Source organism: Schistocerca cancellata, chromosome 1 (assembly GCF_023864275.1).
Source record: "Schistocerca cancellata isolate TAMUIC-IGC-003103 chromosome 1, iqSchCanc2.1, whole genome shotgun sequence".
In the NCBI taxonomy this organism is placed as follows: Eukaryota; Metazoa; Arthropoda; class Insecta; order Orthoptera; family Acrididae; genus Schistocerca; species Schistocerca cancellata.
Genome location: NC_064626.1, coordinates 107,691,155 through 107,763,243, shown reverse-complemented (window position 1 = coordinate 107,763,243; position 72,089 = coordinate 107,691,155). Strand labels below are relative to the sequence as shown.

Here is a 72,089-nt window from a genome sequence, read left to right as displayed (position 1 = left end):
GTGTAGACGAGGTGGACACATAGACCAGTGGTCATGGAACTACAGATATGGCGACTGCACGCAGCTATAGCTTTCTGACGAATGTTGGCTAGAAATTGTACAGAGGCAGTTGTAGATTTTTATCTGTTTTGGGCTGACGTACAGCATTTCCGGTTATGCCGGACTACGATAACTGCTATCCTTAATGACACTAATTCAAAACAGTTAAATAAGCGATGTTATGAAACGAAGTGCCTGTATTTTTCTTCTAAGAATATCAGATTTTATTTGTTCTTAGCAATTCATCGTTTTCTTTTAGATCTTAAGATGGTATGTGCGACTTCGTGCAGTGTGCAGTGTGCTGTGCGCAGTTTTATTAGTAACTACTGTGCGCAATTTCCGTTCTTCTTTTTCTGCCTATTCATTAATGGATGTCGTTGACCACAGGTTGCATCTATATTGTATGAACTGCAGTATGTAGCAGTTCATGTACACTTGGTTATCTTGTCCTGTAACATATCATTTGATAAAGCCATAAGGGTAAACTCTTGTACCTGACTGAATTGTCCTGTAGGGAGATGTAAATATAACGTTAGTGATATTCCTTCTTTATGGACTGCCACATAACTATTCTTAATATTGTTTCTATTGTGTTGGCAGAAGAGCCAACACCGTGTTGCTAGAGGAGGCCGAAATGCACGCCTTTAAGGTCACGCAGGCTGGCGTGAGGTCTGGAAAATGACAATGTAATTAATATAGCCAATAAGGTACGTTGCTGCTGGAATACTTAATCCATAATTGGAGAACATCGCTCTTGTTGATACGTTATATAATCTCAATATTAACTGGTAATGGCACCTTGCTAGGTCGTAGCAAATGACGTAGCTGAAGGCTATGCTAACTATCGTCTCGGCAAATGAGAGCGTAATTTGTCAGTGAACCATCGCTAGCAAAGTCGGCTGTACAACTGGGCCGAGTGCTAGGAAGTCTCACTAGACCTGCCGTGTGGCGGCGCTCGGTCTGCAATCACTGACAGTGGCGACACGCGGGTCCGACGTATACTAGCGGACCGCGGCCGATTTAAAGGCTACCACCTAGCAAGTGTGGTGTCTGGCGGTGACACCACAGTTTCAGTTAAAATGTCTATGAGTATGCGCCAATTACATTTAATGAACTGTGAAGTACTACTTCTTGTAGTTGTACTTACGATAAAGCAAAGTCCTGGAAAATTTATGTCTGTAATTCATGATGTTAGACCAGTCTTTGTTCTCCGATAATTGCCACTGTTTTATCTGAGTAAATTGCGACACTAGGTTGTCTTCTTCTGCTTCTTCTTCTGACATGTCCATAATATGCATGTAAGTGAACTCGATACATCTTTTTGCCAATAATTTTTGGACCATTATATTGTAAAGTTGTTTTCGTTTTTTAAAACAATAAACTTCTCAGTTCTCCTACTTTAATAAAAATATGCAATTAATTTCTGGCCATTTAATTTAAGTTGGAAGCGACTTGTCTCGTGACACAGTGACCGAGAGCCTTAACTGCTCTATCGTTCGTTATTTTATTATTCTTAAAAATTCGAACCTGCATCTTAATTCGAGGGCTGATAAACTTTTTATGAAACAATTTCCTTTCGATTAACATTAAGTACATACACGGTCATTCATCTCCAAACGTTTCATTAACCGTCAACGACTTTTTGGCCTGACTCTCATTTATATTCATTCTATTAAACTCAATGTGTATAAATCATTTAAAGTAAAATAATCAGCATTTACAACAGTTACAGTTACAAATGGAATAGTTGCACTTCCCCTTTTTTTGTCGCCTTTGGAGTGGATCTGTTTGTTTGAGACTTTATGGTACTTACTATCTGGAAAATTAATTAGCTTATACGAAAGGAACCACTACAAATGGCGATACTTCATCAGGACATAAACGTAATTTTGTTAATTTTTCCTGTATGTACAAATTTTATCATCACATAACTACAAACTGTATTTTCATTTTTCAGGTTCACATGTGTGCTCAATGAGCAACATGGGGTGGAGGAATGAAGTAAGTAAGCAACAAATACAAAGAAAGGGCAGTTTTAAAAAATTCAGAAAAGTACCGTACCCAAATAAAATTTTGAAATACGGATATTTTTACTGATGATCCAAAATACGCCTACTGCACGCAAGATAAGGCTATCATTGTTTATTCCTCTGCCTATACATGTTATAATACTCTGCCGATCAGGGAGATAGTGCACGGCCCATAATTATCTCAAATATAGCGTTCAAATTTGCCAATTTATTACGTTATTCATGAAATTATTGTCAATATGATTGCTGACTTTGTTCACAGTGTGGTCAATATGGAATAGCGCTACCATGTTGTTTCATAAGATCGATAATTTCTTGGTGAAAATTCATGTTTTGAGTCAGGATTACTTTTATACTGCTGTTTAAAATGGTTATATGAAATTTATTAAAACGATTTAGTCGTATGCGGCATTATAAACCTAAGTAAAACTATGAATATGGGATCTAAAGAAAATAGTGTTCATGGACCACATGATGATGGCCGAGAAATTTTCTGAACAGGTAACTGATAACGAAGAGCCTTCCGTTTTGCAAGATCGAATCGCAGACTGAGGGTGAAGAGTTTATTCCACAAGCTAGTCACACTGTAGACCCGTTTGTGCAGCTGTACTAAAGAATGGACGCAAGGATGAGTACAAATGTCAGTGGCTCATTATTAAAACAGGATGCCTCTAAGTCTACTCAGGACTCCTTTATTTCCAAACTAAAGGCAATTTATTCGAAACAGGACGCTTTTCGTGGTTACAGGATGTACTAACATACGGAATTTTGGAATTCAAGGTTTCTTACCGGGCCATTCCCGATGCTATAAAAAATTATCAGATGAAGTGGTTTCGATGCAATCGGAACATTATAACCTAAGAACTGTTCAGCAGCTAATTGAGAGATTAAAGGAGGAGGAGGAGGAGGAGGAGGAGGAGGAGGAGGATATTAGTGTTTAACGTCCCGTCGACAACGAGGTCATTAGAGACGGAGCGCAAGCTCGGGTGAGGGAAGGATGGGGAAGGAAATCGGCCGTGCCCTTTCAAAGGAACCATCCCGGCATTTGCCTGAAGCGATTTAGGGAAATCACAGAAAACCTAAATCAGGATGGCCGGAGACGGGATTGAACCGTCGTGCTCCCGAATGCGAGTCCAGTGTGCTAACCACTGCGCCACCTCGCTCGGTGAGAGATTAAAGAACTTAGTTGCTGAACAGGAGGTAAAATTAGAAGAAAAATTAGGTGTGCAGAGCCGGAACTTTTCTGATGAATTTACGAAATCGACATTTAAGAAAGGTGCACAGATTAATGAAAAGCTGGATTCTGAGTTAAAAACTGCTATAGAACAGTCTAGTAGGGGTGCATAATAAGAACGAGATGCTTCAGGGAACTAATTCAATCTAGATTTTGTGAAATTAGAACTACACTAATTAAGTACCTCCTTGCGTTGGGTAACAACGTTGTTGCAAAAATTAATGATGTAAGTAGGGAGTTGCCCACAGTTAAAGGAATTGTTTATGATGCGCCGCAAGTTGGCACTAGCGCATTCAAAGTCAGTTTGATGAGATACATAGGAGCTGTGACGTACCTGTGCATCGCAGGGGATGGGGACAGCTCCTACATATTCATCTGTTCTTTAGAGGAAAGTCTGCTGAAGCATAGGGAGTTCCAAGTCCCTTCACCTGATAAAAAGAGCTCACGCCCAATCCTTTTCATAAAATCATTTAAAGGAGTTTTACCTAAAATATGGTCTCATTTAGAAAAAAAAGTTTACTACAGGATTTATAAAGGGCGAAGCAGCGGTATGGCTGGCAGAAACTGCTTAGTGATGTCACTCATACGAACACTTTGAATAAACTTTGTTATCCGAATACTGGTCTACCTGGGAACAGGAAAGGCCCGTGAAGTACGTTTTTAATCCTTAGCCCTTCCTTAGCCAACAAGGTAATTCACGTAACTAATTCCAGAAATATCTGAACAAAACATAATACTGGGTTAAACTGATGTCACACTGCGATGTGTTGTGGGTTCTTGTAGGACGTCTGATGAATAACCGTACACAAAGGAAACAGTGCCAGATGAACCTAAATGAAAGGAGAAGGCTATGATGGTAGATACAATACCAAATCTTTCTTAAAGGCGGAAATCTGTGGCATAATAATTATAGCAATCGGTAGAATCCTAAATTAAAAAATCGTAGTCAGTCATATGTAAATAATACTCACTAGGGCAATAATCAAGTGCAAAACTGCAAGTCTGATATGAAATGGCACAGTCAGAATCTAACAGCTAGTGTGGTTGGGACTGCAGAAGATGGTGCCCCTTTATATCTAACTCAGCGAACTAAAGCGATTTCATTATGTCCTCAAATGTCGGTCGTTGGATAGGGTGAGGGCAAAGATGCCAGTTCTGTTGTCCTGTTGCGTTACATTAGAGACAAGTTTTGTACTGCCATCGACTTTGGTAATGAGTGACAGGAAAATCTAGATCAGGCAGCTGTTAACTCTTGTAAAGAGAAACTTACCGATTATAATAGTGCTAATACTGGAGTACTGCCAATGTGATGTACAGAAATTTATTCATTAGACTTAATGAAATTACCTTGTCAGTTCAGAACTTAAAATTATCGGTGCAGTGGTCCGCAGTGTTGAGCAGTAAACACAGCTGTCTGTAATCCTAGGGAATGGAGCCGTTACACGCATCTTCCTAACTTTATAAAGTATAATTCCGAATTGCATCTTTGGTACTTAATTTTTACGAGAGAGTTACCGAGACGCCCTTCTAAACCCGCAGGACAGGACAGGTAGTGTAAGTTTTGGAAAGGGGACAAAATAACTGCCTGTCTAATACACTCCAACATACAACCTTTCATTTGATCAAACATTACAAGAGCCAAGAAATTAAAAAAAAAATACACTGCTTTAGTTTTGGAACTTAATTAGCAGCTGAATGCGCCTTACAATCTCATGCCTTAAGGGAAAGTCCACTTTAATTTAAAAACGGCTGAAAGCCAATAACTTAAAGCTCAACCAAAATCAGAAATTTAAAAGGCAAAGCATTATCTTAAAACAGATCCTTAATTAGGCTGAAGGCCCAAAGCATCTGCCACTTTAAGAGAAAACGAAATCGGCTCAAGGCCCAACACTTAAGACGCAATAACATTAATTTTAAAAATGCCAAAGGCTTCACGTAAAGCAGTTCTTAAATTAGGCTGAAGACCCAAACCATCTAACACCTTAATAGCAGAACAACTTTAATTCAAAATTGGCGTAAGGCCTCAAGAATCTGTCACTTTAAGAGCAAAATAACTTAAATTCAAAATCGGCTGAAGGCCCATCACTTAAGACTCAATAACATTAATTTTAAAGATGCTAAAGGCTTTACGTAAAACATTTCTTAAACTAGGCTGAAGGCCCAAACCATCTAACGCCTTAAGGGCAAAACAACCTTAATCTAAAGCTCCTTACAAGCCATACAAGTACAAACAACAACAACAAACAAGAAAGGACAATACAGCCAAGGGCGCTCAGAAGTCCCGATGGTCGGCCTGGAATTCAAACACTAACTCTCTCTTAGGTGAGACAGGCAGTCGGCCCAACCACTGTCGATCCGACGTCAACCCAACCGACAGACAGTCAACGTACCGACCAGCACACCACACGGAGTTCAATGGAACAACGTAGAGGGTATTGGCGACCACAACCAATTATACATTGAACTGTCAAACTACACACCGTGCTGGGCAGCGACAACACGATGAGGAACATACACTGTCCGAACTTACGTCAATTGCCAGGGCAGGTTACCGGAAGTTAACGGCCACAAGGCAGAAGATTCCGCTGGTGCACTTCAATTCAAAATAACCAAGTACAGTTAAACTCCATCAGAGGGTGGCTAAAACTTGCCGACTTGAAAACACACGTTGTTGCTCGCGGGAATGTCCCAACAGCCAACAACGAACTCCAAAAGGTGAAAGGACCAAATATACGTTGGCCGATGAGAGGACCAACCGAACGACGAACCAACGGTCGTCCCGCTCCAATCTCCCTCCGTCGGACAGTTCATGTGTGTCGCCAGCGGTCGGCGAGCACTGGCTGTCGGCACCTCACCGGCGCTCCGTCCCCGACTTCACTACTGCTGCGTCGCGACTGCACTGCTGATCCGTCTCCAACTGGCTAGTCAGACATATGACGACCCGGAAACACTACCGGACGCTCCAGAGATCGTACGACAGTGCGCTTGTCGATATGCGCTGCTGATACCGCTCATGGGCAAGTAAGGCAGGAAGTTAGTGACGCCAGTAAATGGAATAAGAAAACGAGGCGGCAGTAGAGTAATAGAAGATGCACTGCTCAGTTACATCAAATTATACCTCACTAATGGTAAATGCTACATATACATTGATAGAAGAGAATCTGAGTATGTTGTTGTTGTGGTCTTCAGTCCTGTGGCTGGTTTGATGCAGCTCTCCATGCTACTCTATCCTTTCCAAGCTTCTTCATCTTCCAGTACCTATTGCAGCCTACATCCTTCTGAATCTGCTTAGTGTATTCATTTCTTGGTCTCCCTCTACGATTTTTACCCTCCACGCTGCCCTCCAATACTAAATTTGTGATCTCTCGATGTCTCAGAACATGTCCTACCAACCGATCCCTTCTCCTAGTCAAGTTGTGCCACAAGCGCCTCTTCTCCCCAATTCTATTCAGTACCTCCTCATTAGTTATGTGATCTACCCATCTAATCTTCAGCATTATTCTGTAGCACCACATTTCAAAAGCTTCTATTCCCTTCTTGTCTAAACTATTTATCGTCCACGTTTCACTTCCATACATGGCTACACTCCATACAAATATTTTCAGAAACGACCTCCTGACATTAAGATCTATACTCGGTGTTAACAAATTTTTCTTCTTCAGAAACGCTTTCCTTGCCATTGCCAGTCTACATTTTATATTCTCTCTGCTTCGACCATTGTCAGTTATTTTGCTCCCCAAATAGCAAAACTCCTTTACTACTTTAAGTGTCTCATTTCCTAATCTAATTCCCTCAGCATCACCCGACTTAATTCGACTACATTCCATTATCCTCGTTTTGCTTTTGTTGATGTTCATCATATATCCTCCTTTCAAGACCTCCAAGTCCTTTGCTGTCTCTGACAGAATTACAATGTCATCGGCGAACCTCAAAGTTTTTATTTCTTCTCCATGGATTTTAATACCTACTCCGAATTTTTCTTTTGTCTCCTTTACTGCTTGCTCAATATACAGATTGAATAACATTGGGAGGGAACTACAACCCTGTCTCACTCCCTTCCCAACCACTGCTTCCCTTTCATGCCCCTCGACTCTTATAACTGCCATCTGCTTTCTGTACAAATTGTAAATAGCCTTTCGCTCCCTGTATTTTACCCCTGCCACCTTCAGAATTTGAAAGAGAGTATTCCAATCAACACTGTCAAAAGCTTTCTCTAAGTCTACAAATGCTAGAAACGTAGGTTTGCCTTTCCTTAATCTTTAATAATAGTATGGGTTTATTAAAAATTAAAGCCAAACATGGTAAGTATTGTCAAGATGTAAAGGTCAAATTTATTAAAGCAATCCCGCACCATGGAAATAAATTCTAATGATGATCATACACTCTAAGACGAAAAGACGACGCAGCACGGAAGAATAACCTGAGTGGAATGGGAATCAGTGCGTGCGATTTACATGTCCAGAGAGAAAAATGATTAAAATTTCAGAAATATCTGATGACTTATTTAAGAGTCGAGCTTCATAGATATAGCAAGCAAATAAGGCATTGGCCCACCTCTGGCGGTTATGCAAGATGTTACTCGGCTTAGCATTGATTGACTTGTTGGATGTCGTCTTGAGGTACATCGTGCCAGGTTGTGTCCAATTGGCGTGCAGCCGATAATGCTCCAAACATTCTCAACTGGGGAGAGATCTGGCGGCCCTGCTGGCCAAGCTAGGGTTTGGCAAGCACGAAGACAGGCAGTGGAAAATCTGGATGTATGAGAGCGGACATTATCCTGCTGAAAAAAGAGCGCCGCGAATGACAACCAAAACGAAGCTGTTGTTGTTGTCGTCTTCAGTCCAGAGACTGGTTTGATGCAGCTCTCCATGCTACTGTATCCTGTGCAAGCCACATCCTTCTGAATCTGTTTAGTGTATTCATCTCCTGGTCTCCCTCTACGATTTTTACCCTCCACGCTGCCCTCTAATACTAAATTGGCGATCCCTTGATGCCACAGAATATGCCCTACCAACCGATCTCTTCTTATAGTCTCGTTGTGCCACAAATTTCTCTTCTCTCCAATTCTATTCAGTATCTCCTCATTAGTTATGTGACCTACCAATCTAATCTTCAGCCTGCTATAAAAGGGAATTACACACAAGACCATCACTCCTGGTTATATGCCCGTATGGCGGGCGTCGGTCCGGTTGGTATCTCACTGCTGTCTGGAGCATCTCCAAACAAGCATTCGCCGTTCATCGGGGCTCAGTTTGAAGCAAAATTCATCACCGAAGACAATTCAACTCCAAACAGTGAGATTCCAGGCCGAAGACGTGTCTGGCGACGCCCCAGACGGAGGTGGGATGCCAGTCTGACTGTACCCCCGCAAGAGCCCCTATAGCCAGGAATGATGGTCGGGGGAGCCATTACATTTCATAGCTGGATCCCTTTCGTTGGCATCTGCGGCATTCTTACAGTACAGCGGTACGTCAGCGATATTCTGAGCCTCCTTTTGTTGTCCTTCATGGAAAGGCATTCTGGGCTCACTTTTCACTAAGATAATGCCCGACAGCCCACAGTGAGAGTTTGTACTACTTATCTTCGTGCTTGCGAAATCGTACCTTGGCCAGCAAAGACGCCATATCTCTCCCCAATTGAGAATTTTGGGAGCATTATGGGTAGGGCCCTCCAACCAGTTCGGGATTTTGAGGACTTAACGCGTCAGTTGGACAGAATTTGCCACTCTGTACCTCGGGAGGACGTCCAACAGCTCTACCAATCAATTCTAAGCCGAATAACTGCTTGCATAAGGAACAGAAGTGGACCAATGCGTTATTGACTTGTTCAATTTGTGAAGCGCTTTCTCTAGAATAAATCATCCAACTTCTCTGACATCGTACGCATTTGTTTGTCCGTACATACATATCACATCTATTGATTTCCGTCCTGTTCGGATAATTCCATCGTGGTGCATCGCTTTTTTCCATCTTGGAGTGTACATTCAACGAACAGTAAAAAAACTATTTCTTTTGGTTATACTTATTAAAAAGCAAAGTCTTTAAAAAGCAAAATCTGTAACCCACTGATATTATACCTATCTTTGTTCTCCGATGGTCGCAGTTGTTGTGTCTGAGAAAAATGTGAGACTTAACTGTCTTCTTTTTCTTCTTCTGGCATCTCCATGAGAGTACTTGATGTATCTTTTTCCCAAGAATAATTGGGCCACTGCATTTCAAAGTTTTTTTCATTTTGTAAAACGATAAACCTCTCAGTTCGCCTGTTTTAATTGAAATGTGCAATTAATTTCTGGTCGTTTGAATTAGGTTGGAAGCGACTTGTTTGTTTACGCAATGATCGAGCGCCTTAAGAACTCTATCATTCCTTATTTTATTATTCTTAAAAAATCGAGTCTGCATCTTAAATCGAGCCCCGATCAACATGTTACAAAATAATTTCTTTTCTACGAACGTTAAATAAGTACACAATTATTCGTTACCAAGCGTTCCGTTGAGTAACAACGACATTCTGGCCTGAAACTCGTTTTTATTCGTTCTATTTAAGTCAGTGAATATAATTTCATTTAAAGTAAAAGTAATCAGTGTTCACAACAGTTTCGATTGCAAATGAAAATAGTTTGCACTTCCTTGTTGTTTGAGACTGTATAGTACTTAATCCGGAAAATTAATCAATTTATACGAAAGGAACCACTTCAGACCACTGCTTTACGTTATATAGACAAGATGTTCTTCTTCATCCTTTTCTTCTTCTAACTTCAATATTGTTTTTATTATCAACTGTATGAGAATGTCCTATGTATGCAGTTTTTCTTCTTTTTAGACGTTCGTAACATTTCTCGCTGTTTGTGCATTCTTTGCAATACTTTGGTGTTAGTTACTCTTGCTGTCGACTGCATTATAAGCATTCTGCAGTGAATCCATCTTTAAAAGGCCTCGATCTTCCTCGCTGTTGTGATATTAGTGTCCGTCCTCCAGAACTAAATAGAAATACAGACCTGATATGGCATAATCCAAATAGAACTCTAAGATTTAGGCCTACGTCTGTACTTGATTTTATGAAAACGTTGCGGATGTTATCTATGCGACATTTTATGTCCATGGCTGATCTCCGATCTACACAGAGCCATGGTATTTAAACCTGTCAACTCTTTGTATTAAGGAATCACTGAATTGTAGATTTACATTTGTAAAGGAGTCGGACTGTCGACAATCATTAAATGCGTCTGTTTGGTGTTAATATTCATACCTAAACCTAATACTATGCTGACGAGTTGTCGAAGATCATCCAAGTTGTTAACAAACAATACTATATCATGAGCATCTTTCTTTCTTTCACTGGTGCCACGTCCCGCGCTGACGCAGGTTCGGCATTGTTCGGAACGGATGTGGCAAGGTTAGTGGAAGGGGGTGGCTGGAAGCCCTTCCTGCTGCCACCCCGTACCCCCCGGGACGGAATTAGTGCACCCCAGCTGTCTGCGTCGAGTGCAAATAATGGAATAGTGCGAGCGTGTTCAGATGTCTGCGAGTAGTGTAACTGAGGCGGAACGTGCGGGCAGGCCAGTATTCACCTAGCAGGATGTGGAAAACCGCCTAAAAACCACATCAAGGCTGGCCGCCACACCGACCGACGACGGTAATCCACCGGGCGGATTCGATCCGGGGCCGGTGCGCCTACCCGAGTCTAGGAAGCAGGGCATTAACTCTCTCGGCTAACCTAGCGGGTACTGTATCATCAGCATAGCGATTGTTATGTATGCCATTTTCTATATCACCAACTACCAACAATACTCTCTGAGTACAAATGGAAAAAAACGCATCCTTATCGAACTCCTCTACATATATTAACCAAATCGATGACATCATCAAACTTAACCTGTGCTTTCTAATTACGATATGAATTATTCACGCAGTGGATGTCTTTATGGTCAATATCCATTTTTTTGAGAATTTCCACACATTATGAATTTTTTTTCCTGATCACAGTGGTTGTTTACTAGAATTTCTTCTGTAGGTATTGCTTCTCTTTTATCTAAAACTGCGCTGACCCCAAACTGTATGTCACCAACGAGTATCTCTCAATTTTCGTATAACCTTTGATGGATGACTTTCAAAAACTGATCAAGGGGTGGCTCATAAGACCAGTGAGTCCATGATCTTTACATTTCCAAGCACTCTTCTTATTTGGTAAAGTGAAGAACGTCAGTACTATTTGGGTTTATTTATGCCCGGAGGCATGGAACTTCACATATTCAGATGCATGTTCTAAGGCCTCATTTATTAGGTTTCTGCTGGTGATTTAATAATTAATTTTAGCCCTCTAATCACGGCGGCTCAAGCGAGTCGGACTATAAAAACAAAAATTTTATCTCAAGTCATAAACTTAATTCAGACTTACTACACTATAACAACTTAATGGGCTTGTGCGGTTGTCAAATGGTAGCTGTGGTGCCTTCGCACTTCAAATAATTTTAGCTGTAGATTTTAACATTAGGGTTTTACTTCTGTTTTGTTTCCGTACCAAAATAACTAGAAAGGATGTTTCGAGCTATGTATTTTGTCGCACGACGTAACTCATTAGCATTCAGTCATCCCGGCTGATTTTTTGCTACCGGAGAAGATGAAGACGATCCTCAATGCGGAACGCAGTTGATATTTTCTGACATTATCTGCGCTTAAGGAGATTGCCATCACGCCGGCTAACATGCCTCTGTATTTTGTCTGCTGGTTGTGCATTAGTTACTCGTCTGTTGGGAGCTGCTAGTGGATAATTACAGATAATTAAGCTCGGAAATGAGACTGTAAACCAGCCCGCAGGATTCTTATGCTAAATTGCCTATCTCGTCAAGAGTGCCGTAAACAGCGCCACCTAAGCGCAGTGACGTAAATTAAGCGCGCCACGGCCGAGGCGCCGCATTCCTGTTCGGAATTTGCTGGTACGGAGCGGGGCACCGCCACACATTCCGTTGCAGTGGGTCCGGTAGAGCGGCAGAGTTCGTAGAAGTTGCGCCACTGATCAAAGCTGCGTAATCGATAGTGCCACGTAGCTTATTTCCGTAGGATGTCGGTACCACGTATATTATAGGGTAACTGTACGCTCTGTGCAGTCTACACGTACGTGTAGAGGGAAAAAAAGAACAGCGTACATATCGCGGAACGCTAAGAAGAATAGAAAGTCTTGAGTTACATGGTGACCGATCCTTCAAAAAATGGTTCAAATGGCTCTGAGCACTATGAGACTTAATTCAAAAATGGTTCAAATGGTTCTGAGCACTATGCGACTTAACTTCTGAGGTCATCAGTCGCCTAGAACTTAGAACTAATTAAACCTAACTAACCTAAGGACATCACACACATCCATGCCCGAGGCAGGATTCGAACCTGCGACCGTAGCAGTCCCGCGGTTCCGGACTGCGCGCCTAGAACCACTAGACCACCGCGGCCGGCGGGACTTAATTTCTGAAGTCATTAGTCCCCTAGAACTTAGAACTACTTAAACCTAACTAACCTAAGGGCATCACACATCCATGCCCGAGGCAGGATTCGAACCTGCGACCGTAGCGGTCGCGTGGTTCCAGACTGTAGCGCCTAGAACCGCTCGGCCATCCCGGCCGGCAACAAGGGTCAATCCTTCACCAAGCAGGTTGTCGACATGTAATTGGATACAACACACAACACATTAAATGACGAAGCGAAGTATCAGATATCGTTCTCCGTTAACTCTGTGATTTTGGCGAATGGGCATAACAATGGTTCACTCTAAAATATAATTAATGAAACAATTCTAATTTTGAAAATGTATGATTCAAAAGCTGAAAATTAAATTGAAAACATAAGAAAATTCAGCTGAAATCTAGCAACGTACAGACACACACACAAAAAAACCGAAATGATAAAAGTAAGAATTTCTGCAAAATATAATTTCTTATTTCATATCTCAACGTAAGAACTTCTTCACGTCCCCATACAGTAATATAAAATATCCGTAGGGCTTGCGTCACGCTAAAGCTACAAATATTCCGTACTGAATAATCAGATGCTCACATTTGGTGTCTGTTGGTACCGAATAAACAACTACGAGATTCTCTTTGCAGCATGGATAGTACAGCTTGCCAACATTCACTTTCGTAAGGTATAGTGTAACAGGCTATAAAAGGAATTCGCAAATGCAAATAAAATTTGTTGTATCCGTGCCGGCCAACGGTGAGGAGATACGCGAAGTGGAGGGCACCACCGTCAAATTTACCATGCGTATTGGCCTTGCTTGATGGACCTTGTTTTTTCTCTCAGTTTGCCAAGCAAACCGGTCGTTGTGATTCTCTGATGTTTGAGCTTTGGCTACAGACACTGACTCTGCTATGGTTTTGCGCACGTATTCGCTCCCCAGGAACTTCACTCTGTTCACCGTGCCACGCGTTGCGGTGATCGCGGTGTGGTTTACCATGGTCGCCAATTCAAACCCGACTGCCTGCAATTATCTGTTATTTAGTATTTATCATTTCTGGAAGGTTCTTCTGTGTGTGATGTTTTTACATTATGGGGTATTTGATGTTTCTGTAAATAGCAGCATTCTGGAATTATCAATGTTTGAATAAAAAACAGGAGTCTCCTTCCGGGAAAGCAATGGCAAACCACCTCCGCTAGGACCTTGCCTAGTCGGCGGTGCGGGTCTCTCGCATCGTTCCCTACGCTCCTTGCATTATGGGACCTCATCATCATCATCATCATCATCATCATCCTTCCAGGAGATCAGTGCGTTCTGACTGTGCGTTGATGTTATTAACAAAAGTGCTTTCAGTGCATTCAGCACTCCGCTGATGACCGTGCCTTCGATGTGGACTTGATTATGGTTTCGACGTGATGTTGTTGGTGGAGATGCAGGGTGCTTCATTACATGTATATCGCAGAGGCTCCAGCTAGACAGCGTAAAAACCGTCGCCTAAAAAGATTTGCATCACCTCGGTTCCGACAGTTCCGGAACCTGCACAGAAAACTGGAATAGAGATCAACATAAACATAACTCCCGCCCTTTTTATTGCTCATGAAAACCGCACATTGCATGTTGTACTACTATACAGCGAGACCTAAAGATGTGGTAATCCAGATTGCTGTATACACCGATACCTGTAATACCCAGCAGCACGTTCTCTTGCACTGACGCATGTCTTTATACGCCGTGGCATACAGTTCACAGGTTCATCAAGGCACTGTTGGTTCAGATTGTCCCACACCTCAACGGCGATTCGCCGTAGATCCCTGAGAGTGGTTTTCAATCTATTCCAGGCATGTTAGGTAGGGTTCATGTCTGGAGAACATGCTGGCCACTCTGGTCGAGCGATGTCGTTATCCTGAAGAAAGTCAATCACAAGACGTGCACGATTGTGGCGCGAATTGTCGTCCATGAAGACGAATGCCTCGCCAATATGCCGCAGATATGGTTGCACTATTGGTCAGAGGATGGCACTAACGTATCGTACAGCCGTTACGGCGCCTTTCATGACCACCAGCGGCGTACGTCGGCCGCATATAATGCCACCCCAAAACAGCAGGGAACCTCCAGCTTGCTGCACTCGCTGAATAGTGTGTCTAAGGCGTTCATCCTGATCGGGTTGCCTCCAAACACGTCTCCGACGATTGTCTGGTTGAAGACATATGGAAACTCATCGGTGAACATGAATCCGATCCTGAGCGGTCCATTCGGCATGTTGTTGGGCCCATCTGTACGGCGCTGCGTGGTGACGTGGTTGCAAAGATGGACCTCGCTATCGTCGTCAGGAGTGAAGTTGTGCAACATGCAGCCTATTGCGCACAGTTTGAGTCATAACACGACGTACCGTGGCTGTACAAAAAGCGTTATTCAACATGGTGGCGTTGCTGTCAGGGTTCCTCCGACCCATAATCCGTAGGTAGTGGTCATCTACTGAAGTAGTAGCCCTTGGTCAGTCTGAGCGAGGCATCTCATCGACAGTTCCTATCTCTCTGTATCTTCTACATGTCCGAACAATATCGTTTTTATTCGAGACGTTTGGACACTTCCCTTGTTGAGAGGCCTTCCTGGCACAAATTAACAATGTTGATACGGTCGAACCGCGATATTGACCGTCTAGGCATGGTTGAACTACAGACAACACGAGCCGCGTACCTCCTTCCTGGTAAAATGACTGATCGGCTGCCGTCCAATAGCCGCTACTCATGCATCGTTTACGTCTTTGGGCGGGTTAGGTACTGTGTCTGTGATACAATATCCGCAGTCAACGTCTCTCCTAAAGATCTATTCAAAAATGTATCGAAGTGTTCCATTCACTGAAACACAACTTTATTAATTACATAACACATCATTGACGTTGACGTTGACACTCCCAGCGCTTAGTGCAGGTACTCGGGGTAATGGAACACATCCACGTGCTGACGCTGAGAGAGAAGAAATGTAAACATAAGTAAAATACACACCTGTCCTTCCGTCAACCATCGTCAGTAAAAAACAAAGCTACAACGAAGGCAATCATACTGATTGATGTCCCCTGACGGCTAAAGGTCATTTGCTTGAAACATTTTGTAGTTTGCACCTGGACAAGCAGTTATTTAGGGTGGTCAAGATAAATATAAGGTGGGAAGGTATGATCTATTGGGAAAATATGCGCTTTTATTACTTGTACGGCACAGCCAAGTAGGTGTTAGATGGACCAAATTCCAGGCTGAACTGAAGCAAACGTTTGGCGATTGTCAAAAGTGAGACTACTTAGAGGAATAACAATTGAAGAACAGGGCCCAACGTCTTGGGGAAACAACAGTCGCACATAATGTTTTGGCCCAATGCCACGTCGTGAAACGAATATGACAGAAGCAGAAGAAAATATCGCACTTGATTAAAGGAGTGGCAGAAGACTTTTACCAAGGACGGATGTCAGAAAAAGAGAGGAATTCTTCAACTGGTGACAATGAATCGAGGAAATTGTGGAAGAACACCATCAGCTCGCCTCTCTCACACGCCATGTACTAAGAGAAGAGATACACCAGTGTGTGGGAGCCAGAAATGTCGAACCAAGCACACAAGAGATAGCATTCTTTGCTGTCGATCCCATGCATCAGGAGGTAACAGAGAATGTCGAAGAAGTGTATCGATCTTTGACATCAATCCTCCACCAAGTTCACACCCATCAGATAAACGGGCGTTTTGAGGAAGGGGAACAACGCCACGGGCTGTTTGCTTGACGACTTAATCCGCCGCAAGACGTCAACCACCACAACAGTCGTATTCACGCCAGTCAATTGTGTACTACCTTAGTCGACCTGTGGGACGAAGCCCATAGCGCATACCCTGAACGAGCTCGCTCCCCAACATGCTGTTGACGTTCCCTGTCGCCGCAGATGGGATACCAACCAGTCGTCTAGCCACCGAATTCGGAGAAACTAAGCGGGGCGAACATCTGTGGAGGTGAGACCGTCACAGATAGAAATCCTCCGTAGACGACAGTCACCAAGAGTTCAGGAAATCTGACTTCATCGTCGACGGTCAATCTGTTCGGGAGCTAGTCGACCCAGAGTCTTCATTTATTGTCTTGTAAATTTAAGGGCGAGGAAGGAGAAAGGCAGGAATGTATGCGGAATCGGCGGCGACAAGTGAAAATGCGTGCCGGAACGGGATTAGAATTCAGAATCTCCTGCATGCTAGGCAGCTGCGTTAACCACTGCACCACCCGGACACAGTGTTTAATGCAGCAGCGCGGACTACCTCGACACACCTCCCCGCCGATCCACATACCCACGTAGCACCACCTATTCAGTGTCCCACTGCATGTACTCCACGTCTGCTACCTTGAAGAGTCCAGCAGGAAGCCGAGCGTAACTGTCCGTCTGCACTGAAGGTGATCGACTCATTTCCCTTCGAGGTAAATAAATTACATGAATATGTAGTGTCTGTTCTTTCGGATATGTCACCTGCATATAGACATTAAAGAATACTATATTCCATGACACGAAACCGGTTGTGCTGGAAGTTCCAAACGGAAAACACGTGCAGTCGACAGGAACAATAACAATGAATGACAGAGCACTTCCTTTAAGAATTATTATTTAATAGAATGTAATCATAGTTTATTATTGTGGTCTCTTCTGAAAAATGAGCAATGTGGCTCGTCGTGGTGTTCAGTGTGTGGCGTAATTGTTGCCACTGCTGACTGGCGCGCTGTGAGCTGTTATTTCAAGCCCGACCACCAGCAGTTATTCGTTATTTACTAAGTTTCGTTTCTGGAATGTTATAGAAATATTTTCTATTGATAATGTTTTTGTATTCTGGAATATTCGATGTTTGTGTAAATATCAACATTCTGTAATGTTCGATACTTGTATAAAGAACAGCATTCTCTGTCCAGGAATTTACTTCTCTTCTGCTTGTGAGTGAATGAGTCCTTTTTGTCCTAAAACTATAAAGTTTTATAAAATGTCATACATATTTTAGTAAGAACGAATACTGCAATGAAACAAGACGAAAAAGATATTAGAATGTCTAGCTCAAAAATTGGACTCACTTCTGGTGCTTTTAACTGCCACAAACCAGTAAAAATGTCGGTTTTATGGAACTCACAACGCCCTTAAATGCCACACGTGCAAACTGCAGTGAAGAGCCAAAGAAAGTTGTACACCTGCCTAATATCGTGTAGATCCTTCGCGAGCACGCAGAAGTGCAGCAGCACGACATGGCATGGACTCTACTAATGTCTGAAGCAGTGCTGGACCGAAACTGACGCCATGAATCCAGCAGGGCTGTCCATAAATCCGTAGGAGTACGAGGGAGTGGGGATCTCTTCTGAACAGCATGTTGCAAGAAATCCCAGATATACTCAATAATTTTCGTGTCTGGGGAATTCGGTGGTCAGCGGAAGTTTTTAAACTCAGAAGAGTGTTCCGGGAGCTACTCTGTAGCATTTCTGAACGTGTGGGGTGTCGCATTGTCCTGCTGGAATTCCCCAAGTCCGTCGGAATGCACAAAGGACATGAATGGATGCAGGTGATCAGACAGGATGCTTACATATGTCTAGTTGTATGAGGGGCCCCAATCACTCCAATTGCTCACGCCCCACGCTATTACAGAGCCTCCATCAACCCGAACAATTCCCTGCTGACATACAGGGTCCACGAATTCTAGAGGTTGTCTACATACCCGTACACGTCCATCCGATCGATACAGTATGACTCGTCCGACCAGGTAACGTGCTTCCAGTCATCAACAGTCCAATGTCGGTGTTGACGGGCCCGGACGAGGCTTAAATTTTTGTGTCCTGCAGTCATCAAGGATACACGAATGGGCCTTCGGCTCTGAAAGCCCATATCGATGAATGATGCGCACGCTGACACTTGTTGATGGCCCAGCATTGAAATGGGCAGCAATTTGCGGAAGTGCTGCACTTCTGTCACATTGCACGATTGTCTTCAGTCGTCGTTGGTCCCATTCTTGCAGGACCTTTTTCCTGCCGCAGCGATGTCGGAGATTTGATGTTTTACCGGATTCCTGATATTAGCGGTACACTCGTGGAATGGTCGTATGGGAAAATCCCCACTTCATCGCTACCTCGGAGCTACTGTGTTCCATCGCTCGTGTGCTAACTACAACACGACCTCCAGACTGACTGTCACTGTAGTAGCAGTAACCGACCTAACTGCCCTAGACACTTGTTGTCTTATATAGGCGTTTCCGAGCGCAGTGCCGTAGTCTGGCTCTTTGCGTATCTCTGAATTTGAATACGCATATCTGTAGTAGTTTATTTGGCGCTTCAGTGTATTAGTCCCACAGAAAAAAATGAATAGGTTCTTTTTGCAGGAAGTTTATAGTAGTTAAATTTTGCACTGGGATTCGCTTGAGGCCATAGTAACTCTATCATTCAAGAAGAAAATTCAACGTATCCAGGTACAGAATTTAATCACTCCGTCTTCAGGCCAGAAGTGGCCCATCGAGGCCATCCGACCGCCGTGTCATCCTCAGGTGAGGATGCAGTTAGGAGGGGCGTGTGGTCAGCACACCGCTCTCCCGGTCGTTATGATGTTTTTCTTGGACCGGAGCCGCTACTATTCGGTCGAGTAGCTCCTCAATTAGCATCACGAGGCTGAGTGCTCCCCGAAAAATGGCAACAGCACACGGCGGCTCTGATGGTCACCCATTCAAGTGCCGGCCACGCCAGACAACGCTTAACTTCGGTGATCTCACGGGAACCGGTGTATCCATTGCGGCAAGGCCGTTACTCAGTACAGAATTTAACTACATTAAATTTTCTACAAAAGGGTCCAGTTCATTTCTAATGTAGGACTAATAATTTTTGGGGTTTGAAGGAATTGCGGATTGCATAAAACCGTTAGGTACAGCCGAATCACCATGTGTATCTGTGACGAGGAACACTTTTCTGTTCCTCGGTCGTGCAGATTTTCACTGTGTCGGATATTGCGTTCCATTAAGGGAAAGAACTTACTTCATTACCTTAAGTTCTTTGAATAAAGACGGTATAAACACATACCTAGATTGAGTTAAGTTTTCAGAAGGAACTAAGAGAAAAGTAGAAAGTACAGCAACGCGTGTAATATAAATAACGTAATTCCTCGCTGCTAACTACACCAAATATTATTGATTATAAGTATAGCAGTAGTTGCCATAATGAATACCAGTGACATTTTAAAACGATAATTTTTGGATAGAAACGGTAGCAATAAAAGAAGGCGAAAATACAAGAAATCAGGGACAAGATGGACGCTAGAAATGAAAAGACAACTCGGGTGGAAGATGAAGGACTACTGAAAAAAATTGGAAACTACAAAGAAACAAGAGTACTGATCTTCGAACATCCATAGTTGAAATTGAGGACAGTGGGACGTCAGCTGGTATAAATTTATATTAAAAATGAAGAAATTCCTCCAGCTGCATTTAAGGTGTCGATTTTATTTTGGCAACTTGTTTCAACGTTGTAACAACGTCATCTTCAGGCCCCGTTGACGTCAACTGCGTGCGGCTGATACTAGAAGTCTCTGACTTCTAGTTACAACGTCGAAATCAGTTGCCAAAATAAAATCAACACCTAAAATACAGCTGGAGGAATTCCTTCACTTTCAATATAAAGAAAAACTGAAGTTGTTACGTGATCCCAGTTGATCCTTCAGAGATTCAAAAACGTAGTTATGAGCGTACTACGGAAAAACGACGAGGGAATGAGTATTTGGTGTTTTTTCTTCTGCCAAGTTAAGAAACGCTGAAAATCAAATACAACGCAAGAGCGATAAATTTAACGGAGTTGTCATCTGCGGTTAACAGTCTCGTAACTGTAACAGTTAACGGCGGCGAAGCCTGCGCGGCTCGTGCCCAGCGGCCGGTAGCTGGTAGCTCCAGCTGGCTGGAGGCGCAGCTCTTCTGCCGCTGGACAGGGTGGGGAGGCGCGCCTCCCTGGACCGGGCAGACGCCGGCGCGTGCGACGGGCCGGCCGGCCGGCAGTGCCGCTGGGGCAGGCGCCACGGCCACAAGTGCTGCAGACGTCGCAGGAGCGCCCGTGCGTCGCGTTGCGGAGTGCCGCAGGTGCCACGTGGAGACTTCTATGCGTGGTTAGAACACGAACTCTCGTACAGCGTCATTTACGTTTCAATCATAGGGGATCATCGACATGACACCCGGTTAATGATACTGACAATCGGATTACAGTTTCCTGCGTCAGCGAACTGTGGATCTCATTTGGCTTAAGTCTTTTTCACTCCAAAATCATGTGATGAGACCAACAAACGAAGAATTTATTGACATTCGTGGTGAAAAAGAACTTTTTTCGTATGATCTGAAAACTAGAAACCATGCAAATAATAACTTCTACGGAACGCTTGCACTGTGTCCATACTCAGCAGTCAAAAATAAATGATTGACATTATAAAGTACAGTCTTCCACAGCTTACTCAGTATCCGTTATATGAGTTGTTTATGACAAGCTTTACTGTAATGTCGCTGCAAGAGCACTTGTTAACAAAATCAATCGTTGTCCGCCATAGAAACTGATCAGCAACCAGTCTGAACCGAATTTGTACTGTAGCCGACAACAACGCACCACAAGTATCTGAACTGTACCGCGGACATTCCGCCACTGACTGTTACATTTCATGTGTATTAGTGGCCAGGGCAGTCAGCGAAATCATTTTAAGGTAAGTGTTCATTTATAACACAAGTTTCTCATTTCATCTGTATTGTACAGTATTTACACTGTTACAACTGTTACAACTGTTATTGCAGTTACTCATAAATAAAACGTCGTTTACAATGCACAGATGCCCTAGTTGCTCAATGAACCTTTAAAATCTCTCTGTAAAACAAAGAATAAAGTTCAGTTTCCAGTGTGTGTAAACGTGCGAAAATATTTTTGATACTAAAAAGAGATTAAAAAATAGATTAATATTTAAATAAGGTTACAATAAAAAATTAACTTATATTAGAATAAAAACTACAGACGAAATTTTAATATGAAAAATTACGGACTCATGATCACGGATCTTTTAAGTCAAAAACTTCTGAATAACTGTAACTTAGACACACTTCTAGCACGAATCCATAGAGAGTTATATCACCTTAATTAGCAATAAGTGCTTCATTTCACGCAACTACACGTAGGGAGTTACTCACCGTACAAAAATTACGAATCGATTTCACATCTCCTACTGTTGCGTACACCAAGAACTCTCACGTAAGAATCGTGCTGTTTACCACTGTCGAACCACTACCGCAGGAGTAGATTCTTCACTGAATAAGTATGAGGATTAAAATAATATAAATTAAGTGTGTAATCCACATCTTTAAGTGAATTTACCATCAAATGTACATTTTTTAAATTTCTGATAAGGTTGTGCAAGTGCATGTCTCTGAAGGTAAGGACTTCTAATAACGTGAAAGTAGACGAAAGAATCGTTATTATGACAATCGTTAAAGAGTCTCACTAAATTCTGAGGATAAAAAGTCAATAATGCATCAGGAAGGTATCTCAAGTAAAATGATTTTACACTTAGATGGTTGGGAAGGAACGTAAGTAAAGCGTACGAATATCAGGAAAAGTACCTCAACGGAAAAATAACTTCAGACATTTACATAGAAAGCACCTCCACAAATTTATACTCGTTCCTTTCTCCCTCAAGACGGAGAAGAAACATCGGAACCTGCACCGATCATTATTTGACAAGAAATCGCAGTAGTACTGAGAACTTACTGGGGCTGTTGTCTGTGTTTTACATTTCAGTGACCTTTCTGAATTATAAAAAAAAAGGAAAATTCGCAGTATGTATTTGCCGCATTTAAAGGTATGTTAAGCACTGTCTGACATACGCTATTCGATAATAATACGAAGCAAGTATATATTTGGTCACAAATACTGGAGCGAAATTTTCCGTGCACTCAGTCATACAAGGATAAGAAGTTATCAAAACAGTCTCTCTGTGTCACTGTTTGTACTATTGCGTTATGTAGTCGAGTGCATGGTTGGTCTCACATTAATGTATTGTAGCATATCACGAACATTTTTACTTTTAAATTGTCCAAAATAGATTTATTTGTCTGTGTACTAGTCGTACATGTGTATCATTATCAACCAAACATTGTAATGGGGAAAGGGGGGGGGGGCGGCTTAGGAGATGATGTTTGTACAGTATCATTTTCTGGTTTAAAAGAGTTCATGAAGTTGTTTCGATTCATTTAAGTATATGGACATCCGGCGTCAAAATGAGTAAAATTCTTTTAGGTATTTATTTACGAACTCAGTTTTCCATATTGCCTGTCCAGAGTCAAAATTGTTTGAGATATGTACCAGCAGGATTCTTCATATATTATGTTCGTTATATCTACGTACTCTTTATATTATACAGCGTGGTCAGAAACAGTCTGAAGAGCTTGTTAGTGTTTTGCAGGGTACGTATTTCTGAGAAATAATTGTTACGAAAAGCGCTCGATTTGTTGCGCCGTTTCCGAGCTAATTACAATTGAAGTTTGCGCTCGCAAATTCAATTGCCCCGCTAGAAACGGTGTTTCCAAATGTGTTCGCCGTTTGGTTTCCTAAAAACGAACAAGAGAGCACGTAAAAACTGGATTTAAGATGGTAGTAAGGATCGTGTCCGAACCAAAGTCAGAGCAGACTCGTGTGCTGTTGTATGCGCTGGGAGAACAGTTGACACATATTGTATCAGGCGGGCCACTTGAATCTGCGCACGCTGCGGCTGATTGGCTAACTTCAGTGTTAATTAACTCGGAAACGGTGCAACGTAGGGAATTTTTTCCTTAATAATTATTTCCCATCACAGCGTACACTGCAACACGCTCACAAGCTTTTCAGACTGTTTGTGACACTCCTGCATAGCTTACCAAATGTTAAATTCATATGAATGACTCCTGTTGGTAGTCAGAGATACTGGACTGCATGAAATTCTCACGTTCTTATCAAATGGCGTATACTGAACTGGGGCAGTCTGAAAAGTTCACTGGTCCATCGAACAGCGAGATTGCAACCACACTCCTGATAGCAATCGACACACAGCGCTGTCCGACCTTAATGGGCACACTGGCAGTTTATGCTCATTTTATGTGTCGAGAGCATATTCATACTGTAAGAATCTGCACGCAGAGTCCTTGGGAGGAAGTCAGAAACCAAAATTTCTGAGATCAGCATAGGATTTACGATAACATCAAATATCCTGGAAACGTTTCAAATTCAAATGGTTCAAAAATGGCTCCAATCACTATGAGACTTAACATCTGAGGTCATCAGTCCCCAAGACTTAGAACTACTTAAACCTAGCTAACCTAAGGACATCACACACATCCATGCCCGAGGCAGGATTCGAACCTGCGACCGTAACAGCAGCGCGGTTCTGGACTGACGCGCCTAGAACCGCTCGGTCACAGCTGCCGGGGCAAACCGTTTCCGGCAGGCAACTGAAAACTGCTATTGCTATCACAAACGGAAGGAATGAAGGCGTATTGAAGTGTTTTAGTCACCGAGACGAAGCACAAGCACGTATTTGAAAAGAATGAATAATGAATCGCCCGTGTATTTTTCAGAACTACTCTGGCTGTTTCTGTCTTACACGATGTAGAGAAAGCACGTAAAGCTAGAGTTTGGATGGACAGGCTGGGACTGGGGTAGTGACATATAGCCTAACCTCTGAGCTACCTTTCTCGGTCCTGTGCAGATCTCCCCAAAAACAACCACACAAATGGGCTTATTTTCTACAGAAGCTGCATTCATATACGCTATAACTGAAGTCAAGTAGCCCACAAAGCGTTGATGGGAATGTCCTAGTAGATGTGACTTTCTGCTATTCTCTTACGACTTGCTGGCGAAATGTCAGATGTGTTACTGACTGTTGCGGAACGCTTTCACCAATATTTGTGTTTGAGTTAGGTACGGAATGAAAGGAAGAGAGAAGATGAAACCCATTGCTGGCAGGTGGCCTTCTGCTGTCGAATAAGATTCACGGATCAATTACTTTCGCATTCCAATCATATGGAAACTTTCTACAAAGAATTTCCCTTCAATGGAAAAGCAAAATAAAGTGCAATTTCTTACTACGAAGTTTGATTAGCAATACAGATGATTACAATTGCCACCAAGGAGGTTTATATAGTGAGAGGAGTCAGAATTTTTGATTCTCTGAATGATTCACGTCTTATCTGAGAGAGGGTTTCTAAAACTTCATGTTGCCCGGAGCAAATAAGATAATGATGTAATGATGTAAACAATTGTTTGAAAACATGATTTGTTTTCGTTCTTCGCGCTTCCTGTTCACACAAGCGCTTGTTGCAAGCTAACAGGTCGATGTTTAAGCCTCTCACTTCAGAGCCGACAGCGTGTTACACTATGAGCGACTGATATGTTATCATCTTCCAGAAATATTCTTGATAAATATTGCGAAGTGCCACTATTAAGTCTCAGGTGTTGGAGAAGCCGAATTCATAACATTTTACTATATATTTGTGGTCATTTCTATGTTTGTTTGTCTGAATCGAGCATGGTAGCCATGGAGTAATTCTACAATTGCCTCATGAGCGTTGTTCGACAGGCACTTCATGAGCTTCACACTGAAATCTAAAGCATCCCGCAGGCAAGCATTCCCATGTAATAATCCTGTGCCTCTTCATTCACTACTCGTATATAAATAATCTCGTGTGGTTGTTCGTGTTGATCATGCACCAATATTTTTTGAATGTTATTCGTCTTATCACTAACACATCAATCTGTTTTAGTCACTTTTTTATATTTTTGCTTCTACATCGAGGTGTCTGCTATTTACAAATTTTGCGATCATCAGCTCTACGCACTACACTACGGCATTAATACCGAGCATCCGGCAAAACATTTCCTTAATCCATAATCAGGTAGCTAGTCAATCTCACAAGCCCAGCTCACATCGAACAAATATCATTGTGAGACGCTCTGCACCTGTTTTTCTCTTCATCATTTACTTAACTTCCTGCGTGTTATCACTATTCCTAACATGCCTCCTTCCATTGTCCGCCTCTCTGTATCATAAATGCTGTGGTATCTGCAAGATAACAGTTGGTATTGCAGTACGCTGTATGTATACTGGAGTTTTAGAGGAAAATGTACACATTCACCTGGATAGCAAAATTAAACTATTGGAACAGTTCTATATTGCTGTATGTAATATTAACATTTTAAGCTTCAGGATATGTAGGGTACAGTAAATTTTATAGTAGAGCTGTAGGTAACCCATTTTTAGATTTCTTATTTCTCTGTGGCTTCAGGTAACAAGAATTTCGTCTTACAGGTAATATCTTTACAGATGCACTGCGCTTTCCCAGAATTCTAATAATGAAGAGATAGTAAGAAGATTAATCATTTCTTGGAAGGATTCTGGGACAGCGCAGTGCATCAATAAAGTAAATTGCGTACAAGACGCCAGTGCGAACAGTTGTAGGGTATTATTCCAGTGTTTGCAGTACTCATCAACTCAGAAACGCGCTGCTGGGTTCGTAAGAGGCCACTACAGACCATACGAAGGAGGATCAGATATGGTCGGTGTACTTACATGGAAATCCTCGGAAGAATGTCGATTTAATTCTCGTGAAAGTCTTTTGGATAAATGCAGGGAACCTACATTCAAAAATAAAAATGCAGCGCGATTATTATGCTGGCACAATCGTGTATCTACCGAAGAAATGAAATAAGATACGGGGGATGAGGGCGTACAGAGGTAGGTGGATAGTAATTTTCCATCGATCAATATGCGAAAGGAGTGTGAAAGATAATCTGTAATATTGCTACGAAGTTCCCGCCGCCATACACTGCCCAATGGCTTGCTGATAATATATGTGGATGCAGAAATTAACACGCTCTCCCAAAGGAGAGTAATAGCAAAACAGCAGTCTAGAGGAACCTGCCTAAGATGATGCTAAACGAATTAATCTACAACAGAATGAATTAATCCACTACAGAAAAATACCAACAATTATTCATTCGCATCTTTTAATGAAGGCAATGTAACCTATTTGCATTTAGGAGAGCGATCTCCTTCTGACAGTGGACACGGTGTGGATAAAACGTGCACAAGTGTGTTAGCGAAGTTGGACACGAAAATGTACTGAATATATGAGCATGTAAGTGTTTGTACGTGTTACTCGACGTTCATAGCGCAGAGCAGCATTTTCGAAGCGAGTGGCATCACAATTTATTCGGGCTTCTGTTTCTAATTAGTATGAATGCAAGGTGTAGGAACGCATCATAAATATGCAGCTTTTTCAAACGGATTCACCACTCGGGTTTGTACTCGTATGTCACAAGATTAGGGAGAGTAAGGACCAGTCAACGAAGTGCTAAGAAATCACGAAGAATGTAATCATTTGCTTAACTTCTTCCCGTTCTTAGTGATGTCGTTTCAAACCCTCCTTGTCAATGCAGCGCCCGATTAACAAGAAATACAGATTGGAAATTTTTAGTGAGAAATGTTGGTTCTTTGAAATACACGCTGCCTAGAAGTCACTTCCGAACGCCATACAGCAAAGCAAATTAGCAAAGGCGTTTATTAACAAGGCGTAAGGTGACATTTAGACCGCTGCACCGAAGCTGCCAAATACATTGGGAAGACTAGTATGTTCACTTCAAGGTGGATGTGATCTGCAGAAAATGATGTGTACTCGAACGAAGTACAGGCATGTTTTTATGATACTAACGTGTAAGGACATGAAACACAAAACTATTAAGAGCTGAAATCCCCCCCACCCCCTCTCCACCCATGGGAAGCTTCGCACCTCATTACTACATCTCATTCATTACTGCTTCTCATTGATGAACTGTTTATATGTATCATTGACTGTAAACAATAGAAATATTGTTCTATGAAGACGATTGTTAATTTAAAAAGGTTTCGACAATTTTTTAATGTTTTGTATCAAATCGGAGATTCGTCTTAAACGAAGAATCGTGAAAATGTTGCAAACTTTCAAGCATACGCACATTTGAGAAATGTACTCAAGGCACAAGAGATGCAAACTGCCATTTATTTTATTAAGTTGAACAAACTGACCTCATCATTTTATCTAAAAATATAACACTTCATCTAATACATCGTCTTATACTGTTACCTGTGTTTTCTCTTGCTGTTATTTTAAAGTGGAATGATAACTAGCCAATTAACGAAATAAATTTACATCAATCTCATTTTCATGCCTTTTAAGTTCTAGTTCCTCTCATTATTTTGTTTGTATTGGGGCCTGCCAGTGTGGCCGAGTGGTTCTAGGCGCTTCAGTCTGGAACCACGCGACCGCTACGGTCGCAGGATCGAATCCTGCCTCGGGCATGGATATGTGTGATGTCCTTAGGTTAGTTAGCTTTAACTAGTTCTAAGTTCTAGGGGACTGATGACCTCAGATGTTGAGTCCCATAGTGCTCAGAGCCATTTGATCCATTTTTGTTTGTATTGGGTATGACACATTTCACATTAATTACAATAATATTTATAATCTGAATTAAACAAAACTGAAAAAAGTAGTACATCTATTTTTGGGTTTGAGCTAGGGACCTTTCTTTATTTGTAGAAGTTTTTTATTTTCGCGCCAAGTGTTACCAGATGAGGGAATTACTTCATGCCTTTTATTCGGGCAACCACACTTCAACTATACTGCTGAAATTTGACAGATTAAAACTATTGTTGTATCCCTAATGTTGTGATTCTGTATCTGAACAGAAACCAAAACACAAGCCAATGTTGTTCCTGGAAGAGCTCTAGAAATTGCTAAAATATTAGAGTTCTTATCATTCATGTATATACCAAAATTATGACGTCAACGAAGAAATAAATTAGTTTTAATTTTTTTGTAATTTGACGTCAATATAATAATCAGGCATTAACGTCAGAGGGCTATGAGAAACATCTAACGTCTTCCACCTCGTGTACACGCAGAGAGCGCCGCTGCAAAATTCGTCAAGCTGCTGTTGGGAAAGCTATTCAGTGTGATGCTGAGAGACATCATAAAGTAATTTTGTAGGCCTTTGCAAATCTTGTGAAACTCTTACTAGGAACAAGGTTAACGAGACCAAGACACTCTAACGGCAGTGTAAGGCCCATAACGATTGTCTTAGTTAAATCTTTCGATTTATAGCGTCATTTTAGGTTTAAATGCTATGAAATTTTATTCTCTTCACAGCTAGCCCATTCCGACAGCGCTTAACTTCGGTGATCAGACGGGAACCGGTGTTATCACAGAGGCAAGGCTATTGGCTCACAAACACTAACCCACGTAAAATCGAGTAACCACAAACTTCAAAAGATGTTGGAATCTCGGGACGTGGACATACAGACAAAAAATATTGATAAACATTTATAACGTTCAATTACTGTTGGATAGCTTTAAGACAACATTCCATTAGAACTACTGATAGCCTTGGGAGAGCCAGCCCTGACAAAACTCCACCATGTAGTGAGCAAGATGTATGAGACAGGCGAAATACCCTCAGGCTTCAAGAAGAATATAATAATTCCAATCCCGAAGAAAGCAGGTGTTGGCAGATGTGAAAATTACCGAACTATCAGTTTAATAAGCCACAGCTGCAAAATGCTAACACGAATTCTTTACATACGAATGGAAAAACTGGTAGAACCCGGCCTCGGGGAAGATCAGTTTGGATTCCGTAGAAATAATGGAACACGTGAGGCAATACTGACCCTACGACTTATCTTAGAAAATAGTAAGGCAAACCTACGTTTCTAGCATTTGTAGACTTTGAGAAAGCTTTTGACAGTGTTGACTGGAATACTCTCTTTCAAATTCTGAAGGTGGCAGGGGTCAAATTTGTTAACATCGAGTACAGATTTAAGTGTCAGGAAGTCTTTTCTAAAAGTATTTGTATAGAGTGTAGCCATGTATGGAAGTGAAACGTGGACGATAAATAGTTTGGACAAGAAGAGAACAGAAGCTTTCGAAATGTGGTGCTGCAGAAGAATGCTGATGATTAGATGGGTAGATCACGTAACTAATGAGGAAATATTGAATAGGATTGGGGAGAAGAGAAGTTCGTGGCACAACTTGACCAGAAGAAGGGATCGGTTGGTAGGACATGTTCTGAGGCATCAAGGGATCACCACTTTAGTATTGGAGGGCAGTGTGGAGGGTAAAAATCGTAGAGGGAGACCAAGAGATGAATACACTAAACAGATTCAGAAGGATGTAGGTTGCAGTAGGTACTGGGAGATGAAGAAGCTTGCACAGGATAGCGTGGAGAGCTGCATCAAACCATAAGAAGCAGCAGTTTTTTTTGTAACATCTTATTATGACTTAGGTCCTACATCGGTAGGCACGCGATGTTTCCGGCGTAGTGATCGCATTAAGCCTCCTTTGACATCCTTAGTCCCTTAAAGACAGAACATATACAATGCATCAAAACTAGGGCCGTTGATAAAATATCCATACATCGAAAGTACTTCCAAAACGTATCGATGTACATTGAAGCGCCAAAGAAACTAGTATAGGGATGCGTATTCAAATGGCTCGGAGCACCATGGCACTCAACATCTGAGGTCATCAGTACCCTAGAACTTAGAACTACTTAAACCTAACTAACCTAAGGACATCACTCACATCCATGCCCGCGGCAGGATTCGAATCTGCATCCGTAGCGGTCGCGCGGTTCCAGACTGAAGCGCCTAGAACCGCTCGGTCACAGCGGCTGGCCATGCGTATTCAAATATAGAGGTATGTAAACAGGCACAATACGACGCTGCGGTCGGCAACGCCTATATAAGACAACAAGTGTCTGGCGTAGTTGTTAGATTGGTTGCTGCTGCTGCAATCGGAGGTTATCAAGATTCTTAGTGAGCTTGAACTTGTTGTTATAGTCGGCGCACGAGCGATAGGACACAGCATCTCCCAGGTAGCGATGAAGTGGGGATTTTCCTGACTCTGTGTCGCCTGGCCACCAAGAGCTGTTGCATATCGATTGGATTCACGCATCCAATTATATGGCTCCTTCGTGTATAACAATTTTACGACTATGACGTGTGGGGCCTGAAGATGGCATCAGTGTAAAGCTGAAACCGGTAGAACATAAGAAGAGCACAAAATAAATTTCTACAATACATACGGCTGTTGGTAAATTATTGCATCAAGAAATGCATCCATTCATGTCCATTGTGCATTCCGACGGACTTCGGCAATTCCAGCAGGACAATGCGACACCCCATAGTCCAGAATTGCTACAGAGTGGCTCCATGAACACTCTTCTGAGTTTGAACACTTCCGCTGGCCTCCAAACTATCCAGACATGAACATTATTGAGCATGTCTGGGATGCCTATAACGTGCTGTTCAATTCCGTCCAGCACTACTTCAGACATTAGTCCTGTTGCAACAGTTCTGAGTGCTCGCGGGGGCCCTACACAATCTCATGCAGGTGTACCGGTTTCTTTGGCTGTTCAGTGTATGTCGGGGATGTTTTCTCACCAGATGAATCGATATCCCAATATCAGAATGACGATATCGAGTACTGATATTACTATTTCATATTATATTGTATCACAATTTTCGGTACATATTTGAAGTTGTTCTTTTCAAATTTTAGCAGAACATAATTTTACTCTTACTGTGTGAAGGAGTCTTACTACTTTTTGAGCTTTCAACACGCCAGTCTTCGACTGTGTGAAGCAGGTACATGGCCACGAAAGAAGAAGTCCCATTGCGCTAGGGCGTGACGGAGGGAATGGAATAACAAGATTTCTGTTGTGAAGTCACTGGACATACTTGCGTTAAAAAACAATTTTTAACGCAACTTATGTGCTATTTCTTCACATCGACGTTTATCGAAAAACGCTGAAAATCTTGAAGAAAAATCTAAATGACAAGAGAGATCTTTGCGGTGGGCCTAGACGTGTGAGGGGAAATGCTGACGTAATCGGTGCTTGACATTACCGTCAGAAACTGGAGCGTTTAGCTTCACCACGCAATTTTGACCCTAATATTGCTATCCCGCTGGCGTTGGCAGGAAAGAAAAAAACACACAAAGGTAGGTCGATATGAAGCGTTCCCGGCAAATCCGATATGTGACAAAACCGAGCGACGGACCCATCGGACACCTTTTATTGTGCCACATACCTGCAGTTACAAATGTTGGAAAAGTGGTTGTCGCCAAGCTTGAAAGTGCATCGTCTTCCATTCAATTCTTGTTTTAAGGGGGATGGTCAGGGTGCTAGTTTGTTGAATATGTGGCCTTTGATTAAAAAGTATCATGATGATTTCTCCGTTGGAAAGAGATTCTCGATTTATTCCCATCCAAATTTCTGGAAGAGGACTGCCAATAGGAAAGTGACCGCGAGAGAAAGATTGCAAAAAATTAACAATAAATAGTAAATGTTGAATTGAGGTATGTAAGACAAGATTAAGCAGAGAACACAATCTATGAATGCATCTCGCGGAATCACTCAGTGGTATCCCAGCAGATACAAACAACAGATACGTTACGGACAACAAGACTTCGTAAGGAAAATTGTTCCTGAGGCACGTTCGGTACATACAGGGTGTTAACTAATGAGTGAGAAACCTCCGGTGAACGAATGGAGGACGTAAGAGGAATCTAAAGATTTCTCATATACACATGGACATTTTTTTCTATTCGTTTAGTTCCATACACTTTCTTGTTGTGAGATGATTCCTTCATCTCTGTCTTTTTATTTTCCACTAAAGTTTAGCGTTAATGTATGGGCGTATATAATTGGAGACAGATTAACAGAACATTCCCTTTTCCACGGAACAGTGACTGGAGCATCATACAGTGAATTTTTTATGGCTTGTTTATATGTTCTTCTTGAAGACGTTCCACAACACTTATGTCTGAACATGAGGTTGGTGCACGATGGGTAGCAATTTCATTTTTTTGCAACCAAGAACCATTTTAAATCAGCATATCTCAAATAAAATGGAAAGTTATGTGGCAGAAACATCTTCACCTGTTCCATATCCTGATCTCAATCCACTGGATTTTTGGGGCTATTTAAAAGACATAGTGTGTTCAGGACGTATTGTGAATGTTAGCATTCTTCATCAGCGTGTTAAAGAACGATTTCGGCGTATAAAGCAGACACCTGGCATGTGGTACCGAGGAAGATAATCGATTATACAGCGTTTAGAAACTTTTATTAGGGACAATGGTAGATATTCTGAGTTTTTTACTTATCATCAGAAGAAAGCAGTTGAGAAGAAAAACTGTCAGTATAACCATGCTGGATATTTGAAAACAAAGTGTCAGAAACGAACAAACTTGCAACAACAAAATTGTGTTTGTAACTAAGACAGTACAAAAATTGATTAAATATAGTCTGTCCATTCCCCAGAGATTTTCCACGTATTACTTGTTGTTGTTGTTGTTGTCTTCAGTCCTGAGACTGGTTTGATGCAGCTCTCCATGTTACTCTATCCTGTGCAAGCTTCTTCATCTCCCAGTACCTACTGCAACCTACATCCTTCTGAATCTGCTTAGTGTATTCGTCTCTTGGTCTCCCTCTACGATTTTTACCCTCCATGGTGCCCTCCAATGCTAAGTCTGTGATCCCTTGATGCCTCAGAACATGTCCTACCAACCGGTCCCTTCTTCTAGTCAACTTGTGCTACAAACTCCTCTTCTCCCCAATTCTATTCAATACTTCCTCATTAGTTACGTGATCTACCCATCTATCTTCAGCGTTCTTCTGTAGCACCACATTTCTCTTCTTGTCTAAACTATTTATCATCCATTTTTCACTTCCATACATGGCTACACTCCATACAAATACTTTCAGAAAGGACTTCCTGACACTTAAATCTATACTCGATGTTAACAAATTTCTCTTCTTCAGATACGCTTTCCTTGCCATTGCCAGTCTACATTTTATATCCTCTCTACTTCGACCATCATCAGTTATTTTGCTCGCCAAATAGCAAAACTCCTTTACTACTTTAAGTGTCTCATTTCCTAATCTAATTCCCTCAGCATCACCCGACTTAATTCGACTACATTCCATTATCCTCGTTTTACTTTTGTTGTTGTTAATCTTATATCCTTCTTTCAAGACACTGTCCATTACGTTCAACTGCTCTTCACCGTACCATTTTCTTATCGTCTTACCCGCACACGCTGGGGCGGTAAGAATCCTCGTGTACCTGTCGCTATATTCCGTTTCACCACAACAGGGACAGAAATCGTCAGTGTCCTTTTCAAAGGACTAACAGCGGCTTTTGCCGTAAACTATTTGTGTATGGGTGGAGAGGTGTCTGAATCGCCAATCTCCCACGTTTGTTTTAACCACTACACCATGGCGGCTGAATGTAGTGAATGTGGAAGAAATAAATTCACTCTTAGTCGATACATGCTGTGTGGCCCACTTGTGACCAACTAAAACAGAGAGTGCTACCGAAACAAAAACTTTGACACTTGCCACGTACGTGATATTTTCCTCTTCAATAACCTCGTTTTGTACATTCTCAATGTCTAAATTGTGCAAATAGAGGCGAAACAACAAGGGATACGTTAATACGTTACGGCTTTGGAAATTTTTCTGTAAATTAGCTTTCATCTCGTGGCAGCCACTTTGCCAGACGGTGGCAGCTTGCAGAATATTACTTCGTAAAGAGGAAGTCTGCATGCTTTTTCATGAACGTTGACGCTATAAATAAAATCTTGTAGGATGCTACACAGGAACAACAACCTCGGCGTCGCCATTATCTCACTTTTGTGATTTTCCTCGGGAATTCTTCCGATGACAGAACTGTGAAAGAAGACGAAAAAGCGTATCTACACTATGTGATCAAAAGTATCCGAACACCTGGCTGAAACTGACTTACAAGTTCGTGGTGGCCTCCATCGGCAATGCTGGAATTCACTATTGTGTTGGCCCACCCTTAGCCTTGATGACAGCTTCCACTCTCGCAGGCATACATTCAGTCAGGTGCTGGAAGGTTTCTTGGGGAATGGCAGCCCATTCTTGACGGAGTGCCGGACTGAGGAGAGGTATCGATGTCGGTCGGCGAGGCCTGGCACGAAATCGGCGTTCCAAAACTTCCCAAAGGTGTTATGTAGGATTCAGGTCAGGACTCTGTGCAGGCCAGTCCATTACAGGGATGTTATTGTCGTGTAACCACTCCGTCACAGGCCGTGCTTTATGAACAAGTGCTCGCTCGATCGTGTTGAAAGATGCAATTGCCATCCCCGAATTGCTTTTCAACAGTGGGAAGCAAGAAGGTGCTTAAAACATCAGTGTAGGCCTGTGTTGTGACAGTGCCACGAAAAACACCAAGGGGTGCTGTCCCCCTCCATGAAAAACAAGACCACATCAGACACCACCGCCTTCGAATTTTACTGATGGCACTAAACGAGCTGGCAGATGATTTTCACCGGGCATTAGCCATACCCACAGCCTGCCATCGGATCGCCACATTGTGTACCTTGATCCGTCTCTTCACACAACGTTTTTCCACTGTTCAATCGTCCAATGTTTACGCTTCTTACACCAAGCGAGGCGTCGTATGGCATTTACTGGCGTGATGTGTGGCTTATGAGCAGCCGCTCGACCATGAAATCCAAGTTTTCTCACCTCCTGCCTAACTGTCATAGTGCATGCAGTGGTCGGGATACATGTCTGCCTATTACACATTACGACCCTATTCAACTGTCGGCGGTCTCTGTCAGTCAACAGAGGAGGTCGGCCTGTACGATTTTGTGCTGTACGTGTCCCTTCATGCTTCCACTTCACTATCCCATCAGAAACAGTGGACCTAGTCATGTTTGGGAGTGTGGAAATCTCGTGTACAGACGTATGACACAAGTGACATGACACAAGTGACACCGAATCACGTGACCACGTTCGATAACCGTGACTTGGGCGGAGCGCCCCATTCTGCTCTCTCACGATGTCTATTGACTACTGAGGTGGCTGATATGGAGTACCTGAGATTAGGTGGCAGCACAATGCACCTAATATTAAAAACGTATGTTTTGGGGGTGTCCGGATACTTTTGATCACATAGTGTAGGTAATCGAATCGTATGCTTCCTCGTTGCTGATCTACATAGTCTTTCAGTGCTGTCTGCCCAGTTTTAATTTGGTTCAGTAACAAGGTCCTGGCGCGGCAACGAGTAGCAAGTCATTTTGGAGAAGGGTCATTGGTTAATAATGGTTAATATTGAGAAGTACCCGCCGGTACTAGACACGTGCTTTTTAAGCTATACAGCAGTGACTTGGAAAAATCTTCCGTTGCAAGTTGAGTAACTATGTCGATTTTACCATGTTCATCGGTTTAGAGTATGCACCGTTTAAAAAATACGGGTAATTGCAGACAACATTATTTGTCCACTAACGACAGTGATTGTGCAGAATCAATCTAAGGTAAATTGAACAACAATGCAACCGACATTTAATTCACGAGCTCGGACTGGTATACTTTACAGAAGGTGTAAGTAGTAACAGTTTACCGAATGGGAATGGCTGCGTCTTTAATTGGAAAATTACTCAAATCTCAGTTTTAGGGACGGTTACGAAGTGTGCGGTTGATAACATTCTTTGAACTAGTTCAAATCCTTAACGGTTCTCATTTCGAATCTGCCTTTAGTGTAGAGTAAATCTGAGGCGTATTTTTGTTCTAATTTTTCGGTAAGGATATTTATGAAATGTGGTCTCTCGCTCCCTCCACATCGTCCGATAGCCATGAAAGGGTGCAAATAATAATAGTGCAGTGTTAGTAAATACCACTACTCTCCTAGACAAAAAAAAGTGAACCACCCAGAAAGGCACGAGAGAACAAAATGAAACTGCACAGGTTGAGAGGGTGTGTGATGTCATTTTGATAATTACAAAAAAATGGTTCAAATGGCTCTGAGCACTATGGGACTCAACTTCTGAGGTCATCAGTCCCCTAGAACTTAGAACTACTTAAACCTAACTAACCTAAGGACATCACACACATCCATACCCGAGGCAGGATTCGAACCTGCGACCGTAGCGGTCGCGCGGTTCCAGACTGTAGCGCCTTGAACCGCTCGGCCACCCGGGCCGGCGATAATTACAATATCGAGTAAAATTTACAAAGAACTTGTCAGTCTAAGCCTATTTATCGGTATGACATTGCACCCTCTGGCCTGGATATATGCACTCATTTGGTTGGGAAGAATCTCATAAAGCCGTCGTATCCCCTCCTGAGACAAGATGGCCTACGACTCTTCCAATTCACTCTTTGTGCACCGAATACTGGCACTGGGATGGTGTTGACGTCGGAGCTGATCCCACACATGATCTGCTGTGGCAGACCTGTAGGTCTTGCAGGCAACAGGATTACCTCAATATCACTCAGACAGTTCGTGGGGACACGTCCCAAATGTGTATGAGAATTATCCTGTTGAAAAATCGCACAACAATATTGTGGCATGAGAGGTAAGAGAGTAAGCACAATATGTCCACGACCTACTATTGTGCTGTCGCAGTTCCCTCAGCCACTACCACCCATGATCTGATGCCATACACAACGCCTCCTCCACCACGACGCCATCAGTAATACCGCTGTGACTCTTGAAATCACTGGAAGAATGTCTCCCCAAGTCGCCACCATTTTCATCGATGACGGTCATCTCGGGTACTGTAGAAACATATCTCACTGAACACGACGCGATGACGTTCATCAGAACTGTATGATTCCCCGTCATGTCACCGCTGCAAACGTAGCCGTTGGTGTTGCTGTGTAAACGGCAGCCTACACATGAGGTGGAATTTCCTGGCTGGGCTGCTGCCAGTCCCCAACCAAGGGTGCGGAATGACACAAAATGTTGCAGACAATCCATTACATGTTCTCAGATGGAGGGCAGCCATGTAAAGGTATTACGATGCACACAATACGCCGATCTTTCTTTGTGATGCTGCGTCGTGTTCGACAGGAACCTCGGAGACGGGCATGCCTGCCGTCAAGTTCCCATTCGGTCCAACATCAGGCCACTGTCACTTCTGATGGCCCAAAAATTTGAAAATTACACTATTCGACCAGCCCGCCAAATGGAGACCCAGAACGAGACACCTTTCCAATTCTGTCAGGTGCTGATAATGTTGTTCACACGAGTACGTGGTATGACTGTGTTCTTCACAGTGATCACTCAGCATCTGATGCTGTTTGCGCATCTTACACAAGGTGCCCAACGAGGAATAGTTAACATTAAGGGATACTACAGAAACGCTCATTTGAAGCAAAAAGATTCATATAGACATACGCCTTATTCGGAATGGTTTTCGAGATAGAGCACATTTAACACATATTATTATTTATTTTCTGTTTTATTCAGTACATTGTCAGGTTTACATATGTACACATGTACAAGAGGTAGTATACATTACTAAAAGCGTTTCACAAAGCATCAATTGAAAAATGCACATTCATCTCTAAGCATTAGCGTACGTGTAACATTGCAGCTATTGTACAGTTGACAGCAGATGTTCGAGTACCCCACCGTCATCTGCATTTCATTTTTACACTCTTTGGAAAACATACGTTGCATGTCTGAATGCCTCTGCACGTCCCCCAATGAGGTCAGCAACGTCCATAGTGCAGCCGAACAGCTCAGCTCGTTTATTCACCTTTCATTTATCCATTTCTCGGACTTCATCTCGCACCATAATCCAAAATTTAATGTTATGGCTAGTTAATCGTACTCATGAAAAAAAAATCTCTAAGGGAATCCCACAGGGTTCAATTTTGGGTCCATTCCTATTCCTTATAAATGTGTTCTATCTCGGAAAGAATTCGGAATAGGGCGTATCTTCATACATAGCTTTTTCTTCGTAAAGTGTTCCTGTCTTGTTCCCGAATACTGACCATTCCTCCTGGGACACCCTCTATTTCCTATTTAGTCTGGTGACAACACTTTGGATTCTCAGTAGACGCACGGTTAGATAGTAGCATTTGGACGTGACTACACATAAAAATGTGTAGACCGTCATGAAATTGCACTGCCTGACAAAAGAAGAGGAGCACCCAGAAGGCACCCAGCGGATATGTGAATAGAGTAGGAAGACCAACAGACTACATTAGTGTTGTTCGCCAACACTTGCACGGTCCGGTAGATATGATAGCCATTCTGGATCTTCACTTTCTTTTGTCTCGCAGAGTATTGTTGTTTGTAACACCGTACTATTATTATTTACTACCTTTGATGGCTATCGGACAGTGCAAGCGTTGGCGAACAACGCTAATGTATTCTGTTGGTATTCCTGCCAGTCACTCTATTTACATGCCCGCTGATGGTGTGCATGCAGCGTGTTTCCATAAGAGCGCGCAAAAATTTAACAGGACACAGAGGATGCTCCACTGAACAATGTGAGGTGGGAAATCTGGGGTCGGAGAAGCCAGCTTAAGAAGAGAATAGGAATCAAATCACAGTACTTTGTACTTTTTGTTTACATTAGTTACATTTAACTGCAAATACCACCACTGACACAATGAACGTACCATGTGTGCCGTATCTTACAAAATGAGCTGAAACTGACGGCCATCTATCCAACGCAAGCAAGACGTCGGCGAACCAGATTCTGATGTAATCTGACAAATATCCCTGGGGTGTGTGGAATCATGTCACAGGCAGCTACAATTCTAGCAACTAATTGCACCTCCGTATCAAATGGTCCAAATGGCTCTGAGCACTATGGGACTTCACTTCTGAGGTCATCAGTCCCCTAGAACTTAGAACTACTTAAACCGAACTAACCTAAGGACATGACACACATCCATGCCCGAGGCAGGATTCGAACCTGCGATCGTAGAGGTCGCGCGGTTCAAGACTGAAGTGCCTAGAACCGCTCGGCCACTCCGGCCGGCATCTCCGTATCCACTGGGGTCTTATACACAAGTGACTTCAGATATCCCCATACGGGATAATAAAGCGGATTCAGATCAGTTGACCTCGCAGGCCATAAAATAGGACCTTTCAATCCAGCTATCAGGAAAAAACACACTGACATACTTACTGAAATGAGACAGTGCACTGTCATGTTCTATCCACATACTCTCACGAACACACGAGGGTACGTTCTCCAACAACGCAGGTAGAACTATTTTCACGAGCCTCAAGTACAGGTGGTCATTCAGACGACCAGGTAGAAGATATGGCCCAGTTGAAGTGTCGCCTACAATGCCGGTCCAGACAGTCACAGCAAAACGTACTTGATGATGTAGCCATTGTTGGAGCAACCCCTCAAACAATGCGACCCTTGGTGCGAACTCAGTCACAAGCATTACATGGACTCGTTGCGGGTGATACGGGTGTAACTGTTGTTAATGGAGTACTCACCACACGCTAGTGGGTGCAGCGCCCATTTCACGTGCAATACAACGAGTACAGGGTTATTACAAATGATTGAAGCGATTTCACAGCTCTACAATAACTTTATTATTTGAGATATTTTCACAATGCTTTGCACACACATACAAAAACTCAAAAAGTTTTTTTAGGCATTCACAAATGTTCGATATGTGCCCCTTTAGTGATTCGGCAGATATCAAGCCGATAATCAAGTTCGTCCCACACTCGGCGCAGCATGTCCCCATCAATGAGTTCGAAAGCATCGTTGATGCGAGCTCGCAGTTCTGGCACGTTTCTTGGTAGAGGTGGTTTAAACACTGAATCTTTCACATAACCCCACAGAAAGAAATCGCATGGGGTTAAGTCGGTAGAGCGTGGAAGCCATGACATGAATTGCTGATCATGATCTCCACCACGACCGATCCATCGGTTTTCCAATCTCCTGTTTAAGAAATACCGAACATCATGATGGAAGTGCGGTGGAGCACCATCCTGTTGAAAGATGAAGTCGGCGCTGTCGGTCTCCAGTTGTGGCATGAGCCAATTTTCCAGCATGTCCAGATACACGTGTCCTGTAACGTTTTTTTCGCAGAAGAAAAAGGGGCCGTAAACTTTAAACCGTGAGATTGCACAAAACACGTTAACTTTTGGTGAATTGCGAATTTGCTGCACGAATGCGTGAGGATTCTCTACCGCCCAGATTCGCACATTGTGTCTGTTCACTTCACCATTAAGAAAAAATGTTGCTTCATCACTGAAAACAAGTTTCGCACTGAACGCATCCTCTTCCATGAGCTGTTGCAACCGCACCGAAAATTCAAAGCGTTTGACTTTGTCATCGGGTGTCAGGGCTTGTAGCAATTGTAAACGGTGAGGCTTCTGCTTTAGCCTTTTCCGTAAGATTTTCCAAACCGTTGGCTGTAGTACGTTTAGCTCCCTGCTTGCTTAATTCGTCGACTTCCGCGGGCTACGCATGAAACTTGCCCGCACGCGTTCAACCGTTTCATCGCTCACTGCAGGCTGACCCGTTGATTTCCCCTTACAGAGGCATCCAGAAGCTTTAAACTGCGCATACCATCGCCGAATGGAGTTAGCAGTTGGTGGATCTTTGTTGAACTTCGTCCTGAAGTGTCGTTGCGCTGTTATGACTGACTGATGTGAGTGCATTTCAAGCACGGCATACGCTTTCTCGGCTCCTGTCGCCATTTTGTCTCACTGCGCTCTCGAGCGCTCTGGCGGCAGAAACCTGAAGTGCGGCTTCAGCCGAACAAAACTTTATGAGTTTTTCTACGTACCTGTAGTGTGTCGTGACCATATGTCAATGAATGGAGCTACAGTGAATTTATGAAATCGCTTCAATCATTTGTAATAGCCCTGTACTTGTAGTGGTATCCACTGCAACACGTTCCGCCACTCCCTGTTCAAAATCGAGTGTGCAAGTAGTCCTCATGTTACCGGGTTCTGCGTTTCTTATTTCCAATGAAACAGTCTTCCACATTCGTCGATCGAGAGAAATAAACACTCGTCGTGACGGGTGACGGCTGTTAGGAAATCGTTCGCTGTACAGCCCTTCAACAGCGAGAGTATTGCAGCGTACTTTTCCATACAGAGCGTGCATGTCAGTGAGTTCTAAGAAACTCTACCGGTCCTGCTCCATCGCATTGTTGTGTACGCCTCTTTATACCACAGAGTAATGAATGAGTCTGTCATTTATTATTACCAAATTCTGTAATGGGGCATTGTAAATACGATACAACAGAGTCCACCTTATGGACAAGTAAAGTAAACAAAACCGGCATCATGACTTCCAACTGATCGGGCTCGGCCTCTTTGTTTCCTAGCAGGAATCAAAGAATGTTCATTAAATAAACAGCACAGTACGTGCAAACTTGTACGCATGTTAGGTGTAAATAATATGTAAAATAGTAATGCTAGACAAAGCGGTAGCCAAGTTTACTTTCATATCTCCTTCAGGTGGCTTCTCTGACCCCAGGTTCCCCACCTCAAATTGTTCAGTGGAGCATTCTCTACATCCTGTTACATTTTTGCACGCTCCTGCAAAGACACCCAGTATGTGCACGTACAGGGCTATTACAAATGATTGAAGCGATTTCATAAATTCACTGTAGCTCCATTCATTGACATATTGTCACGACACACTACAGATACGTAGAAAAACTCATAAAGTTTTGTTCGGCTGAAGCTGCACTTCGGTTTCTGCCGCCAGAGCGCTCGAGACCGCAGTGAGACAAAATGGCGACAGGAGCCGAGAAAGCGTATGTCGTGCTTGAAATGCACTCACATCAGTCAGTCATAACAGTGCAACGACACTTCAGGACGAAGTTCAACAAAGATCCACCAACTGCTAACTCCATTCGGCGATGGTATGCGCAGTTTAAAGCTTCTGGATGCCTCTGTAAGGGGAAATCAACGGGTCAGCCTGCAGTGAGCGAGGAAACGGTTGAACGCGTGCGGGCAAGTTTCATGCGTAGCCCGCGGAAGTCGACGAATAAAACAAGCAGGGAGCTAAACATACCACAGGATGGTGCTCCACCGCACTTCCATCATGGTGTTCACCATTTCTTAAACAGGAGATTGGAAAACCGATGGATCGGTCATGGTGGAGATCATGATCAGCAATTCATGTCATGGCCTCCACGCTCTACCGACTTAACCCCATGCGATTTCTTTCTGTGGGGTTATGTGAAAGATTCAGTGTTTAAACCTCCTCTACCAAGAAACGTGCCAGAACTGCGAGCTCGCATCAACGATGCTTTCGAACTCATTGATGGGGACATGCTGCGCCGAGTGTGGGAGGAACTTGATTATCGGCTTGATGTCTGCCGAATCACTAAAGGGGCACATATCGAACATTTGTGAATGCCTAAAAAAACTTTTTGAGTTTTTGTATGTGTGTGCAAAGCATTGTGAAAATATCTCAAATAATAAAGTTATTGTAGAGCTGTGAAATCGCTTCAATCATTTGTAATAACCCTGTAGTTATATTCACATCCGACAATGCCATCTCGGTGGTTCACCTTTTTTGTCAGGCAGTGCAATTTAATGATGATCTGCACATTGTTTAACTCTTGGTCATCTCCACACGCTACTCTCTAACGGTGAGTCTGCTGAGAATTGAAAGTGCTGCTCTTTGTGTATCTATTACCCCCATCGGTAGCCGAGGTCACCAACGCATTGACGCTCGACTCGGTGGAAGCCGGTTCGATTCCTTGTGGTGGCAGCAGTATTTGGCCGAAAAAAGGGAGGCGAGTTGATGGTGTAGAGTTCCTGATCATCAGACTTTGCAGTAGACGTCGTCGGTTAAATTGCAAACGTCTTTGCAGTGCCTGATGCACAGAGGGCGTCTGCCACTGCTGTTAGTGATCTGTCAAGTCTGAGGCGGTTCTGACGGTGCTATTCGAGAGGAGTAGTCTGCCACCATCAGGCTTCCCCCTCTCCATTTTCTCATTAATATGGAACACAAAGTCAATAGATACACTTAAAGGGCCAACTCTAATATACCGCGTGCAAAGGGGCCACTGTATTTGTAGAGGAACGAAACCCTTTCCGATTAGCATAGGTCGAAAATACTACTTCAGTTGTAAGGCTCTTTTTCAGTAGAGCATCACACGATTCGGGTCCATACGCACGCAGCATCAGATGTTATACAGAGAATAAATAAGAGACCGGAGCTCATAATAGTTTTTACACGCAATAGCACATATAAAAAAGAAAAGAAGTAGTTCCATATAACATTTCAGGAAACAGTGATCGGACCAGGAGCGGTAAAACCTGAATCGATGGCGAATTGACAGTAGACATTACTACGGACGACTGTCTGGGTGAAGAAATATGCAGTGAACACCAGGACACTTTCACTTCGCCGGCCGCGGTGGCCGTGCGGTTCTGGCGCTGCAGTCCGGAACCGCGGGACTGCTACGGTCGCAGGTTCGAATCCTGCCTCGGGCATGGGTGTGTGTGATGTCCTTAGGTTAGTTAGGTTTAAGTAGTTCTAAGTTCTAGGGGACTTATGACCTAAGATGTTGAGTCCCATAGTGCTCAGAGCCATTTGAACCATTTTTGAACTTACACTGCGTGTTGTATCCCCGAGCGCCGCGGTGGACGAGGGCAGGACGCGGTGTATTACGAGCGAACGCAGAGTAGCGTACGTGAAGGGGGAAGCAGACTGGTAAACCAGAGTGGCAAAAGTACAGCATCTGTTGACGGGGAGAACAAGGCGCGGCCAACTAGCCCGGCCGTTCACAATTTGAATTAGTGGTTTACATTCAAAAGGAAATAGAACGTTACATGAAAAGCGTCAAGAGTACATTATGAACGTATTGAACAGGGGCAGTACAGAAGTGTAGTAAACCAAACACGAAGCCGGCGACGTACAGTTGATGTGTAAATCGTAAAACACTATGGAAATTTTTCCCTTTCCACGAGTGGCATGCAAGTTTTTAATTTAGTGGGGATATATATGGCGACAAGAATAACGCGCCACAGTCATGAGAAAAAGGACATACACATGTGATGCTCCTATAAACCATCGCGCTGCTGAACAAAATGGATGGTCGCAAAACCTTACAGTCCAAACTGTAAAATGCTAGTAAGCCAATTAATAGCTAGTAGCAGTAGTAGAACTGAAAGGACACATTAAAACTAGGATCAATACTAACTAAAAGCGCCGCGCGGGATTAGCCGAGCGGTCTGAGGCGCGGCAGTCATGTACTGTGCGATTGGTTCAGGCGGAGGTTCAAGTCCTCCCTCGGGCATGGGTGTGTGTGTTTGTCCTTAGGATAATTTAGGTTAAGTAGTGTGCAAGCTTAGAAACTGATGAGCTTAGCAGTTAAGTCCCATAAGATTTCACACATATTGAACAGAAGCCGCCGGCCGCTGTGACCAAGCGGTTCTAGGCACTTCAGTCCGGAACCGCGTGACCGCTGCGGTCGCAGGTTCGAATCCTGCCTCGGGCATGGATGTTTGCGATGTCCTTAGGTTAGTTAGGTTTAAGTAGTTCTAAGTTCTAGGGGACTGATGACCTCAGATGTTAAGTCCCATAGTGCTCAGAGCCATTTGAACCATTTGAACTAAAAAGCGACGACTCAACGAGACTTACATAAGATAAGACTAGAGACAAATTTTACGTCATGACAAACCGGCAAATTTTAATTTAGTGAGGGCACAGATAATGACGCACAACAATGGCCCGTAGTCATAGGATAAAGTAATAAAACATAAAATATTTATGTGTACTACTCTGTATAAAAACTCTTATGAGCTCCGGTCTCTTGTTTCTTTTCAGTATAACATCTGACAATGGGCATGTAAGGGCCGGAAACTAGTCGTGTTTCAACGACAGAAAAATAAAAAGAACCTTGCAACTGAACGGTATTTTCAACCTATGCTATAATGTTCAGTTTCAGATATTCCTTCGGCAGGATAGTATCGGATTAGATGACTGCGCTTACCACTCGCAATCTCCCAGCACACGAAGTTATTTCTTTCTGTTCCGTGTGCACTATTAATAGAATTTACCTCTGCTTCGTTTCAGATGTGATTCTTCACTGGGGAGACTGCGAGGTCTGGTAGACGAGTTCCGATGGAGACAAGGAGGACAGCATTCGACGACAGAGGGCTCTGCGGGAGCCACCGCCGCCATGCCCCCCTGCGCCACTGGCAGTGACATGGACAGTTTAATCCGCGTGGAGACGCCGTCGAGTCTGGACTCGAACAACAATCCCCCAGAAAACCTCATCTGCCCGGAGACCACCTGCAGCGAGGGGAAGGAACAGGTGAACGGACTGTCGGGTTCCGATTCGGTTGCCGAGGAGGCAGCAGCCGGAGAGGGTCGGAAGGGGAGGTACTCTCTGAGGCCGCGCTCTCTGCTCAGGCAGCAGATCACCGAGTACGTCGTCGACGAGTGTGCGGCAGCGGGCGGCGGAGACGAGCGGGAGGAGCCGCCGCCGCCGTGCGAGGGCGGCGCAGGCAGCAGGGGCGGCGGGGGCGGCAGGAGGGCGCGGCGGCAGGCGCAGCCGCTCAGCAGGTACCGCCGCAGGACGGCCAACGCCCGGGAGCGCGAGCGCATGCGCGAGATCAACGCCGCCTTCGAGGCGCTGCGGCGCGCGCTGCCGCCCGGCCACCCCCAGGAGCTGCAGGAGCAGGCCGGCGACAAGGTCACCAAGATAGCCACGCTGCGGCTCGCCATCCGCTACATCGCCGAGCTGACGCGCGCGCTCGACGCCGTGTCCGCGGCGCAGCTGCCGGAGGAGCCGGACTGCGGCCCCCAGAGGGCGCTGCCGCCCGTCTCGTCGCTGCTGACGCTGACCGCCGGCCCGCTGCCGGTGCTGCGGGACGACGACAGCCCGCTGCCGCTGCCGCTGCCACTGTGTCTGACGCCGCCTCCCGGCCTCGATGACCTGTGCCTCGAACCACGGTGACACCCCTTCTTCTCGAAACTATGGTTGGTTCTACTGTTGAACCTAGACATTACTTGTAATCCTAACGTGATCCATTTCCACTGGATGGAAGGACATACTGTAATATCATTTGGAAAACAGTCCCGCTGATACAGTCCTACTAGAAAATCAATAAAATTTTACACTACTGGTCATTGAAATTGCAACACCAAGAAGAAATGCAAATGATAAACGGGTATTCATTCGACAAATATATTATACTAGATCTGACATGTGATTACATTTTCACGCAATTTGGCTGCATAGATCTTGAGAAACCAGTACCCAGAACCAACACTTCTGGCGGTAATAACGGCCTTGATACGGCTGGGCATTGAGTCAAACAGAGTCTGGATGGCGTGTACAGGTACATCAGCCCATGCAGCTTCAACACGATACCACAGTTCGTCAAGAGTAGTGACTGGCGTATTGCGACGAGCCAGTTGCTCGGCCACCATTGACCAGACGTTTTCAATTGGTGAGAGACCTGGAGAATATGCTGGCCAGGGGAGCAGTCCAACATTTTCTGTATCCAGAAAGGCCCGTACAGGACCTGCAACATGCGGTCGTGCATTATCCTGTTGAAATGTAGGGTTTCGCAGGGATCGAATGAAGGGTAGAGCCACGGGTCGTAATACATCCGAAATGTAACGTCCACTGTTCAAAGTCCCATCAATGCGTACAAGAGGTGACCGAGACGTGTAACCAATGGCACTCCATACCATGACGTCGGGTGATACGCCAGTATGGCGATGACGAATACACGCTTCCAATGAGCGTTCACCACGATGTCGCCAATCACGGATGCGACCATCATGATGCTGTAAACAGAACGTGGATTCATCCGAAAAAATGACGTTTTGCCATTCGTGCACCCAGGTTCGTCGATGAGTACACCACCGCAAGCGCTCCTGTCTGTGATGCAGCGTCAAGGGTAACCGCAGCCACGGTCTCAGAGCTGATGGTCCGTGCTGCTGCAAATGTCGTTGAACTGTTCGTGCAGATTGTTGTTGTCTTGCAAACGTCCACATCTGTCGAGACAGGGATCGAGACGTGGCTGCACGATCCGTTATAGCCATGCGGATAAGATGCCTGTTATCACGACTGCTAGTGATACAAGGCCGTTGGGATCCAGCACGGCGATCCGTATTACCCTCCTGAACTCACCGATTCCATATTCTGCTATCAGTCATTGTATCTCGACAAACGCGAACAGCAATGTCGCGATACGATAAATCGCAATCGCGATAGACTATAATCTGACCTTTATCAAAGTCGGAAACGTGATGGTACGCATTTCTCCTCCTTACAAGAGGCATCACAACAACGTTTCACCAGGCAACGCCGGTCAACTGAGGTTTGTGTATGAGAAATCGGTTGGAAACTTTCCTCATGTCAGCACGTTGTAGGTGTCGCCACCGCCGCCAACATTGTGTGAATGCTCTGAAAAGCTAATCATTTGCGTATCACAGCATCTTCTTCCTGTCGGTTAAATTTCGCGTCTGTAGCACGTCATCTTCGTGTTGTAGCAATTGTAATGTCCAGAAGTGTATTTATTTATTCATTTAAATTCTTTCACAATTAATGTTTCTCCATTTGCACCTGATGGCTCACGCCTGTTGCCTTCAATATACAAGGTATTCCAAAAACATTTTTTCCGACTTCATAACACTATATGTTCTATATATTATGTAAATTCAAGGGGGATGACTGCTATCAGCTGCAGCGGGACATTAAGCGGAAGGAGTCTAATGGACACGGACTGCAAATATTTGCCGCTCTGTGGGAGTGTAGATCGCCCGTGAGGCGTGCCGAGACAGTCCATGCAGTTGCGCTAACGCTGTGTCCCTGTTGGCACAGTGGTTACCCCACCTGCCTAGTAAGATGCGACGGTGGATCCGATTGCGAACGTCACGGAGGACGTTGTCCACGGCTCTCTCCAGGCGGGTTCTACGAACAGGTCGCCTGGCCCTGACGGCCTCCCACTGGAGTTTTATCGGACATTTCGTCCCCTTCCTTAGCCAGTGTGGATGGAAATTTGTCAGGACCTTATGTCATGTTTCTTGCCGGTACCAGACGGTTCCCTCGATGGTTTTCTCGCTCCCATACACAAGCCTCAGGGTACCTCGCGGATATGCGAGTACCGTCAATAAGGTTACTCAACAGCTATACGAACGTCTTTACCCGGCTGTTGGCTGCGCGGCTTAAACGGACAGCGCGGTACGTGGTTTCCCCCGATCAAACTTCTTTGGGAGGTACCAATAACTTGCGCAGTGCCCTCTGTCGCTATCGGGACATAATCGCTCTCGCTCACGCTCGTCGTGTGCCTGTACTCTTGGCAGCTCTTGACTTCAGACAGGCGTTCGACAGAACCAATCACAACTTCCTGGAAGGGTTGCTCCTGATACTACCGTCGACGTAGTAATGCGTCTCCTTCGCGAATACACGTCTCGTGTACTCTACAATGGCCGTCTTGCTCCTCTCTTCTCGATCCGTCGATCAGTGTGTCAAGGATGTCCGCTCTCTAAACTGTTGTATGCTGTCACCATGGAACCGATGCTATGCGGCCTCCATCAACGCCCCTTTGGGATATATCTCGGTAACCACTGATCTTGTCTCATCATGGTTCTTCGTAGCGGTGCTGAGATCAGCGAGTCTCTGGCATGGACAAGCTTCTGGCAGCTGCCTTAACGTCCGCAAATCGAGTGCCATGGCTACAGGTGCGGTACTTCCGACGGACAGTGCTGCCACTTTGCGTGTAGCTGATACTCTCCGATGCTTGATTTCGCAAGTGATCTGCGGCGGACAGATGCCCTCAGCTGCCGGCGTCTACTTCCCCAGCTACGAGTTAGGCTCTTAGATCACCGTTTACGAGCACTCGATTTTCTGCAACGCACACAATACGTAAATGTATATTTGGCGTCACGTATCCCCCACGCAGCACAGACACTTCCTATTCCGGCATCAAAGGCACGCCGCATGCTAGCGGCATTGGGTTCGTTTGTTTTCTGTTCGAGATAAGATCCGAAACCCTCACTCTCCCACGGTGCAGGGACGATTTAGGTCTGTATCATGCCGCTGACATTGGCTGTCACATGACCTTAGTCCCATGTGTCTTACCAGCCTACTACTGATTTACGTCCGCCACTTTTTCCTTGGACTGAACTACGTCCATGCTGTGGTAATGCCGGCGCGACCTATGGTTCGCTTTAGCAGCACAGGTCACCGATTGTGGTTGAGGGAAAGCTTACGCACGTCGACTGGCGTGCCGTTTGGCGAGCGGTGTGCGCTCCTTATCTTGACACTGACGTCCAGTTTGGTACCTTACTGCCAATAGGAAGCAAGTATGCCGGTCACGCCATCACAGGATAAACCTCGCAGACACCCCGTTGTGTGTCGACTGCGATGTTATGGACACAGACGAACACCGACTGGTGTGCATATCGTTGAGAGGTGTCTGTTTCTTGGTGCGACAGAAGTTGTCCGTAATTACCCGTGCGACTCCTCATCAGATACCTACTCAACTGCTTCTCTTTCCGGACGGGGGATGCTTCCCGCAAGCGAAGACGAATTCTGTGAGGTGGATATGTGGACATGCAGCACACTACTTGTTGCTGATGGTGCGAAAAGTATTCTTGACTTTTAGCAGTTTCTTAATGAACGCCAATGTGCGGTTGTCCGCAAACCAAAATACAGAGAGTTTTTCTCCAGTGTCCTCTGCAGTGTTTTCCTTAACGCACCCCAGAACTGGGGTGTTCCTGTTATGAAGAGTTGATTCTCGCTTTTTCCACGCTTAGAACCGAATAGTCACTGCTAACCGGAATCTTCTTCTCGGATAAACTATACGTCAATAGTATCAATAGGTCTGACATCTTGCTGCGCCCTCCTTCTCATGTGACACCGGTTTCCTGATATTCTCTGTAGTATTACAGACGAAAATAGGTAAATAAAGATAGAAAACAAAGCAAAATAAATAAACAAACTACGTTCATTTTCCCTCTACTGCATGTTCCCTACGCATTCCTTGGTTCATGGAAACGGTGGGAAGGGGACATGGTGGCCAGGGCTCGGGCTGGGACCCCTGCGCCCCCACCCCTCCCTTTTGGTGCCAGGAAGGTTCCTTTCAATTAAAAAAATATATTAAAAAACTGTGGTAGAGTACGCCCACGCGGAAGCAAAAGTCGCGAGATTGAGTCTCGGTAAAATAAAATTAAAAAGAAGTAAACTGGAGATCGCGGGTTCGAATCCCGCTCCGGTAAACAATTTCGCTTGTCGCCGCTGGTTGCGTTTAGTTTCCCGCTGCAGCTGAAAACAGTCGTCCCCATTATATATATATATATATATATATGGTGTTACAAAAAGGTACGGCCAAACTTCCCGGAAACATTCCTCAAACACAAATAAGGAAAAGATGTTATGTGGACATGTGTCCGGAAACGCTTAATTTCCATGTCAGAGCTCATTTTAGTTTCGTCAGTATATACTGTACTTCCTCGATTCACCGCCAGTTGGCCCAATTAAAGGAAGGTAATGTTGATTTCGGTGCTTGTGTTGACATGCGACTTATTGCTCTACAGTAATAGCATCAAGCACATCAGTACGTAGCATCAACAGATTAGTGTTCATCACGAACGTGGTTTTGCAGTCAGTGCAATGTTTACAAATGCAGAGTTGGTTCAAATGGCTCTGAGCACTATGGGACTCAACTTCTCAGGTCATTAGTCCCCTAGAACGTAGAACTAGTTAAACCTAACTAACCTAAGGACATCACAAACATCCATGCCCGAGGCAGGATTCGAACCTGCGACCGTAGCGGCCTCGCGGTTCCAGACTGCAGCGCCTAGAACCGCACGGCCACTACGGCCGGCAAATGCAGAGTTGGCAGATGCCCATTTGATGTATGGATTAGCACGGGGCAATAGCCGTGGCGCGATACGTTTGTATCGAGACAGATTTCCAGAACGAAGGTGTCCCGACAAGAAGACGTTCGAAGCAATTGATCGGCGTCTTAGGGAGCACGGAACATTCCAGCCTATGACTCGCGACTGTATGGAGAGTGCTACCGGAGAACCAGTTGTTTCCGTACCGTGTACAGCGTGTGCAGACACTATCAGCAGCTCATTGGCCTCCACGGGTACACTTCTGCTAATGGTTCATCCAACAATGTATCAATCCTCATTTCAGAGCAAATGTTCTCTTTACGGTGAGGCTTCATTCCAACGTGATCAAATTATAAATTTTCACAACAAACATGTGTGGGCTGACGAGAATCCGTACGCAATTTTGCAATCACGTCATCAACACAGATTTTCTGTGAACGTTTGGGCAGGCATTGTTGGTGATGTCTTGATTGCGCCCCATGTTCTTCCACCTACGCTCAATGGAGCACGTTATCATGATTTCATACGGGATACTCTACCTGTGCTGCTAGAACATGTACCTTTACAAGTACGACACAACATGTGGTTCATGCACGATGGAGCTCCTGCACATTTCAGTCGAAGTGTTCGTACGCTTCTCAACAACAGATTCGGTGACCGATGGATTGGTAGAGGCGGACCAATTCCATGGCCTCCACGCTCTCCTGACCTCAACCCTCTTGACTTCCATTTATGGGGGCATTTGAAAACTCTTGTCTACGAAACCCCGGTACCAAATGTAGAGATTATTCGTGCTCGTATTGTGGCCGGTTGTGATACAATACGCCATTGTCCAGGGCTGCATCAGCACATCAGGGATTCCATGCGACGGAGGGTGGATGTATGTATCCTCGCTAACGGAGGATATTTTAAACATTTCCTGTAACAAAGTGTTTGAAGTCACGCTGGTACGTTCTGTTGCTGTGTGTTTCCGTTCCATGATTAATGTGATTTGAAGGGAAGTAATAAAATGAGCTCTAACATGGAAAGTAAGTGTTTCCGGACACATGTCCACATAACATATTTTCTTTCTATGTGTGTGAGGAATGTTTCCTGAAGGTTTGGTCGTACCTTTTGTAACACCCTGTATATATGAGGATAGTAACTGTTCTTGAAAGAACATATACCATTGATGACCGTGCAGCTTCTCTAGAATAAATTACAATTAACTGAAACCCTCAGTTGCCGACAGATGTTGTTGATATACCTCAATTGGGACAGCTGAAAATGTGTGCCCCGACCGGGATCCGAACCCGGGATCCACTTATATCTACAACACCCGTCTGCCGCTGAGGGTTTTAATAAATTATCGTTTATTCTAGAGAAGCTGCACGCTCATCAGTGTTATCTATTCTTTAGAGAAGGGTTACTATCTTCATATTTCAGACAATCATTTGCCGAATTTATAATTTTAAAATCCTATCATAATCTGCTCATTAAGAGATATCATTTTACGTTAAAGGTCTGACACAATAAGTCAAATATACTGGTACGCAAAACTTAAGTCGATGAAACTTGGATCACACGTAGAAATGACTGCTACAGGGGAGTAGAGAAGGTAACTGAAATACGCATTGAAACAGACAAGTGACACCTCTATTCAAGCAAAAACCTACACTGCAGTCACCACATTTCTGTGTTGTTTCCCTGGACAATGCAAAAGGCGGTAAAAGATTGTCAATAAGGTGGGTGGTCGCCACGGATGGCAGCGGATGCCCTCAACGTTCTCCCACACTGGCTACAAGGTTGGTAGAGTGTGCTTGTGGTGAGGCGTTCATTTCATCTATAACTTCTGGACGGTCGTTTGCTCGTGTGGGCAAACTGCAGTCGGTTTTTCCGACGAGTCCCACACGCACTATCGGATTTAAGTTGGGGGTACGTGCGGACCAGTATATTTGAAGAACATCCTCTCATCCCAAAAGCTCCTCCACCTGCGCTGTTCTATTTGGTCGAACATGTCACCCATAAAACTGAAGTCAGAGCCGAATGCACCCCTGAAAAGGTACACACGTGGAGAAGTACAGTGTCACAAAAACGTTGAGCGTTGAGTGTGCACTGTTCAAAGCTCTGGAGGTCAATGCGCCCATGTGACATTATGCATCCCCACACTTTAAAGCCTGGACCACCAAAACCGTCAAATTCGACAGTGTTCTCGGGTGCATTTTGCATCCTCATATGCCAAGAGGAGGAAGCGCTTGATGCAACCGGACACGATCGGTTTGAAGGTCCAGGTGTTATAGTATGGGTACTCTCACCGGCCAATGTTATCGTGACACTGTGCTCCTTCATGTGTGGTATTTCGGGCGTCCATTCAGTTTTATAGACGACAATGCACGACCGTATCGAACAAGTCAGGTGGAGGAGCTCTCGCAACGATCGGACATTCAGCGAATGCCTGCTCGTTCGCCTGACTTAAATCTCATCGAGTACGTGTCGTATGCGTTGGGAACACATACTGCAGCACGTTCACAATCATCAACGAACGCCGAGTGGTTGTCAGCAGCGATCATGGCGGAATGGCACAAGAACTACGTGCCAAACTAGTGGCCAGGACGGGAGCACATTGCAGAGCATACATTCCAGTTTGTGGTGATTACGTAGCCTTATGTGTGTGTGTTGGAGAGAAAGAGAGTAAGACAGTTTCAGTAGCACTATGATGAACAACTCACTGCACAGATTCCATTCGAAGTGCAAAACCAGACGGTTTTAGAGCTAGTGTGTTGTACCTACACGCATATTGATTATTCTCTTTCAGCCCTCTCCATCGGTCATAAGACCTGTGACCACAGCACGCATACTTCTGGCTATCACGGAAGTCTACATCTCCACTGCTCTCACAGCATATCTGAGCCAAATTGTTCAGGTGAATGCTTCTCTCTCAAGGGCATCGATGCAGCGAAAGTTCTACATTTCCGATGTGTTCTGTTACAAAATCTAAACCCGTTGGTTTAGGGGCAAGGCAGTAAACTCATATTCTGGAGGATGGGGTTTCAGATTTTCGTCTAGCCATCCAGGTTTAGAGTTTCCTTAATTTCCCCAGTTACTTAGGACAGATGCCGGTATCGTACTTTGGCAGGACACGGCCTACTTCCTTGTCAGTCTTTGATCAATTGGAGCTTGTGCTCGGTCTCTAATGATCTCGTCATCGGCGGGACAGCAAACCCTAATCTTTCTTCTTTTCATTTATTCAATAAGAGTCTCCTCCGTCGCCCCTCCCTTTTCAGTATCATATAACACTGGCAGCGAGCTTAATCTGTAGTCCATACTGGAATCCTGTATGTAACCGACAACAACAAAAACGAAAAGAAGAGACGACGAGTTGGCTACGGTTTGTTGCGCACCAAGACCAAAATAGTCTTGGCCAGATTGTATTTTATTCTACGATTACTTACGTATCAAGATTACCAGTCGTCTTTAAAGGTCTCGACTACCTCATTTCATATAAAAACGATATGTTCTAGAAGAAACCGTTCTTATGTAAGTGACCTGCTGATCCTCAAACTTTGTCTTCGAGGTCTTAATCATATATCAATAACACGTCAACGACCTTTTAACTTTTAGTCATTGGGACACCTAGGAATTTGAGGCGCCAAATATCCATTGTAACAGTTCGTCCTTATAGGAGTCATTCGACCATTCTGGCTGTTCCAGTTGTCTGTTCTACTTTCATAGCACCAGATACAGACTATGTGCATATGAATCCAGAGCATTATAGCGTCACTGGTAAAGACTGGGTAGCTCTATGCAGCATTATTGTGGCAGCAGAGCACTAAACTTTTGCAGCTGGTTTTTTTATCACCTCCTCATAATTTATGAAGACCACTGTATCTTAATGGACGGTGAATGGTGATGTACTCGCTGTCGTTCATGTGTTTCATGGCTTCCCTAATTGGTCATACAATTATACCAGTATAGTTCCTTATTTGTTACCATTTCTTCGCCGCTCTTGTCTCTCAAGGGGACCATGTTGTGATCTCATCTCGATTGCTTCCTGTATTCCTGTGCAGTGATCTTCACTTTTTATTGATTTTAATCATGCTTTTGACCGAATTAGACACGATTTTCTGTTGCGGGTGTTGACTGCTGTTGGTTTTAATGGTGCTGCACGACAGATGTTCACCTACCTAATTTCTGGTATTCAGGCGTATATTGACGTGAATGATCGTCTTACTCCCCACCCCCCATAGAAGTGTGTCGAGGTGTCCTACAGGGAAGTCCCCTATCTATGTCGTAATTCGTGCTATTTATGGAATCCTTATTGGAGTCCATAGTTGCTCGATTGAGCGGCTGGTCCTTATTGGGAGAAAGGTTTATCGTCCGCGCGTATACCAGTGAAGTTATGATACTCCTTCGTACTCATGATGACTACATACTGATGCTTAGAGACGTTTTGGGAGCGTTTTGTTCAAAAAATGGTTCAAATGGCTCTGAGCACTATGGGACTTAACATCTGTGGTCATCAGTCCCCTAGAACTTAGAACTACTTAAACCTAACTAACCTAAGGACATCACACACATCCATACCCGAGGCAGGATTCGAACCTGCGACCGTAGCAGTCGCGCGAGCGTTTTGTCATCTTACGGGAGTGCAGGTTAACGATCGGAAATCTCAATTACTCAGTTTCCGGGGATTTGACGCGGTTAAGATTTCATGGTCTGTGGCGGTCGCACGTCATCGATCGTTGGGTATTGTTATCGATCGTTGTTCGATAAAGCTGGCTGCATTAAATTGGAAGTTCATCACGGACAGGATTCAAGGAGCGATCCTCGAACACAAGGGTTGCTCCCTCTCGTTACTTCATACGGTTCGGACCTTGCAAACTTATGTGTTGAGTAAGTCCTATTTTGTTGCACAAATTTTCCACTTCCTGCGACGATATCCCGAAAGTTACGATTATCGGCCACGTTTATCTGGCGAAACTCTATTTTTAGGGTGTGCTATGAGATTTTGGGCCTCACTCATGTTCGTACTGTAGTGGATGGGTACCAGGAGGTGCCGTATTAAAACTCGTCCGAGCTTTGCAAATGATTTATTTTTTCCACTACAGAGCTTCGCTGACCTCGGTCCACGTCACAGGCCCCACATTGCTGAGGTAGCACCCCAGTGGCCCATGCAACGCACTGTATCGAGCCGGCCTTGTACGCCAGCTGCAGAGTTCCAATTACGTCAGGACGGCTGCGCTAGCAGCCGACTCAGCGGCCACCATCCCCGTTGACTCTGCTCCGCCGGGAGCCGTGGGCCGGCCGTGCTGCTGCTTCTTCCTTGGCTGGTGCAGCTGGGAACGTGGCGGCAACGACCGCCCCTACTCTCTGGCGACCGAATTTACGACCCACGCCGTGTGTTGGGAACTGAGACGATTGCCCACGGTAGCGACCCGAAGAGTGGCCCGCTCTGGCTGGCTGTGGACCCCGCATCAGCCTCAGAGGGTCGAACCAACGACCCTCCATGGACTGGGATGCTGTCACCCCATCTGTTGCCGTGTGTCGCCGGTAGTGTGACACGCCCTGCCGTCCAGGAGAGCTGCCACACTTGGATGAATCTCGTTAGAAAACAACACCTATATATACTCGGCTTCGCGGCTCTGTTTCGCTAACGCATTGCTCCGAGTCACGTACGCCCCACACCACAGTTGAGCCAGTGGGCACCTTCTGCCTATAGCTTGTGACATGCGAACCGCTGCGTTTACTCTTTTCAGCTGTTCGATGGCCCCTGTGGCCTCCATTCCACTTCGCAACCGCTGGTCAGCGTAACTTACTGCAATCTGGCCCGCACCTGGCTGTAACTTGTGCTCAGAATATCGCACAAAACTAACTTTCCCTATCCTAAACGGTGGTACCGCTACAGGATCAAGGGTTCTAGTTTATTTCTGCGAGGCACTATTTTAAAGTATCTTCACATCCCCCAATCACTTACAGCTCTTCTTTGTTTCCAAATCGCGTTACCTCCTTGGAGTCCCTGTCGGCAGAGACAGACTGGAAGGTTGTTTGGTCCAACGGCAGCCACTTTCGATGGAAGTGGCGTCCTCATGGTACCAAGTCATTCATAATCTCGTCCCAACCAAATCTCGACTTTTTCGCATTGGCCTTAGTGAGCTTGACCTATGCAGTCGTTGCCACGAAACAAATACATTACATCATCGGTTGTTCGCTTGCGGACACAGATATTAGAGTTGGCTTCGCCGTCAATTGGCCTTTTGTTACCAGGATGACAGAAGTGGCAATATCGGGTGAGATTCTCCAGCGTACCGATCCAACATTCTTTCCCAGCACGAAGAACAGTAAAATTATGTGACTTGTCGGGCATTACGCGGTGGAGAGATGGTATGGCTCGGACCCTTCTTCCTTTTACCAGTATCCTGTGACGACTCACTGGACATGACAATGGATGCCACGCTATCATGCGCTTTCTGCAAATATGCTGTACTTTGTATTTAATCGTCGAGGAACTGGATGACGTATGGAATCTCTTATCTGTTCGTTAGGTCTTTGTGGTATTTTCGTCACGGTCCCTTTTCAGGTGTATTGTTACATAGTTAATTTTTGTGGCCCTCTTTGTCTTCTTTTTTAATCAATAAAAACTAAAGAAATTGCTGCATGCAACGATTGGAAACGATATTTTTTCGCTTTTCAGTGGCGGAAGCCATGTAGGATTAACGTCGACTTTGTTTCGTTCTTTTTTGACTAGCACGTTGTAAGGTTTCAAAGAAAAAATAAACAAAAGAAAAACAAAAAATTAAAAACGGCCAGTGTCACGTGAGGGATCAGCTCAGTGACTAGCCTCGGGAATCGACCCCTGCCCACTTTGACTCCACCCAAAACCCCGGCCGCTGTGGCCGTACGGTTCTAGGCGCTTCAGTCCGGAACCGCGAGACTGCTACGGTCGCAGGTTAGAATCCTGCCTCGGGCATGGATGTGTGTGATGTCCTTAAGTTAGTTAGGTTTAAGTAGTTCTAAGTTCTACGGGACCGATGGCCACAGATGTTAAGTCCCATAGTGCTCAGAGCCATTTGAACCATTTGAACTCCACCCAATTTGAAAATGACTGAGTCCATTCTTTCCTTCTGCCACGAGAAAGAAAAAAGAAAAATAGGGGTAAAATGCTCACCTGTCATACTGTCGGTCCAGGTTCGATTCCCAGCGGATGCACTTATTTTTATGTCTCTTATATTACAATCCCGAATGTGAGATATTCCTGTACGATTCTTCTATGTATATTCCGGACTTACAGCAACACATAAATATTTCACAAAAATGAAAATTCATTGTATCATAGTGTAGTCTGGTGATTATTAAAAAAAAAAGACAGCCCAGCGTGTAAGCGCTTAGTTTCAGAAGCCAGAGGACCATGGCTCGAATCTCCTCCTGCCACTTGTTTTTTTTTTCTTTCGTCCCCACGTAATTCTAATCCACGTAACTCTAACAGAAGTTTTATTATGATTTTAGATTCATTTATTGTTTTCATAATCTTTATCCTGTAAACAGGGGAAAAATTTCGTAAGGAGATTAGAAATAGAAAAAGGATACACAATAACTTTCAATCAGATCAGTGCAGTCTTTTTATTTATATTATTATCCAATCAGGATGATACTGGTCATCGAAACACGCAAAACAGTAATTACTGCTATATATAGCACTTTTCATGAACGAAGAACTTTTCACATGCATTATTTATTTAATGTGTCAACTGCAAAACAAATTTGGCTTACATTTGTAAGTGGTTCTCAATCATTTTCATGGGAATGCCACGCTTATCTGTCGTTATAATTAAGTGGGAATGAAAGAAAAGTACTGTCAGTGAGATTCGATCCATAGACCTTGTGCTTATGAAACTAGAAAGCTAACTCGCTCGGCTGCGGAATCCTAGATTACCGGCAACAATACGAAGTATACAAGCGCGCCTAAAATTTTAAAAGTCGTTTTTCTACAAAACGGCTATCAGTTGCGTCTTCCTGTTTACATATGTTCTAGTAATGCCCTACACATTCTGTCAAGTGTACCAAATCTGTGGGGGATGTTCGTACGGTCCCCTTTAAGCTAAGCAACTCTGCAAGTAATAAGCAGTCTTCTTAAGGATTATCGGACTGCACCAGAAAAAATCGACATCAGTCAGCTTTGCTTCACATTGCAATTTCCACTAGGAATTTTCCTTGTGTGAATGGGGTATGGAGAATGGGTTTCTTGAAAACTGTGGAGCTCTGCACTGTATAAGACGGAAACCACGGACCACGAAGCTTCGCTGCGCAACACAATTACAGGATCACTTTTTCGAAACGCCTAATTGTTTCCCATTGCGACGCATACATTTGAAATTTGGCCCAAAGATGCATACAACCTTCCTCTGTAATACAGCAAAAGAGTGGCGTCCTGCGATATCACCCTCGGGTTCACAAACGATTCAAACAGGAAGGTGTCGACACTTGGCGCGGAAAAGGTCAGAGCTTAGCTTCTGTGAGGTGTAAGGTCCCCACTCTGGCACCAAATTTTATCACAATACTGCCGACACCACCATCGACGTATCACCCCCTCTTGCCCATATTTCACCCCTTCCTTTCACGCCACTGCGATGGAGATCAGGACAGCCATGCCTAGCGTTAAAACCACGCTGTTTTCTTATGAGTGACCGAGGAAAACATTTCACACCACCACCGTTCAGAATGGACACTAAGAGACCTTAGGGGCTGACGCAAAGGACGTCAGTGAAACCACCCCTTTCATAGAGGTGTAGATTCCCACACAACGACAGTTCGCAGTGTGACGAGCGACAGAACGATGTTACTGACAACCTTTCACACAGCTGACCACTCTGGACGATTCAACCATTCTCGGAGGACGTCGTGGGCCAGCAACGCCAGTGAACATGGTCTCACCACATTGGAGCGCAGTATGACCACAGTTTTTGTTATAGCGTATGGGGTGTAAACACTAGAGACCGTTCAAAACCATTCGACGAAATTAGAACGGGATCAGTGGCAGCAAAGAGTATGTTTTCTCAGTCCCCCTGTTTAGCAGCGCCCTCCTGTGGGGTGATCATGGTGGTGTATGACGTTAACAAATGCGTGACAAAAACTACTAAGTACTCTTCTAAGAGCACCCAGTTTGGCAATACCCTCTGTGCCACCCTTCCGCCTTTGTTCAGCACTTTTAAAAGCGTAGCTGAACAGAGACGACCTGTAATGAAGTCTTAGGTGCTAGCAGACAGGCAACTCCTTTGACACCACTCCGATTCTGGATGGCCTATTAGCAGGCGCAGGAACAGCAGCTTTGCCTGCCTGCAGGTGCCCAAGACTCTCATCACCGGTTCTGTGTGTACAGATACATGTTTAAGGCGCTCAACAATGGTTCTTGGGTGCCACTGATGGTGTTGGTGAACTGCATGGTCCAAAAAGAACGCTCTGACATTTTATTCACACATGTGTCAACGTCGCATCCCTCTATGATTGTGATTCAGACAACGCAAAACAGGAGGGCTGAAAAGCTTAAGTACTCTTTGTTGCTTTGGGTGCTGTTCAAATTTTCGACCAGTGGTATTGCACGGTCGGTAGTGGTTCCACCCTGTACACCAGAGCAAAAATTGCGGTCGCACATCTTCTTATTTTTCTTTGCTATCGAATAACGATACATTTAAAATCCATTTTATTTTTTTCTTTGAGTTATTCTTGACAGGCATTATTGGTCCAGAGGCAAAAGAAAATGTAGTATTATCGTCTAAAAAGGGGTGTTGTGCAAATGATTATCAAATAAAGAAGCACATTTTATTTTAGAAGATAAGATAATTTGATTCAATTTATTGGCCGATCATTTTTGAATGTGGGTCAGCCTTCGTAATTCAATAAGAATTTATATCGCCAAGAAATTATTTCTGATGTACGTCTACACAGTAGTAACAAGCAGAACAGCACTCGTTTCTGGTTCTTTTTAGTACTAGTGAGCAGCGAAAATGGCGGCTCGGAATGGACCATCATTTCTCCAGCCCCTCTCTGTCCCCTCTTTTGTAACTCCGAACGAGAGACCTTCGTCCCAGTCTGGCTTGGTCCCTGCTGTTGACACAGAAGGCAGCAACAAAGCCCCGAAAAGGAATAATATTGTAGGAACCGATATCTTTAAAGGACAGACTTAATATGACAAATACCTAACAATAAATAAGCGGATATTCGATCGATTTAAAGAGAATGTCATAACTAGAATACTCCAGCAGTGGGCTGCAGGTGCAACTCTTCAGTATACGACCAACACGGATTTTACGTTTGCTGCATCATTATCTCGGGCAAGGAATTTCAAACCGGAGCATAAAATTCATCAACAGGTTCATCACGAAATACGTCTCACAGAGAGAGCTAGAACCTTTCTATTATAATCTGTTTGAGTCATCAGTCCTCTGATAATTTGATGCGGTCAGCCAAGAAATCCTCTCCTAAGTATGTTAATGTTGCGATAGCAGCTGACAATGTCGTCAAAGTTATAGTGCAGATTGAGAATGTATATAGTATGGTACGAGAGATAGTGCAAATTGAGAATGTATAGTATGGTACATTCAAGTACAGTGGGGGAAGCTGAGCAGCAAACTGACATGTACAGCGAGGGGCAGCAGACAGCTGTACGACACATTCTGTTTCAGCATTCCTGTCCTCGACAGCAGTAGCGTCAGTGCATCAATTCCCACTGTGCCTGGTGTTGCTACGCTAAAATTAACAGCTCAGGGATCGTCACAGGACGTATTTATAAAGCAACCAAGTGCCGTGAACACACACGGTCTGCAGGAAGTGGCATGTGCTTCAGTGGAGCGAGAGTAGATCTGTGTTATTGTTTTGCTTAAGATAGTGGGAACGTTGATATGGAGATGTGCTGGTCATGATTTCGGTCACTCAAGATCAACGAAAGTTCATTGCAAGATGGTGTACCTACTCCGACAGGTGTTGCATGCAGTAAATGTGGAATTCAAAGCATACAAAAAATGTTATTAGCGAAAAACTGTCGGATTTTCTCCAAACGTCAGTCAGTCCCTCCAATCATTAACAGATGTTCCATTAAAACTGGAATCTGCCATGCCATATATGTCCATGCAGACGCCATCCTGATTTCGAAATATAATCTGCTTCCGATGAAAATACAGCCCATCAAGCCAAGGAATGGAATCAGATGTCCGTAACATAGTTACCAAACGTCTGACAGGGCTGTTTATGTAAAGTTATGCTGTGTATTGTACTCCCTTCCACCATTAACAGATGTTCCATTAACACTACGATCTTCCATGCTATACACGTCCATACGAAATGTAATTTGCTTAGGAAGCAAAAGAAGTATCCAGTGACCAAGAGGAATCGGATGCGTGTAACTTTACTTCCAAACGTCTGTCAGGGATATTTAAGTACAGTGATGCTATGTGTGGTACTTCCTCCCGCTATTAACAAATATTCCATTGAAAATAGACTCCACTCTAGTTACGAAATGAAATTCGCCTACGAATAAAAAAATACCCAGTAATCAATCGCGTGTAACATAGGTCTCAAACGACTGTCTGGGCTATTTAAGTACAGTGAAGTTATGTAGGCTACTCCCTTTCAGAAGTAACAAATTTTCCAACAAAACTACGGTCCTGCGCAATGTATACACTCCATAACGATTTTTGAAATGTTCTTCCGCATCGTTAGCATTCAGACAGGATCAAACGCGAGCAATCCATTTCCATAGTTTTAAAACGGAACTTAAAAACTAGATTCTTTGTAACGGAGGGATCCTCCTACCACATTCCTACAGAAGCGGGAAGATTCCGCGACACAGTCACTGCCAGGACAGTATATTTCCGATGAGGTGGTGATTAGGTGTTTGAAGTTCTAAGACAAGCGTAAGCTATAGGAAAAACAATTGTACGAGCTGGTAGATAATGCAGTATTCCTGACAGCTGCTCCATCATAACAGTAATTTAATCGTCAGCCATTTCCAACCTATATAGTTTGATTACGTGTCTTTAGATGCTTTCATGCTACCAAATTTTACACGTGGTGGAATTTAACAGCTCAACTGTTAATACGGAAGACAGAGTTTTCACTTTTTCTAGCATTCTTTTCACATTCGACTTTCCATACACTTACACGAGACATGCTATTTCTGGCCTTCATCCACCCCTATACTGCTACCTCTGAAAGGTCTAAGAGTGTTATATTTTCTGGTATGGCTTCTCACAGTTTCTTCCAGCATATGATCATTAACAAGGATCTTCCTATCGCATTCCTACAGAGGTGGGAAGAATCTGTGGCACAGTCGCTGTCAGCAGGGTGGATTTCCGATGAAGTGGTGAATAGATGTTTGAAATTCTAAGAAAATGAATGGTTGAAATGGCTCTAAGCAATATGGGACTTAACATCTGACGTCATCAGTCCCCTAGACTTAGAACTACTTAAACTTAACCAATCCAAGGACATCACACACATCGATGCCCGAGGCGGGATTTGAACCTGCGACCGTAGCAGCAGCCCGGTTCCGAACTGAGGCGCCTAAAACCGCTCGGCCACAGCGGCCGGAAAAAAATAAGCATTTTTAATATAGGTCACTTCCAGCTTATATGGTTTGATCACGAGTCTTTAGATGCTTTCTTGCTGTTACCTTGCATTCCTACTGCAATCACATTCTGATCCCCGTGTAGGAGACATGGTTTTCCAGCACTGAAAGAGATGAACTTGAGAAATTTACCACGTAGATAGCTGTTAAAGCCACCATATACATTTTAAAGTGTTCGTCAGTTGGTCTGTATACAGGGTGGTCCATTGATAGTGACCGGGCCAAATATGTCACGAAATAAGCATCAAACTAAAAAACTACAAAGAACGAAACTCGTCTAGCATGAAAGGGGAAACCACATTGCGCTATGGTTGGCCCGATAGATAGATATTTAAGGAAACAGGAAGTGTTCAGCCACATGTGAAACGTCAACCACGACCTGCAACAAATGATGATGCCCAAGTAGGTGTTTTAGCTGCTGTCGCGGCTAGTCCGCCCATCAGTAGCAGACAAATTGCGCCAGAATCGGGAATCTCAAAAACGTTAGTGTTGAGAATGCTACATCAATGTCGATTGCACCCGTACCATATTTCTTTGCACCAGGAATTGCATGGGAATTATTAATGCACCAGCATTTCAAATTTGCATTAATTTATAATCTTGCTATATTAGTCATTAAAATGTGTTACCTAGGCAAATGTATTCTGTCACAGTATTTCCACCTCAGTTACCGCAACGCCGAAATATATGAATAAAGACTACACACTTCGCTCTTAACCTTTCATCATACCTTTTATGTCTGGCAATAGAACTGCGCTCTACAGGTTATTAACGTGCGACTACCCTGTATGGTAGTATATTATTAAAGAGGTTAAGGGACCGGCGAATTATGTACTACAATATAATATTAAGTGTAGCAAAAGGTAATTATTAACTTAAACGCCTTCTCGGAAACACCTGCTCTTTGCACTCAACGATGGTTTCTAAGTAAATTGACGAACTACCTGTCTTGAGGTGCACACAGAGGTTATACGATATTTTCTTGGTATCTAGTTGTAGCAAAATTTTTCAGTTAAATTTTTATGTGATCTCTACGAGTCATTCAAAATATTTCCAGTAGAGTTTGTTATCTAACCTTCTTAGCATGATTAACAGCCTTGTAACCAAACTCAGTAACTGACGTTTGTTATCTGTTTCCAGGATGTCGCCTGCAAGAATCATGAGTGGTTCTTCGACAGCTCGGACGAATGGCACCTGATTCCACACTTCTCCACAGACGCTTTCACTGGGTGATGGTTGGTGCTGTCGCTAAACATCCAGCATACAAGACAGATTGCAAATGTGTATGTGGTACCACTGCCTGAGTTTCAAGTGTTCGACCTGAAAAATTTAAGACTTATTACGACTGCTCTCGGCAGACCCAGAGATAACACTTTATCTCTGAAACAATATATGAACTTCTGTCTCCGATTTTGTGTGAGCACCTCAGTGCTTGTAGAAACGACTCAACCAAATAAATTTGAATACAAAAGTAATTTTATGAGCTACGAAACGTCTCAACACAGTGTACAGAGCAATGTTACTCCTAACCCTATGCTGTTGTCATGCTCTACAGATTATAGAGTTTCATTTTTAACTTCACACATGAGAGTTCTATGTTATTCTTCATTTTCGTAGAGGCGATATCTCGTCGACATGATGACGGCAAAACGGTCCCGTTTGACCCGGTATATTATGATCGAATCCTTGTAATGGAAGAAATTACCGCTCACACATAAAAAAATAAAACGTCCAAAGTCACATATTAGCAATAATATTATCTTGGAACTCTTCCATTTGGTCCGTGTTTGCATAAAAAAACAGTAATACAGGAAATGGAGTCCGCCTTGATGCAAAACACCGTGTTATTCGTTTATTTCTTTATTATCCCCAAACTAGTTTCGGCGACAAATATCACCATCATCAGTGGGTTTTTTTAATCTAAAACATGCAGAAAATGGTATGGTTGTACAAACACAGTAAAACATTATTACATTTTTACAAATCGTCTTTTGAAATAGAGTTTTATATTGATACTTTCATACTACCTTATTTATTGTATGTTAGAGCATGTTTTAAGCTGTTATTGGCGCTGTTCGTGACGTATTTTCACTGCTCTTTTTTCTGTTGCCGTCTTTTTACTTAGCGAACATCATGTCATCTGCAACCATGTGAGCGGCTGTTAGGAGACAAATACTAAAAGGTGACATAATAATGTATTATTGTGTTTGTACAACCATACCATTTTCTGTATGTTTTAGTTTAAAAAAAACCACTGATGATGGTGATATTCGTCACCGAAACTAGTTTGAGGATAATAAAGAAATAAAGGAATAACACGGTGTTTTGCATCAAGGCAGACTCAATTTCTGATATTACTTTCACGTATTTGCGCTTCATCAATAGTTTGAAGTCATCTGACCGCATACCATCTTCACCAGGTCAGGAACGCAGGTCTTCAGTGTTATTACCAACTCTCGTGAGAGAGTGTGACACTTTACTGAAATTGAGGGTCTATTATATCGGTAGTGTGGGTATATGTCAGGACGAATTTCATTGTCCGCTAGTGGGATATGATTGAAATTTTATTGTGTGAGCGTGCGCCGATCACGTAGTTGCAGAGTTGGAAGTATACATCCATAAAGGTGCGACATAGTTTCAAGACCAGAAAATACGAGAGAAACGAGGTTTGGTTGGTATGAGACGAGTAGGATAAGTAGGTGGCTGGTATGGGCGGCGAGGAAAATTGTCAAACGGGTAAAAGTTTCTAGCAGAAGTGCGCAACCGGATGCGAAAGCGAAATGAACTACATGGATATCAAGAATTAGGAGCCACCGTTACAAATTTGGGAGAGTGTAAATTTAGATCATATTGGCAAGGGGAAGATAGGTCGGATCAGAGCAATGGAGGTACAGAGGATTTCAAGAGTTCTAAATTCTACTGTAATTTTAGGATGGTATTTGTTTTTTTAAAAAAAAGGAAAGAGGAGATGTGGTTGGGAGAGCCGTCAAATAGGCTCCCATGGTGGAGCAGCTGCTCGTGATCCACAGTTCGTGGCAGAAAATTAAACCAAGTATCTCATAGCCCCTTAGGTAGCGATACCGAGAAACCACGGGCCAGCAAAATCACATGTGTTTCACAGTTATGAATCGTGGATACAGGCCATCCGTTAAGGGGCGACATCGAATAACATACTGCCTATATCGAATATCTTTTGGTTGGGTAGATATAGTATGATATAGAGGACATGAAGGTCTTGCCATGGTGACTAACTTTGTTACAGTAAGACGTTACAATGCAATTCTGACCACTCACGTACTGTGTATTATTGAAGAACAGAAAAAATTTATTATGCGCATCAGTATGAATCAGCAGCCATTATTACTCCCTGGTTTATAAGGAATTATTTCATGACAAAAATTTACTAATTTTGAGCCAATACTCACGAAAGAATGACACATAGCTCTCTGAGCAGGTATAGCTATAAACAATTCATATTGTGTGTTTGGTTTGCCAAATCAGTTATCGTAGATCTCATATAAAATGGAAACGACTAAAGAGTGTCATTCAAATGCGGTGATCAACGAAACACTAAATGTGAATTACTCACGCAGCTAGTCATAGATTTAAGTTATCATTACGTTACTGAAACTACACTTTGTGAAACTGTCATAGCGACAAAGATACTTGTTACTGAAACTATTAATTTTATGCCACAGATCATGTATCTCATGTATTGCAAATGGTTACAGCTACACTATGGGAGTGCGATATGGTGAGAACCCTCAACATGCTGCAATCCAAAGCGCTAAAACTGAATCTGGTTGTATTCATGTGGGATCTCTTTCGATTTGTGTGCGAGTCAGAAGACATCACCAGTGGTTGCTAGAAATCAGGACAAAGAAGGTGGCTGCCAATATGTTCGATCAGAGTGTCTCTCATGCGAGGTCTGTTCAAAAAATTCCAGAACATTTGTAATTTTGTTCCAATGGTGTGTTGGAGCGAAATGCCATACTGAGTAGAATGTAGCATTGCACAGTTTGCGAATTTCGAAATGGCAGAGCTAGAGGAGCAACGCGTCTGCATTAAATTTTGTGTGAAATTCAAGGAAACCTTTACAGAGACACACCAAATGATGTAGGAAGCCTACGGTGATGAGTGGTTACACAATACTCGGTGTTACGCATGGTTCAGAGGGTTTTAAAATGTTAAAGGCGATCCTCGTTCAGGACACCCTTCGACGTCTATCAACGACGTTCATGTCGGGAACGTCAATGAAACTGTTCGTGCATTTGGATCACGTCATTAAATCCTGACACAGCAACTTGGAATGCATCGTGTTCCAGCCAAGTTCGCCCCACAGCCCAAGACCAGATAGACTTTCGCCTCTCAATCTGTGAAGAGCTTTCGGATCGCGGAAATGAGAACGAGATGTTCCTTAAGATAACATAACTCACGATGAGACGTGGCTCTACGCCCTACGGTTATGATGTTGACGCCTAGGTTCAATCTTCACAATGGCTCGGGAAAGGTTCTCTAAGACCAAAAAAAGCTCGTCAGGTCGGGTCAAATATCAAAACCATACTGATAGTTTTCTTCGACTTTGAAGGATTAGTTCATCATGAATTGGTGCCGCAGGGACAAACTGTTAATCGATGGTACTATCGGAATGTGTTGCGACGCTTGCGAGAAAATGTGAGAAGAAAACGTCCTGAAACGTGGCGAGACAACTCATGGCTCTTGCATCACGATAACGCACCCGCACATTCATTCGTGTCGGTGCGTGACTGTTCCACAAAAAGCGAAATCACTGTGCTTCCCCATCCAGACGTGGCCACTGCAGACTATTTTTTTTACTTCCAAACTTAAAGACCCCGTTCAAAGAACGATGATTTGCAACGTTAGACGAGATAAAAGAGAACTCGCGGACGGCAACAAGCGTACGGAGACTGCTTCCGGAAGTGGAAACGGCGTTTGGAGCGGTGTATCATTTGTGAAGAAGAGTATTTCAAAGGATACCATGCACAATAAGTAAAAGGCAGAAAAATTCTGTGTACAAAGTTTCGGAATGTTTTGAACAAACTGCGTATGTAAATTTTTAAATTTATTCGTAATTTTTCCTTGAATTCGACTAATTAATTACACGTAAAAGTGAGCTGTGTGAATATGGGGATAGTAACATAGGGGGAAACGGTGCCCCTGGGCCTTCAAATATGGAGAATCTGGAAAAATTATAATACCGTCAACTTCGATAAATATTCTTTGCGTGATAGATGCATTTACACTACTGGCCATTAAAACTGCTACACCAAGAAGAAATGCAGATGATAAACGGCTATTCATCGGACAAATCTATTATACTAGCCCTGACATGTGATTACGTTTTCACGCAATTTGGGTCCATAGATCCTCAGAAATCAGTACCCGAGACAACCACCTCTGGCCGTAACTACGGCCTTGATACGCCTGGGCATTGAGTCAAACAGAGCTTGTATGGCGTGAACAGGTACAGCTGCCCATGCACCTTCAACACGATACCACAGTTCATCACCAGTAGTGACGGGCGTATTGTGACGAGCCAGTTTCTCGGCCACCAGACGTTTCAGTTGGTGAGAGATCTGGAGAATGTGATGGCCAGGGCAGCAGTCGAACATTTTCTGTATCCACAAAGGCCAGTACAGGACCTGCAACAAGCGATCTTGCATTATACTGCTGAAATTTACGGTTTCTCGGGGTTCGAATGAAGAGTAGACCCACGGGTCGTAACACATCTGAAATGTAACGTCCACTGTTCAAAGAGCCGTCAATGCGAACAAGAGGTGATCGAGACGTGTAACCAATGGCACCCCATACCATCACGCCGGGTGATACGCCAGTATGGCGATGACGAATACACGCTTCCAATGTGCGTTCACCGCGATGTCGCCAAACACGGATGCGACCATCATGATGCTGTAAACAGAACCCCGATTCATCCGAAAAAATGACGTTTTGCCATTCGTGCACCCAGGTTCGTCGTTGAGTACACCATCGCAGGCGCTCCTGTCTGTGAAGCAGCGTCAAGGGTAGCCGCAGCAATGGTCTCCAAGCTGATAGTCCGTGCTGCTGCAAACGTCGTCGAACTGTTCGTGCAGATGATTGTTGTCTTTCAAATGTCCCCATCTGTTGACTCATGGATCGAGACGTGGCTGCACGATCCGTTACAGCCATGCGGATAAGGTGCCTGTGATCTCGACTGCTAGTGATACGAGGCCGTTGGGATCCAGCACGGCGTTCCGTATTACCCTCCTGAACCCACCGATTCCAAATTCTGCTAACAGTCATTGGATCTCGAGCAACGCGAGCAGCAATGTCGCGATATGATAAACAGCAATCGCGATAGGCTACAATCCGACCTATATCAAATTCGGAAACGTGATGGTACGCATTTCTGCTGCTTACACGAGGCATCACAACAACGTTTCACCAGGCAACGCCGGTCAACTGCTGTTTGTGTATGAGAAATCGGTTGCAAGCTCACAGCACCTTGAAGGTGTCGGCACCGGTGCCAACCTTGTGTGAATGCTCTGAAAAGCTAATCATTTCCATATCACAGCATCTTCTTCCTGTCGGTTAAATTTCGTGGTGTAGTAATTTTAATGGCCGGTAGTGTATTATCTAACGTAAGTATCTTATTTATTTGAATGTAGTTACTCGAATGCTTTTTCATTTCACGATCCACAGTGATCTGATAAAGTAAGACATTAATGATCTAACGCAGGCAGAGGACAAATCGAAACGAACCATTTGTTTATTCGACCCAATCCCGACCATCCCAGCAACCTTTCGCTTTGCTGTGAATACATCACCTTTGTTAAGTACAATGTTTTCACTTTTATTACGTGGGAATAATGCGTTACTCGGGTATTACTTTGTATATTTCAAGTAGAAGTAAACTTCCATGTGTCAACGAAACGATATGGGTTTTCTTCTGCAACTAGTGAGTGTGCAAGTTAACTGTTCTTCAAATTACCGCACGGCGAGAAGTAATGATTTATTGAGAAAAGTATGAATTCAACACTAGAGCTGAGAAACTGTATAAAAAATTAGCTTCGTATCAACAATGGAAGCTAGTACAGAAATATCTTCGGAGAGCCTTAAGCGAAACCTCCTAGCACAGCTAATATGGTAATTTAATGAACCATTAATCTACGCGCTCGCGAACTGCGCAAAAAAATTTTATCGTCTGGTTGACAAATGTAGGTTTACATCTACTTCTACCTAACACTGAAGATCGTTAATATTCAATAAGATAACCTTTTCTTGGAAGGCCAAGGGTCATGCATGGAATCGATCACCAGTTATTAGAGAAAGAGCGCTTCTCAGACGGCAGAAGTAGCTGAGTTAAGCGGAACAAAACCCGTTAATTCAGCAAATTGTGTATTTAAGTACTTTAACGTAAATTTTGCACATGAATGTGTTTGAAACTATACTCATGCTCATAAATTAAGGATAATTGCAGAATGTGGTGCCACACAACGTGTCGCTACACAAAACTGGCGCTAATAGCATAGGCACATAGGGAACATACACGACGCATATCTGTAAGTCCACGGTATTGGCAACGATATTGGTGATAAGTTCAGAAAACCGTCCCGAAACACATGTGTTACAAAACACCACTGTTTCCTGCGCGTGTACCCCGTCATCAATATGGGATATGATCACCATACACATGTACACAGGCCGCACAACGGGTTGGCATACTCTAGATCAGGTGGTCGAGTAGCTGCTGGGGTATAGCCTCCCATTCTTGTACCAGTGCCTATCGGAGCTCCTGAAGTGTCCTAGGGGTTTGAAGACGCGCAGCGATACGTCGACCGAGAGCAGCTTTATATCGATGAGATTTATATCTGGAGAACAGGCAGGCCACTCCATTCGCCTGATATCTTCTCATTCAAGGTACTTCTCCACAATGGCTGCTCGGTGGGGCCGTGCGTTATCATCCATCAGGAAGAAGGTGGGACCCACTGCACCCCTGAAAAGGCGGACATACTGGTGCAAAATGACGCCCCGATACACATGACCTGTT

General features: G+C 43.8%; 1 protein-coding gene across 1 annotated transcript; it reads left to right on the top strand.

Moving 5' to 3' along the window:
- The first annotated feature begins 20,782 nt into the window (after positions 1–20,782).
- Positions 20,783–65,514, top strand: LOC126151537 (helix-loop-helix protein delilah-like). Its single transcript, XM_049915951.1, has 3 exons — positions 20,783–21,458; positions 45,661–46,569; positions 65,180–65,514. The coding sequence occupies exon 2, from the start codon at positions 45,767–45,769 to the stop codon at positions 46,544–46,546; it is 780 nt and encodes a 259-aa protein (XP_049771908.1). The 5' UTR covers positions 20,783–21,458; positions 45,661–45,766; the 3' UTR covers positions 46,547–46,569; positions 65,180–65,514.
- Positions 65,515–72,089: the final 6,575 nt, after the last annotated feature.

Coding starts and splice junctions, on each gene's coding strand:
- LOC126151537 (XM_049915951.1), top strand. CDS start 45,767: ATGCCCCCCTGCGCCACTGGCAGTGACATGGACAGTTTAATCCGCGTG.